General features: G+C 44.3%; 1 protein-coding gene across 1 annotated transcript; it reads left to right on the top strand.

Annotated features, from left to right (window-relative positions):
• The first annotated feature begins 38,998 nt into the window (after positions 1–38,998).
• On the top strand, positions 38,999–47,657 carry odc1 (ornithine decarboxylase 1). Its single transcript, XM_068022575.1, has 12 exons — positions 38,999–39,202; positions 39,988–40,134; positions 40,215–40,368; positions 40,621–40,794; positions 40,880–41,052; positions 42,189–42,323; positions 43,703–43,788; positions 43,932–44,011; positions 44,852–45,014; positions 46,499–46,608; positions 46,679–46,893; positions 47,249–47,657. The coding sequence occupies exons 3-12, from the start codon at positions 40,267–40,269 to the stop codon at positions 47,391–47,393; spliced, it is 1,383 nt and encodes a 460-aa protein (XP_067878676.1). The 5' UTR covers positions 38,999–39,202; positions 39,988–40,134; positions 40,215–40,266; the 3' UTR covers positions 47,394–47,657.
• Positions 47,658–72,089: the final 24,432 nt, after the last annotated feature.

Genomic DNA, 72,089 nt, shown 5'->3' with positions numbered 1-72,089 from the left:
TTGTTGCTTTGCCATCCTTAATCTCTGCCTCCTGGCTCCTCCAGGCAAAGAGGGCCCACAATACTCATGAGGTGAGTCAGCCTGGTGGAGGAGTGCCAGATATGTGGACGTTGACACAGGCTGAGGAGGAGGCCCTCGAACTGGCTGCGACACATATGACCTGTGCTGTCGGTGATATTGAGCTCAGGGTCCTGGGTGGACAAGCAGCTATTTGATATACACAATGATCAGTGTGAAAACCATACTGTTTGAGACAATGCTGTCATAATTGTTAAAAGCTCACCATTAAAACTGACAGTATTCTCTTTGCAACTTTGGAACTGTCTGCCTCAGAAGGTGGTGGAGGCGGGGTTATTGAATATATTTAAGGCGGCGGTAGATAGATTTTTGTTAGGCAAGGAAATCAAAAGTTATCGGGGGTAGATGGAAGTGTGGAATTTGAGACACAAACAGATCAGCCATGATCTTATTGAATGGCGGAGCAGGCTAGAGGGGCTGAATGGCCTACTTCTGCCCCTAATTCGTATGTTCCTGCATTCTTTAATTTTTTTGTCTTACAGCTCCCAATACTTTTTACTTTAGGGAATTTCTTTTTTAAAAAGGCTCTTTGGGTAAAATAATATTGCCGACCTCTGATCTAGGTCAAAGAGATATGTTTTAATGAGGTTTTTAAAAATGGAGAGATGTGCATTGAGAAGGAGTGGTTTAGGGAGAAAGTTCCAAAAAATAGCACACCCCAGGAATCCAGCCTTTTCCCTTAAAACACAGCAATTGCATGTACAGGGTTGGCTAAAAGCCTGATCAAAGTAGGTTTTAAGGAGGGTTGTAAAGGAGGAGAGAGCAGTGGTGAGGTTTAGGAAGGGAATTCTGGAGCTTAAGGTCGAGGTGGTTGAAGGCATATCCACTAATGGGTCAAAGGGATACACATAAGGCCAGATTTGGTGGAATGCAGAGCTCTCAGACACCTTTAGGGCTGGGGCAGGTTGTAAGAGATCGGGAATAATTAGGCCTTTAAGGGATTAAGAACACAAGGGGGTAGAAACTGATCAACGGTGTATCTATTTTCCAGACCAAGGTCACCTGAAAAACATTTAAAACCACATTGGTCTTAACCGATTTTCAGATGTCTGGGCCGGCTACCTAAAACATGCATTTGGCTCTTTGCATATGCTAGTGAGAGGCCTATCTCTTGTTTTAGAACCCCTCAGAAATCAGGAGTTAGTGGATTATTTGATGGAGATGGTGGAGTATTTGAGGGAGGTGGTGAAGGTGTAGATTAGTATCTTCTGTGTATATGTCATAGAGTCATCGAGACATTATGGCACAGAAGGAGACCATTCGGCCCATTGAGTCCATCCTGGCTCTCTGTAAAGCAATCCAGTCAGTTCCAATCCCCCGCTCTATCCCCATAGCACTGAAAATCTATTTCACTCAAGTGCCCATCCAAGTTCCTGTTGAAATCATTCATTGTCTCCACTTCCACCACCCTCATAGGCAGCGAGTTTCAGGTCATTACCACTCGCTGCATAAAAAGGTTTTTCTTCATATCCCGCCGCATCTCTTGCCCAAAACCTTAAACCTGTGTCTCCTATATTTTTGTACCATCAGCTAATGGGAACAGCTTTTCTTTGTCTACATTATCTAAACTTGTTTGCAACCTGTACCGTGTCTTCGGATGACGTTGTGGAAATTGTGTGCACTTTCAGAGACAGAGTGTCTGACCATCTGTCACAAGTTCCTTCAATCATAACTAATTGCAGAGCAACTGCTGTATCAATACATTTTTATTCTCCTTTCAGTCCAAAGCCACTTACGCATTTGAAATGCATTTTATTACATTGAAAGAATGTTTTGTTCCCAGATTCGTTTTCACATTTGTGTAATGATGTAAAAGTTCATTGGATATCCTCTGTACAGTGTAATGAAAATGGACTAGTCTCTGGTATGTATATATTTATATAAATGTGGTTATGTGAGCCTTAAGAAGATAACTTGGAAGGATTCCATCCAGACTTCACGCTGCCACATGAGCAATTTTGAAGTACTTCAGTGTGTGACCAGAAATAACCTTGGGTTGGAGCCCTTTGTCTAAGTACTATGTTAGTACAATGCTAATTATATTTTGGCAATATATAATCCTGTGTGTCAATAAGTGAAGATACGTCTTTTCAGATTTCCATTTATATCCAATTCAAAAACCCAATCACATTTTCATGATCCATTATAAATATTTAAAATGTTTTGATCAGAGTGCATATGTTAAAAATGAAATGCAATGGGGCCTTTGATGATTAGATCTTTCGCCACCTCTTTTGAAATAGTAGGCATGTGACAAAATGCCACTGGCTAATTATCGAAATGGAGAAACCGATACTCCACGCTGAGTTACAGTAAGTCACTCATCTCCAGATCACAAGTTTCTGATGAAATGCTCAACCAGTTTTAGTCTAAGCTTACTTTAACCAAAGTTAATTGGTTGTAATTGAATGTGAATGAATATAGCTTTGAAACTTGCAAAAGATGAATGCAAAATTTCACCATTGCTATTTTTGGTGCAGTTCCACTACAGCTATCCAGGCAGAAAATGGTTGCAAAAGGACCAATTTCGTGGAACGATGTTTCAAGTTCAAAATGCCTGAAATATACCCAAAGCTGTAGTTAACTGACCCGGGGTTATTTTGGGAAAAGGGTGAACACAGGTGCTCAGTGGGTGGTGTGATAAGACATGCCTGTTTAAAACTCTGGTTTTCGCCTACAATTTTGGGGCTAATTGCTGATCACCATAATTTAAGCATATCTGGAGGTGCTAAAACAGACATTTAGCGCTCAAGCACCGATTAGGAGCAATTTTCCTGCAAGGTATATGTAGTCTCCATGCGCTCACTTCCACTAGAGGTGTGGAGTGCACTGGTTAGCAGGTAACAGCAAGCATCAAGATGACTCAGGAACTGAGGATGCAGCATTAGAGATCTTGGTGGAGGAGGTACAGAGGAGGAAGGATGTCCTCTACCTGTGGGGGAGGGCGGGTGGGGGAAGGAGCCCACAGAGGCAACTAATATGGCGGATGTGAAAGGAGCTCACCTGGGAGGTGGTGGCCGGGGGCCCTGCCCACAGGACATAGCTCTAGTGCTGAAAAAAATTGAACGATTTGACACCAATGGTCAAGGTAAGATCCCATCTCAAAAACACACTTCAAAAACCAGCATCACAACCTTAACACACTTCATCTAACTATACACTGACATTCACACAACACTCACTGTTCACAGGCACTGCCCGTATCTCAAACACATTTCACAGCTCTTGAACCGTTTGAGGCATCACACAAACACAACACACCTGCCAATACACTCATCCATAATAGAGTCATTTATGGCACAGAAGAAGGCCATTCAGCCCATTGAGTCCATGCCGGCTTTCCATGGAGCAACTCTTTGGCCACTCTTTAACTGTAGAATTGGGCCCTGTCGCACCGATAGTTATGACACCACGGGAGCTGATTCAAGGAAAAAATAGATTGGCCTCGCCAATCACTAAGTTGTGAAGGGCGATAGAACGGGCGTCCCGGAAGCATGCAGAGTGAACAGATCATGATGTCAGTCAGCGCCTAACGCTGATATGTTTCACGATCTGCCATTTTCAACCTCGCTGCTCCTGTTAATGGCCTTTCTTAAACATGTGCAACTGAACATTTGTTGAGCTGCATGAAAGATCCCCCCACACCCCGCAAGTGCTATTTAAAGGCATCATCATCCATAGAAGGGAGTGGTGTGGTTTTAAAGGGCCTCTGTGCTTACCACTTGCTCCCAGTCATGGGGGCTATAGTTGCAGTTCCCCTTGGGATGCAGCACCACAAGGATATGGCGGAGAGGATGCAAAGAGAAGATGTTCACAGAGGGAGGAAGAGGAAGGCTCTCAGCAGGAGGCTTTACCACTAAAGAGTCTTCAGAGAGCACCTCATCCAGGAGCAGTGTCTGAGGTGAATGAACTCCTCGAACCAGACCTGCACCTCAGAGGTGGCACTGCCAGTGGCCATCAAGGTCACCATAGCCCTCAATATCTATGCCAGCAGATCCTTCCAGCCTGGAGCCTGGGATTGGTTCTGGGGGAGGTGGGACTCATACAGGCTGGATGGTCTGCACCTCAATAGAGCTGGAACCAATGACCTTGTGGGGCGGTTTGCTAGTGCTATAGGGGAGGGTTTAAACTAAGTTGGCAGGAGGATGAGAACCAGGATTGAACATTAGACAGGAAAAACAAGGTGCACAAAAAATTAGGAGAGACAGAGAGCACTGGAGTAAGAAATAATAAGGTATTATGTGGTAAGAGGGAATGCAATAAAGTCTAAATTAGATTTACAGTGCATGTATATGAACGCACGGTCTGTGGTAAAGGTTGGTGAGCTACAGGCACAGATAGCCATGTGGAAATATGATGTAGTGGCTATAACTGAGATCTGGCTCAAAAAAGGGCAGGACTGGGAACTAAATACAAAGAACAAAGAACAAAGAAAATTACAGCACAGGAACAGGCCCTTCGGCCCTCCAAGCCTGTGCCGATCCAGATCCTCTATCTAAACCTGTCGCCTATTTTCTAAGGGTCTGTATCTCTTTGCTTCCTGCCCATTCATGTATCTGTCTAGATACATCTTAAAAGACGCTATCATGCCCGCGTCTACCACCTCCACTGGCAATGCGTTCCAGGCACCCACCACCCTCTGCGTAAAGAACTTTCCACGCATATCCCCCTCTAAACTTTTCCCCTCTCACTTTGAACTCATGACCCCGAGTAATTGAATCCCCCACTCTGGGAAAAAGCTTCTTGCTATCCACCCTGTCTATACCTCTCATGATTTTGTACACCTCAATCAGGTCCCCCCTCAACCTCTGTCTTTCTAATGAAAATAATCCTAATCTACTCAACCTCTCTTCATAGCTAGCGCCCTCCATACCAGGCAACATCCTGGTGAACCTCCTCTGCACCCTCTCCAAAGCATCTACATCCTTTTGGTAATGTGGCGACCAGAACTGCACGCAGTATTCCAAATGTGGCCGAACCAAAGTCTTATACAACTGTAACATGACCTGCCAACTCTTGTACTCAATACCCCGTCCGATGAAGGAAAGCATGCCATGTGCCTTCTTGACCACTCTATTGACCTGCGTTGCCACCTTCAGGGAACAATGGACCTGAACACCCAAATCTCTCTGTACATCAATTTTCCCCAGGACTTTTCCATTTATTGTATAGTTCACTCTTGAATTGGATCTTCCAAATTGCATCACCTCGCATTTGCCCGGATTGAACTCCATCTGCCATTTCTCTGCCCAACTCTCCAATCTATCTATATTCTGCTGTATTCTCTGACAGTCCCCTTCACTATCTGCTACTCCACCAATCTTAGTGTTGTCTGCAAACTTGCTAATCAGACCACCTATACTTTCCTCCAAATCATTTATGTATATCACAAACAACAGTGGTCCCAGCACGGATCCCTGTGGAACACCACTGGTCACACGTCTCCATTTTGAGAAACTCCCTTCCACTGCTACTCTCTGTCTCCTGTTGCCCAGCCAGTTCTTTATCCATCTAGCTAGTACACCCTGGACCCCATGCGACTTCACTTTCTCCATCAACCTACCATGGGGAACCTTATCAAACGCCTTACTGAAGTCCATGTATATGACATCGACAGCCCTTCCCTCATCAATCAACTTTGTCACTTCCTCAAAGAATTCTATTAAGTTGGTAAGACATGACCTTCCCTGCACAAAACCATGTTGCCTATCACTGATAAGCCCATTTTCTTCCAAATGGGAATAGATCCTATCCCTCAGTATCTTCTCCAGCAGCTTCCCTACCACTGACGTCAGGCTCACCGGTCTATAATTACCTGGATTATCCCTGCTACCCTTCTTAAAGAAGGGGACAACATTAGCAATTCTCCAGTCCTCCGGGACCTCACCCGTATTTAAGGATGCTGCAAAGATATCTGTTAAGGCCCCAACTATTTCCTCTCTCGCTTCCCTCAGTAACCTGGGATAGATCCCATCCGGACCTGGGGACTTGTCCACCTTAATGCCTTCTAGAATACCCAACACTTCCTCCCTCCTTATGCTGATTTGACCTAGAGTAATCAAACATCTATCCCTAACCTCAACATCCGTCATGTCCCTCTCCTCGGTGAATACCGATGCAAAGTACTCGTTTAGAATCTCACCCATTTTCTCTGACTCCACGCATAATTTTCCTCCTTTGTCCTTGAGTGGGCCAATCCTTTCTCTAGTTACCCTCTTGCTCCTTATATATGAATAAAAGGCTTTGGGATTTTCCTTAACCCTGTTTGCTAAAGATATTTCATGACCCCTTTTAGCCCTCTTAATTCCTCGTTTCAGATTGGTCCTACATTCCCGATATTCTTCCAAAGCTTCGTCTTTCTTCAGCCGCCTAGACCTTATGTATGCTTCCTTTTTCCTCTTAGCTAGTCTCACAATTTCATCTGTCATCCATGGTTCCCTAATCTTGCCATTTCTATCCCTCATTTTCACAGGAACATGTCTCTCCTGCACGCTAATCAACCTCTCTTTAAAAGCCTCCCACATATCAAATGTGGATTTATCTTCAAACAGCTGCTCCCAATCTACATTCCCCAGCTCCTGCCGAATTTTGGTATAGTTGGCCTTCCCCCAATTTAGCACTCTTCCTTTAGGACCACTCTCGTCTTTGTCCATGAGTATTCTAAAACTTACAGAATTGTGATCACTATTCCCAAAGTAGTCCCCTACTGAAACTTCAACCACCTGGCCGGGCTCATTCCCCAACACCAGGTCCAGTATGGCCCCTTCCCGAGTTGGACTATTTACATACTGCTCTAGAAAACCCTCCTGGATGCTCCTTACAAATTCTGCTCCATCTAGACCTCTAACACTAAGTGAATCCCAGTCAATGTTGGGAAAATTAAAATCTCCTATCACCACCACCCTGTTGCTCCTACATCTTTCCATAATCTGTTTACATATTTGTACCTCTATCTCACGCTCGCTGTTGGGAGGCCTGTAGTACAGCCCCAACATTGTTACCGCACCCTTCCTATTTCTGAGTTCTGCCCATATTGCCTCACTGCTCGAGTCCTCCATAGTGCCCTCCTTCAGCACAGCTGTGATATCCTCTTTGACCAGTAATGCAACTCCTCCACCCCTTTTACCTCCCTTTCTATCCCGCCTGAAGCATTGATATCCTGGGATATTTAGTTGTCAATCGTGCCCTTCCTTCAACCAAGTCTCAGTAATAGCAATAACATCATACTCCCAGGTACTAATCCAAGCCCTAAGTTCATCTGCCTTACCTACTACACTTCTTGCATTAAAACAAATGCACCTCAGACCACCAGTCCCTTTGCGTTCATCATCTGCTCCCTGCCTACTCTTCCCCTTAGTCATGCTGACTTAATTATCTAGTTCCTTACAGGCTTTAGTTACTACCTCCTTACTGTCCACTGACCTCCTCATTTGGTTCCCATCCCCCTGCCACATTAGTTTAAACCCTCCCCAACAGCGTTAGCAAAAGCACCCCCAAGGACATTGGTTCCAGTCCGGCCCAGGTGTAGACCGTCCAATTTGTAATAGTCCCACCTCCCCCAGAAATGGTCCCAATGTCCCAAAAATCTGAACCCCTCCCTCCTGCACCATCTCTCAAGCCACGCATTCATCCTGACTATTTTTTCATTTCTACCCTGACTAGCACGTGGCACTGGTAGCAATCCTGAGATTATTACCTCTGAGGTCTTACTTTTTAACTTGGCTCCTAACTCCCTAAATTCTGCTTGTAGGACCTCATCCCGTTTTTTACCTATATCATTGGTGCCTATGTGCACAATGACAACTGGCTGTTCACCCTCCCCCTTCAGAATGTTCTGCAGCCGATCTGAGACATCCCTGACCCGTGCACCTGGGAGGCAACATACCATTCGGGAGTCTCGTTTTCGACCACAGAACCGCCTATCTACTCCCCTTACAATCGAATCCCCTATGACTATAGCCCTTCCACTCTTTTTCCCGCCCTTCTGAACAGCAGAGCCAGCCACCGTGCCATGAACCTGGCTACTGCTGCCTGCCCCTGGTGAGCCATCTCCCTCAACAGTATCCAAAACGGTATACCTGTTTTGGAGGGAGATGACCGCAGGGCACACCTGCGCTGCCTTCCTGCTCTTTCTCTGCCTTTTGGTCACCCATTTCCTTTCTCCCTCAGCAATCCTAATCTGCGGTGTGACCAATTCGCTAAACGTGCTATCCACGACCTCCTCAGCATCGCGGATGCTCCAAAGTGAGTCCATCCGCAGCTCCAGAGCCGTCATGCGGTCTAACGAGAGCTGCAGCTGGACACACTTCCAGCACGTGAAGGAGTCAGGGACATCAGCCGTGTCCCTGAGCTCCCACATTGAGCAAGAGGAGCATAACACGGGTCTGAGATCTCATGCCATTTTTAATCTTAAGCTTAACTTAGTCTTAACTTAGATAAATGAAAAAGGAATGAAAAGTTTTTACCAATCACACAGGAAAAAAAAGACATAGAAAAAGCCTTACCTTATCTACACACCACCGAGTCCTTTTTTTTTGGTTGGAGGAGGAGGGCGGGTGGGAGACACTACAGGTGTAGTGTCTCGGGTTCAGCCGCTGCCCAAATATATAGGACTTACTTACCCAGATGCCACCTCGCTCTCCCTGTCGCCGCTGCAAAAAGAAAATATTCCTGGAATCAAGATGTTCAGGAAAGAAAGCAGGAGGGGTGACAGTATTGATTCAGGAGAATATTAGAGCACGGGAGAGAGAGGATGTCCTCAAGGAGTCAAGGACAGAATCTATTTGGTTTGAGTGTTTTCTATAGGCCACCAAATAGTGGGAATAGATGGAGGTACAAATTTGCAAGGAAATTGGAGAGGTGCAAAAACTATTGAGTACTTATAATGGGTAACTTTAATTATCCTAATATAGACTAGGCTAGTAATAGTGTAAAATGGCAGAGAACAGGGATGAGTTTCTGAAGTGTGTTCAGGAGAATTTTCTAGATCAGTATATTTCCGGCCCAATAAGGAAAGAGATATTGCTGGGTCTGGTTCTGGGGAACGAGGTGGGTCAAGTGAATCAAGTGCCAGTTAGGGAATATTTAGGGGCCAGCGGTCATAGTCATAATGTTTAGGTTAGCAATGGAAAAGGACAAGGAGCAATCCAGAGTAAAAATAATTAATTGGGGGAGAGCCAATTTCAGTGGGGTGAGAATGGATCTGGCCCAGGTAAATTGGAACGAAAGATTGGGAGGCAGAACTGTAACAGATTAATGGACTCCCTTTGAAGAGGAGATGGTTTGGGTACAGCCAAGGTACATTCCCATGACGGGGAAAGGTAGGACAAATAAAACCAGAGCTCCCTGGATGATGAAAGAAATAGAGTAAGATGAAGTGAGAAAGGATGTGTATGGCAGATGTCAGGTTGATAATACAAGTGAGAATGAGGCTGAGTATAGAAAGTTCAGAGGGGAAGTGAAAAAAGAAATAAGAGAAGCAAAGGAAGAGTATGAGAAGAGACTGGCAGCTAACATAAAAGAGAATCCAAAAGTCTTCTAAGGGCATAAAAATAGTAAAAGGGTAGTAAGAGGGGGAGTGGGATTAATTAGGGCGTGGCTAAAGTACTAAATGAGTACTTTGTATCTGTCTTTACCAAGGAAGAAGATGCTGCCAAAATCATAGTGAAAGAGGAGGTAGTTGAGACACTGGATGTGCTAAAAATTGATAAAGAGCAGGAGGTTAAGTTACTAGGACAGGATCAGATGCATCCGAAAATACTGAGGGAAGTAAGGGTGGAAGTTGCAAATGCACTGGCCATAATCTCCCAATCCGTTTTAGAGTACAGGAGTAGTGCCAGAGGACTGGAAAATTGCAAATGTTACAGCCTAGTTCAAAAAAGGATGTAACAATATGGGACAAAATTAACAGTCACTTGGACGCATCTGGATTAATTAAGGAATGCCAACATTGAGTTGTTAAAGGCAAATCGTGTTTAACTAACTTGATTGAGCTTTTGATGATGTAACAGAGAGAGTTGATGAGGGTAATGTGGTTGATGGGGTGTACATGGACTTCCAAAAGGGGTTGATAGAGTGTCACATAATAGAGTTACCAGCAGTGTCAAAGCCCATGGAATAAAAGGGGCAATGGCAACTTGGATACAAAGTTGGCTGAGTGACAGGAAGCAGAAAATAGTCATGAACGGTTATTTTTCGGACTGGTGGAAGATATAGTGGGGTTCCCCAGGGGTTGGTATTAGGACCACTGGTTTTCTTGATCTATATTAATGACCTTGACTTGGGTGTGCAGGACACAATCTCAAAATTTGCAGATGACACAAAACTTGGAGGTATTGTGAACTGTGAAGAGGATTGAGATAGACAGGCTGGTGGAATGGGTGGGCATGTGGCAGATGAAATTTAGTGTAGAGCACTTTGAAGTGATACATTTTAGTAGTAAGAACGAGGAGAGGCAATACAAAATAAAGGATACAATTCCAAAGGTCATGCAGGAGCAGAGGGACCGGGGGGGTATATGTGCGCAAATTATTGAAGCTGGCAGGGCAGGTTGAGAAAGTGGTTAAAAAGTCATGCAGGATCCTGGGCTTTATAAATTGAGGCATAGAGTACAAAAGAAGGAAATTATGGTGAAGCTTTATAAAGCACTGGTTTGGTCTCAGCTCGAGTATTGTGTTCAATTCTGGGCACCACACTTTAGGAAGGATGTGAAGAGGGTACAGAAAAGATTTATGAGAATGGTTCCAGCGATGAGGGACTTCAGTTATGTGGATAGATTGGAAAAGCTGGGCTGTTCTCCTTAGAGAAGGTTGAGAGGAGATTTGATAGAGGTGTTGAAAATCATCAGGCGTCTGGACAGAGTAGATAGGGAGGAATTGGCCAGAATTTTATGCCGCCCCAGCGGGTTGGATGGTGGCGTGGGGGCAGCATAAAATTGAGCAGCAGGCTCCGGGAGGCCTACCCGCCCTGATTCTGCCTCCGAACAAGTTTATGGAGGTCCGGTGGGGGGGCTGGGGTTGGGAAACAGCCCGCCCGCCCGACGTCAATCAAGACCCTTAAGTGGCCACTTAACAGCCACTTAAGAGTCCTCGCCCGCCTCCATGGGTATTTTACCCGTGGAAAGCGGGTATGCTGGGGATGTGAAAGGCTGCCCAGCGATAGCTGCTGGCCTTTCTGCGCCCCGGGGGGGGGGGGGCATGCAGTCGGGCACAGGGTGCCTGATTGAGGGCTGCCCCCACCTCCCAACCCACCCCTGGGATCCAAGACGCCCCCTGCTCCCCCCAAACGAAACCCGAGCCTCACCAGGGCACAACCAATCCCCCTGGTGAGGCAACCCAAACTTACCCACTCTCTCGGGTCCATGGCATGGCTGGGCTGCAGTCCCAGCAGTGGCCACAGCTCCTGGTGGCGCTGCTGAGATGAAGAGCTGCCAGCCTGCTGATTGGCCGGCAGCTCACTGAGGCGGGACCACCTCCCTCAAGTGGGTGGCAGTCCCGCCTTGGGCCAATTAAAGCCTGGGGATCCGTAAAATACGGGACGGATCCCCAAGCTGGGCAGAAGCAGGTTCGTCGCCGACATTTACGTCGGAGTCCTGCTCCCGTCCACCAACTGTAAAATTCCGGCCATTGTTTTCATTGGCAGAAGGGCTGAGAACCAGAGGACACCAATTTAAGGTGATGGGCAAAAGAATCAAAGGTGACATGAGGAAAATCTTTTTTATGCAGCACTGGTTAGGAACTGGAATGCACTGTCTGAGAGTGTGGTGGAGGCCGATTCAATCGTGGCTTTCAAGAGGGAATTAGATAAATATCTGAATAGCAAAAATTTGCAGGGCTACGGGGAAAAGGCGGGGAAGTGGGACTAGCTGAGTTGCTCTTGCAGAGAGCCGACATAGGCATAATGGGCAAAATGGCATCCTTCTGTGCTGTAACCATTCTATGATTCCATATTGCAGTTCTCTGTCTATCACTGCATCCAGGAGGTCACTGAGACCCTATATGCCAGGAGAGGGGACTTCATTGTCTGCTCTCTAAGCAGAAAGAAGCAGCAGGAGCAGGTACAAGGCTTTTCCAGGATGGCGGGATTCCCCATGATGCAGGAAGCCATTGGCTGCAGGCACGTGGCTCTGTAGGTGTCACATCTCCTTGGGGAGATGTACTGCAGCCCCAAAGGGCTCCACTTCCTGAACATGCAATTGATGTGCGGCCATGTCCAGAACATCATGTTCATGAATTCCTGCTATCCTGAGAGCAGTAATGATGTTATCACTCTGCACCAGTCAACCGTTCCTGCTATCTTGGAGCCACCTCGTCAAACCAGGGGGTGGCTGCTCGGCTACAAGGACGACCTGCAGAACATATGACTGGTAACTCCCCTCCGCCACCTGACCAAACACGGCTAGTGCTCCTATAATAACAGTCATGCTGCAACAAAGAACATCATGGAGCAGACCATCAGCATCCTGAAGCAACAATTCCACTGCCTGGACCTCTCGAGTGTCTCCCGATTCCTGGTGGTCTACTGCATCCTCTACAACCTGAAAATCATGAGGGTGCAGCCTGTGCCACCAGGGTTTTGGCAACCACCTCAGGAGGAGAAGGAGGAGGAGGAGAAGGAGGAGGAAGCCAGCACATTTGTACTCTGGATGGACTGCCTTTGATTCCCCTGAAAACATCCCCCAATCACCATTTCTCCATACTTCCCCACACGATTATCCCTCTGTTATGGATCATCACAGTGTCTTCTTGACCAAAATCCTAAAATAAAAGACACCCACAAAGTTACCATTCCATACCAACTTTATACAACAACACTTCCAATAATACATACAAAACTCCACTAACTACCCAGTGCATTCCCTTAGTGCCTGATTTGCAGGTGCCTTTGCCTGGCCCAGTGCTGCTATGCAGAGCTACCAGGGACTGCAGCATGGCTGGTGGAAGGCTGCTGACCTTCACTGGGGCCGACTGCAGATGGCCTTACAGGATGGCCTCAAGCAGCTCTGGGCCTTGAGGGCCCGGCTTCAGATTGTGCTACCTCGGCAGCAGAATGCTGTCATCCTGAGAGAGGATAGCAGGTTCATGCACCCTGCAGCCACTGCCACTCCCTCGGGGCAGTGCCTCAGTAACTTGATTAATCTTTTGGAGCTCATATTGATGAACTGCTGTGAAAGCCTGCAGACCCCTTTGAGCACTGGTATCCACAGCCATGACTGCAGCAGTATGAGCCTCCCTGACTGCAATCTGAGTTTCCAGTGCAGCACTCAGATGTTGTGTGGCTTCTGCCTGTGCTACAATGAGACCTCAGACATCAGGCATTGCATCACAACTGGGTCTGCAAGTTTCCTCATAGAGTTGGCCACCACTTCCACACTGGAAAAGATGGACTCCAAACTCTGCACGAAGCCCTGCTCCTTGACAGTAACAACAATCTTTTTGGTAGGCCTGCCAATGCACCAAATATTTCTGTATGCATGCTCACCAGCCTTCCTGTAAGCTTCACCATTGAAGTCCTCATCTGAGTCCTCTGCAGTGAAATCATTTGCGACCTCACCTTCTGACAAGATGATACCCATGCTATCCTTTCCCCTGGCCTGGTTGCAGACCACTCATGCCCAGTGACTCACCACATGCAGATCCCATCTGTATACCACCCTCTAAAGTACCCTGGTATCTGAGCTGGTGAATGTGAGTGTCAGATCAGGTCTTCCTCAGCTCTACTGTTCTTCTAGGCCTTTATCCTTTGGCACCATTGGCTGCCCAGGCAGCACATCTTGGGTATCTGAAAGTGTAAATCCACAAGGGGAGGGTTGGAGTGAGGAAAGGGAGTGTGGGGCCAAAGCAAGAGGTGCATGGTTATACCATCTGCAGCTTGTACTTCATACCAGATTGCGGGATGAGGGTGAAATGGGATTTCAGAAGGTACATAAGGAAGGGACATACCGTCATTCTGGATGGTTTCAATGACACCACTTGCCTCGGCCTTTGGACAGCCATTCCAATAATTCCCAGCACTATGTCCTCCAAGGGGGTGAGGAAACTTGTCCTCATAATCCTCATAAGCCCCGTGTCATTTTGGTGAACCTGCTCTGTACTCCCTCCAAGGCAAATATATCTTTCCTGTGGTGCAGTGCCCAAGAATGAAGGCAGTATTTCATAGGGGGGCTGCATAAATGTGGCTCATATTCCCTCAAGTATAGCAGATTGAGGGTTGATCTAATCGAAGTGTGTCAAATGTTGAAAGGATTTCAGAGGGTAGATACGGAGAAACTATTTCCTCCAGTGGAGGATTCAAGAACAAGGAAACATAATCTTAAAATTAGAGCTAGGCCATTCAGGAGTGAAATGAGAAAACATTTTTCCACAGTAAAGGGTTTTTGAAATCTGGAATCTCTCCTATAAAAAGCTATGGCTGCTGAGACAATTGGAGGATATACAAAGCTCTTTACAACTGAGGCAAAACTTCCTCCTCTTCGTATTCCAGCCAATTTGAGATAAATACTTAACATTGATTATATTCTGGAAATATCTAGTCTGTTCTCACCATGACTAACATGTACAACTAGTTACATGCTCAAAACCACTTCGAGAAATTCTCTCCCACAAGTTACATTCCAGGGTAAGATGACCTGATTATTGACTCCTGACAAAATCTAATGCTTGCTTGCAAATAACGATATGTAAAGCTTATGTTCCCTTGCTATGAACTGCTGCCAGGAAGCAGCACATACAAGTCTGAACACCAGAAGTCCAGACCATGTGCAGTCTGGTAACGTTTCCAAAGATTTGCTAACATGTTCAACCTCCACCACCACCCCACCTAACACCCCAATCTATTGTTCCTCTAATTTTCTCCTCTGACTTGTCTTCTTCTTTTTTTTTCTTTTGGGCCTCCTTATCTCGAGAGACAATGGATACGCGCCTGGAGGTGGTCAGTGGTTTGTGAAGCAGCGCCTGGAGTGGCTATAAAGGCCAATTCTGGAGTGACAGGCTCTTCCACAGGTGCTGCAGAGAAATTTGTTTGTTGGGGCTGTTGCACAGTTGGCTCTCCCCTTGCGCCTCTGTCTTTTTTCCTGCCAACTACTAAGTCTCTTCGACTCGCCACAATTTAGCCCTGTCTTTATGGCTGCCCGCCAGCTCTGGCGAATGCTGGCTTGTCTTCTATAGCTCATGTATCAATGATTCCATTGGTGCCATTGGCCCTGCAGTTCTCGCCCAAGTATTCATTCATGTGCAAGCTGTGCCAATGAATGTTGGTTTGCTATTTGACTGTGAGGCTATCACAGCTGAACCACTTGCTACCACCTGATCTCTATCCAGTGGCTCCTATCAGAAGTTTCCAACAACAATGAATAGATAGAGATCAGGCACAAGAGCTTGACTAATTATTTTTCCCCTTTTCCCAAGCTCAGGAACACAGAGCAAATTGTAGTAGTTACAACTGTTATGACCGAGGTGAGAGGAGTCCACTGTCTTTTCTAGCTCCACTTCTCCACAGGTCACAACATATATTTGAATGTTTGCCCAGTTACCAATAATGGTCAATCATAGACTGTACTCTTTATCCCAGAATAAAATACACCAACCAGGTTTCTTTAATAAACAACAAAATTATCTGTTTATTATAAACCAAGACTTAACCAGTAATGAAGCAAAGCATTAACACACAGATTGAAATATGCAAGTTCCCTTTTGCCTTAGCCCCTCACACACACACACCAGCTAACTGAAAAAAAGAGATTTTCTTTTTAGAGCTCTATTACAAAAAAAAGACAAAATGAATACTTTGGCCAAATATTTGCTAATTCTCAAAGAAAACAAAGAAGATATGGAAAGATGTCAGTTGTCCCTTTTTTGGTTGCCACTGGGATCTTTCTAGAGCAGTTCTTTTCAAGCAATGTTGAAGATCAGTTTGGCAGGTCTCCCAGGAAAAATGCAGCATCAAGGTTTTCTGTCAGACCTTTCAGAAGGAATGCAGCATCACTTTCTCTATTTCTTACACTCGCTTCAAAGAGCTTTTCAAAGAGATGGAAAAGCTTTCAGGCTTTTCAAAGAGATGGTAAAAGGCTGAGCTGGAGTTTTTTTCTTTGGCAGGTTGATTCTTAAACTCCTTTCAGAACACTGTCCAAACCCCAGCTGACTGTCCAAAGCAAAACCAACAACAATCTCAAGAGTAAAGCCTCCTGACCTCTATAAATCTTGACCTGTCACTTCTCTGTAAACATCTTCTCCAAGTCAGAAAGCCCCTGCCGGGTATTTATCTGAAGGCAGGTGACTTCCACTAAGGGTTGTTTACAAACTCAGTCCTCTCAGTATCCTTTCAATGACCCCAGTGAAAAACAAATCCGTGGAATCCTTTTCAGTTTTCCCAAATAAAACAACGTCCATAGTTCTAAAATACACGAGTCCTCAAAAAAAATAACAAAAATATAGAAGCAATGTTGTAGCACCTCCATCCTTGGAGGAATGAAACACCATTTTCAAATGCATTTCATTACAAAGAGTAGGGAAAAAACAGAAGATTGAAAATATTTTAAAACACATTTTCACACTCATACTCAATCACTCGTTGCCTGTAGCTAATATAGTTCTGCTTTGTACCATCTTTGCACTCAGATAACTCAGATAACAAAGTTAAATCTTAGACAAAGCATCCGCAATCACATTATTTTTTCCTGCAGTGTGGGTAATCTTTAGGGTTGATAAGGTTGCAATAGTAAACTCCATCGGAGTAGTCTGGCATTCTGGTTTTTGAATTTTTCCACAAAGGCGAGGGGGTTATGATCAGTGTCTCTCTGTAGTCATGGTGGACATAGACCGCAAAATGTTTAAGACCTAGTAATAAGCCTAGGGTTTCTTTTTACCGTTGAATAGCTTTTTTGGTGTTGATTTAGCTTTTTGGAAAAGTATCCCACTGGCTTTTCTATGCCTGATTCATTGTCTTGTAACAAGACTGCATGACCCCCAGGTCACTGGCATCAATTATTACCTTCAAAGGCTTAGTGAAATTTGGATCAGCCAACACTGGTTCATTAATCATAATAGCTTTCAGCCTCTGAAAAGATGCTTGGCACTTCCCTGACCACATTAACTTGGTTTTCTTTCTTTGTAGCAAATCTGTCAGTGAGCAGCTATAGTACTAAATTTTGGTACAAACTTGCAGTAGAAACCACACATCCCCATGAACCTCATGATTTCTCACTTAGTCCTAGGGGTGGGGATCTCCACCAATGTTTGTACTTTCACTGTTTTTGGCAACACTTGTCCTTGCCCTACTAAATGCCTGAAGTAGGTTACTCTGACCTTTGCAAATATACCTTTGGCAAGGTTTATCACGAAATCAGCTGATTGTAATTTTCTAAATAGAGCTTCTAGTTGTTCCAAGTGGTCCTTCCAGGTGTCACTGTATACCAGCACATCCTCAAGGTAAACCACACAGTTAGGCTACCACTTGGTTCATTTGTCTCTGAAAAGTGGCTGGGGCATTTTCTAGCCTGAATGAGATCACTCGACATTGGAAAAGATGGTCTGGTGAGACAAAGGCCGATATTTCTTCAACTCGGGGTGTTAAAGGAAACTGCCAATATCCCTTCAACAAATCTATTTTGTAAGAAACATGGCACTGCCCACTCTGTCAATACAGTCTTCCAAACGAGGAATTAAGGAAAGAGTCTGTCTTTGTTAATGCATTAACCTTTCTGTAGTCTATGCAGAGTCTAGTTGAACCATCAGGTTTAGGTGATAACACCACTGGGGATCTCCAGCTGCCTCGACTGATTTCAATTAGGTGGTTTTCCAGAATGTATTGGATTTCTGCTTTTACCTGGGCCTGTTTCTTGGACTTAAGCGATAAGGATGCTGTTTTATAGGAAAGGATTCCCCTACATCCACATCATGTGGGGCTAAGGTTGTACATCCTGGTTTGTCCCTGCAGCCTCTTTTAAATGCTGTGAGTAGCCTTGTTAGGTCTTCTTGTTGTTCTGCATCTAAATATGAAAGCATAGTGTCCAATCTCCCTAACAATTCAATATTAGCTAACCGGATAGTAGGAGGTTCAAACTGAGAATTGTCTAGGCCTCCTTCTGCCTCATCCTCACTATCCCTTTCATCCTTCACTGTCGCTATTTCCTGACAGACCTGTGCTTGCTTATCCTCTGCCTAGCAATGATATTGTTTCCACATACTGATGTGACACAGCCGATTCTTTCTCCAGCGATCTGGGGTGTCAATCAAATAATTTATTTTACCAATTCTCTTGACTACTTTATGTGGACCACTGAACCGTGCTTTCAACGGTTCCCCCTGTAATGGCAGTAATACTAACACCTCATCCCCTGGTTGAAATGTTTGGGTCTTGGCATGCTTGTCTGTCCATTTCTTCATGGTTGTTTGAGAAGCTTTAAGGTGTTCCTGAGCCACTTTGCAAGTTCTTGTGAGCCGTTCTTGGAACACAGATACATAAACTAGCACAGAAGATTTGTCTCTCTGATCTAAAAACCTTTCTTTAATTAGTTTTAGAGGACCTCTTATCTCATATCCATAAGCAAATTCAAAAGGACTAAAACTGTCGACTCATTAGGTGAATCCCTAGTGGCAAACAAAAGAAATTCCAGCCCTTTATCCCAATCATGGGGATATTCATGACAGTATGCCCTGATCATCATTTTGAGGGTCTGATGCTACCTTTCTAAAGCTCTTTGTGTCTGTGGGTGGTATGCTAAGACTTTAACTATGTTATACCCAAATTACCCATAACTTGCTGAACAAGTTTAGACATAAAATTGGAACCTTAATCCGACTGAATCGCAATCAGTAATCCATATCTAGTCAAGAACTGGGTTAACTTCTCAACACTACCTTAGCGAAATTGTTATCAAGGGAATGCTCTCTGGGAACTGAGTAGCCATATGCATGATAGTGAGTATATATTGGTGTCCTGCTTTTGTTTTCAGTGAAGATCCTACACTGTCTACCAACACCTTACTGGTTCCCCAATAACAGGTATGGGAATTAGAGGTGCCGGTTTTATGGCAGGTTGCAGTTTTCCCACAATCTGGCACATGGCATGTTTTATAAAACTGCACTTTTTTATAAAACATCTTTGGAAAGACCTGGCCAGTAAAAATGTTGACTTATACATGATTGGGTCTCCTGGATCCCCACATGTCCTGCTATAGGAATTTCGTGGGCTATCCTTAATATTTTCCGGCGATACTTGGGCGGTACCACTATCTGGTGAGCAACCATCCATTCTTCATCTGCAGGTCTGTGAAGAGGTCTCGACTTCCTCATTAGAATTCTATTTTTAATATAGTAGCCTTCCGGAACTCCCTTTGCCTCAGCTTCTGTTAGAGCCAATTGTGCACTTTATTTAACACTGGATTGACTTGCTGAGCCTGGATCAGAGAAGACTTACTGAACATTTCTTTTGGATTATCCAAATCCCCAAAGAAAGTTTCAGATATTTAACTATCTGACTGTGGTGCCAATTTTACCTCTGACAATGGAACTTGTTTAGCCATTGCTTGGATCACTACAAAAGAAGGAAAGACTCGTGGATCCTTTTCTTGCATCTGTTCTGTCTCTTTGACTTCACTTGGTCTTTCTGTGACGACTGGAGAATCTACTACCTTTGCTCCGGCCAAATCATTCTCCAGGAGTAGGTCAACTCTGTCTACAGGCAAACTTTGGACAACTCCTACAGTTACTGTTCCAGAAATTAGGTCACACTCTAGGTGCATCTGAAACAAAAGCATGGGTATATACTCCCCATTGAAACCATTCACTAAAACCTTGGCATTCAGTGCGCTCTCTGGTGGAAAAGTTATGCCTTTCCCCAGTATAAGAGTTTGGGTGGCTCCTGTACCCCTAAGTATAACTATAATTTTACCTGCCTCACTTGAGGGATAAGGAAAGGGATAAGAATTCCCTATAACACTCAGGTATCTTGTTCACTTCCTCTCATACTCATAGCAGTTTTTGTGCTTGGCCTTACAGCTGCAGTCAGAGCTTTTGCCTGGGCTGTGTACTGTTGGTCAGGGCCACTTTCTCTATATTGGCTTTGTGTACCCCAATAAGTCCTATGGGTTTACCCCGCAACTTCCAGCATTCTGCATGAAGGTGTTCCACCTTGTGGCAATGGTAACACCTAGGCTTGCGGACCTCAATTCCACCCTCAGCATCTTCCTTTCTGGCCTGAGGAGGAGATCCCCGGGCATTCCTAGCTGTCCATTATTGTCCCTGGCTACTTGCCTTCCTTTCACTCTCGCACCTTCTATCCTTCTCGGGTTTGTGGGGGTGACAGACAAAGGGTTTGGGCTTATAAACAAGCTCATAATGAAGAGGAACTGGATCCAGTGCAGGAAACATCTCAATGATCTGCTTAGGTATGACAAGATGAGCCCAGAGATAAACTCTGATGGCATGCCTCCTGGTCAGCAGTCACCAGGATGCAAAGGAGAGGGGCATTCGGAGCACACATAGAGTTGCCCTGACCGTAGGAGAGTTGTGCGCTCAGCAGCCTTGATGACCCATAAGCATACTTCATAATAAAAACAAGAAATGCTGGAACCACTCAGCAGGTCTGGCAGCATCTGTGGAAAGAGAAGCAGTTTTAACATTTCGGGTCAGTGACCCTTCATCGGAACTTCATAACCCTAGTGCTATTGGACAGTGGGCTACAGTGAAGACGGCAACATCTCATGTGAATGAAAAGCTGTAAGGGGGAGGCAGAGAGACATTGTCCTAATGCATCTTTCTTCACCTCACCAAACAGGGTGGAGAGCAAAAGGCCACGTTTGGACAGTGGGGTGCCCAGCTTGTGTCACTAATGCATTTTGAGCTGCTGACCCTTGATCTGGCCAGAGTGGCAAGCCACTGGCACGTTGGAGATTGTGAAATAGAAGTCCATCATAGACAGGTTGTAAAGATCTCAACATCTCTAGATCACAGAATTGTTACAGTGCAGAAGGAGGCCATTTGGCCCATCATTTCCGCACCGGCTCTCTGAAAGAGCAATTCCCTCAGTTCCATTCCCCTGCCTTCTCCCCGTAACCCTGCACATTCTTCCTTTTCATATAACTGTCTAATTCCCTATTAAATGCTTCAATTGAACCTGCATCCACCACATTCTCAGGCAGTGCATTCCAGACCTTAACCACTCGCTGTGTGAAAAAGTTTTTCCTCATGTTGTTTTTGCTTCTCTTACCAAATACTTTTAAATCTGTGCCCTCTCATTCTCGATCCTTTCACGAGTAGGAATAGTTTCTCTCTCTGGAGAGGTTCTCCAGACCTCTCATGATTTTGAATACCTCTATCGAATCACCTCTCAGCCTTCTCTTCTCCAAGGAAAACAGTCATAACTTCTCCAAACTATCTTCATAACTGAAATTCCTCATCCCTGGAACCATTCTCGTGATTCTTTTCTTTACTCTCTCCAATGACCGCAGGTCTTTCCTCAAGTGCGGTGCCCAGAATTAGAACCAATACTTCAGCTGAGGCCAAACTAGGGTCTTATACAAGTTCGACATAACTTCCTTGCTCTTGTACTCTATGCCCCTATTAATAAAGCCCAGGATACTGTATGCTTTATTAACCGTTCTCTCAACCTGTCCTGCCACCTTCAATGATTTATGCACATATACACCCAGGTCCCTCTGCTCCTACACCCCATTTAGAATTGTACCCTTAATTCTATATTGTCTCTTCACGTTCTTCCTACCAAAATGAATCACTTGATATTTCTCTGCATTGAACTTCATCTGCCACCTGTCTGCCCATTCCACCAACTTGCCTATGTCCTTTTGAAGTTCTACACTATCCTCCTCACAGTTCACAATGCTCCCAAGTTTTGTACCATCTGCAAACTTTGAAATTGTGCCCTGTACACCAAGGTCTAGGTCATTAATTATATCAGGAAAAGGAAAGGTCCCAACACTGATCCCTGGGGAACTCCACTACAAACCTTCCTCCAGCCCAAAAAACATCCATTAACCACTACTCTTTGTTTCCTGTCACTCAGCCAATTTTGTATCCATGTTGTTACCGCCCCTTTTATTTCATGAGCTACTAGTTTGCTCACAAGTCTGTTGTGTGGCACTGTATCAAACGCCTTTTGAAAGTTCACATACACCACATCAACAACATTACCCTCATCAACCCTCTCTGCTACCTCCTCATAAAACTCAGCAAGTTAGTTAAATATGATTTTCCCTTAAGAGATCCATGCTGGCTTTCTTTAATTAACTCGCATTTGTCCATGTGACTACCGATTTTGTCCCAAATTATATTTTCCCAAATCCAAAATTAAACTGACTGGCCTGTAGTTGCTGGGTTTATCTTTACACCCTTTTTTGAACAAGGATATAACGTTTGCAAATCTCCAGTCTTCTGGCACCACTCCCGAGACTATAGAAGACTGAAAAATTATGGCCAGTGCCTCTACAATTTCCACCCTCACTTCCCTCAGTATCCTTGGATGCATCTCATCAGGCCCTGGTTCTTTATCCACTTTAAATACAGACAGCCTATCTAATACTTCCTCTTGATCAATTTTAAACCCGTCTAGTATCTGACTTACCTTCACTTTCAACATTGCCTGGGTTGCATCTTCTTCCTTGGTAAAGACAGATGCAAAGTATTCATTTAATGCCTCAGATATGCCCTCTGCTTCCATGTGTAAATCCCCTTTCTGGTCCCTAATCGGCCTCACTCCTCCTTTTACCACCCTTTTACTATTTATATGCCGATAGAAAACTTTAGGATTTCCATTAATGCTAGCTGCCAGACTCTTTTCATGCTCTCTCTTTGCTTCTCTTATTTGCTTTTTCACTTCCCCTCCAGACCTTCTATATTCAGCCTGGTTCTCAATAGTATTTTCTACCTGGTATCTGTCATAAGCACACTTTTTCTTCTTTATCTTAATCTCTAACTCTTTTGTAATCCAGGGAGGTCTCGATTTGTTTGCTCTACTTTTCCCCTTTGAGGAACAGACCTTGACTGTGCCCAAACTTGCTCTTCTGTGAAGGTAGCCCATTATTCATCTATCGGTTTTCCTACCAGCTTTTGACTCCAATTTATTCGCCCCAGTTCCATTCTTACCCCATTGAAGTTGGCCTTCCCCCAATTAATTATTCTTACCCTGGATTGCTCATTGTCCTTTTCCATAGTCAGCCTAAACCTTATGATACAATTTCACTATCCTCTGAATGCTCTCCTACTGATACTTGATCCACTTGGCCCACCTCATTCCCAAGAACCAGGTCTAGCAGTGCCTCCTTTCTTGTTGGACTAGCAACATACTGTTACAGAAAATTTTCCTGAACACACTCTAGGAACTCTTGCCCATCACTATCCTTTACGCTACTATTATCCTAGTCTATGTTTGGATAATTAAAGTCCCCTATAATTTTTGCACCTCCATAATTTCCTTGCAAATTCGTTCCTCCATGTCCTTCCCACTAGCTGGTGGCCTATAGACAACACCAAGCAATATAACCACACCTTTTTTGTTCCTTAGCTCTAGCCAAATTGATTGTGTCCTTGACCCATCTGGGACATCCTTTTTCTCCAGCACTGCAATGCTTTCCTTAAATCAATACTGCCACCCCTCCTCCTTTTTTCCCTTCCCTATCTTTCCTGAACACCTTGTATCCAGGAATATTTGACACCCAGTCCTGCCCTTCTTTGAGCCAGGTCTCTGTTATAGCCACAACATCATATTTCCACATGGCAATCTGCACCTGTACCTCACCTGTCTTATTAACCACACTCTGTGCATTCACATACAGGCACATTAATCATGATTCAGACTTTATTACTTTCTCCCTTATTCTGACCCCACCTAATAATTTACTGTTCCCTACTCTAGTGCTATCTATCTCTCCCAGTATTCTGTGCACCTTGGCCTTCATCTCTCATACTTGCTCCTGGTTCTCACACCTCTGACAAGCTACCAGTCTTGCTTCCCTCCAATCTGAGCTCCCTCTCAGGTTCCCATCCCCCTGACAAGTTAGTTTAAATCCTCCCCAACAGCACTAGCACATCTCCCTGCGAGGATATTTATCCCAGTCCTGCTAAGATGCAACCCATTGATCTTGTACAGGTCTCACATGCCCCACAATTTGTCTCAATGTCTCAGAAATCTGATGCCCTCCCTCCTCCACCAGTTCTCCAGCCACATGTTCAATCACTCAATTCTCCCATTCCTATGCTCACTTGCATGTGGGACTGAGAGTAATCCTGAGATTACTGCTTTTGAGGTCCTGCATATTAATCTCCTTCCTAGTTCCCTAAAATCTACTTTCAGGCCATCATCCCCTTCTTACCTATATCATTGGTACCAATGTGGACGACGACCTCTGGCTGTTCACCCTTCCTGTGTCCTGCAGCTTCTCTGTGAATCCTTGACCTTGCACCAGGGAGGCAACACACCATCCTGGAGTCATGTTTACTGCCGTAGAAACACCTGTCTGTTCCCTTAAATAATGAATCCCCTATCACTGCTCTTCCACTTCTCTTCCTCCCCTCCTGTGCAGCTGAGCCACCTGTGGCGCCACAAACTTGGCTCTGACTGCACTCCTCTGCGGAACCATCATCCTCACCAGTATCCAGAATGGAAAACCAGTTAGCAAGTGAGATCATATCAGGGGACTCCTGCACTACCTGCCTGGTTCTCTTAGACTGCCTGGCAATCACCCATTCCCTATCTACCTGCATGCTCCTAATCTCTGGTGTGACCACCTCCCTAAATGTGCTATTCACATGGTCCTCCACCTCGTGGATGCACAACAGTGACTCCAGCCGCCACTCAAGTTCCGAAACCTGGAGCTCAAGCTTCTGCAGACGGTGACACTTCCTGCAGATGTGTTTGCCTAGGACACATGGTGCGTCTATGACTTCCCACATGCCACAGGCTGTGCATTCCACTCGGCAGAGCTGCCCTGCCATACCTTAACTTTACAGACTATTTATTATAAGTAGAATAGCTTACCAGGTAATAACCAAACAGCTCCTTCCACTGCACTGAAGCAGGAACCAAATACTGGAGGGTTAAAAAGGTAGGAAAAAAACTAGAAAAATGTAGCACCTCCTCCCCTCTTCACTGAACTCGCCACTCACCAAACTCGAATCTCCACACTCAGCTCTGCACTCATTTGCAGGCTGCACCCAGACCGCTGTATTCATACCTTTCGAAGTTGAAACTGCAGCAACCAGATTTGACTGGTCAGCCACTTAACTAATCAGCCACTCTGCAGTAGAACCTGTTAATCCCTGCCTAAGTCTGTAAGAAACTTAGTTTACTTCCTTAACCCTACTTTATCTAGAGTGTAAATCCCAGTTAAATGCTAACTGCAGACCAGACTTTTATAAGGATAACACTTAAAATCCCCACTCACCAAACTCGAATCTCCACATTCAGATTCAGGGGATGGATGGCAATCCTCCCCGTGCAATGAGCTGTCAATGCATAAGCTGTCATCTCACTATTTTAAGGAGCAGACGCATCTTTAGATTGTATCAGTTTCTCAAACCAGGCAGCTCTACCTGGAGAACCAGCGTGAGATGTGTGCCCACATCTTGGAGCTACCTGAGGCACTGTGGAGTCATGGGATGAGAATGGAGGAGTCCATTCATCTCGTGCTCTACAATATCTCACTGCTTTGAGCGTATGAGCTCCTCCATTGAGAGAGTGGCCAACTTTGCGGACAGCCATATGTGGCTCTGAGTGGATGCAGGTGCAGTGCACATTCTGTAACATTGATCGGTCACGGCGCAAATAGGGCAAAGAAGCATGGTGTGGATTGTAGCCGGAATATGCAAGGTGGTCAGTCAACAAGCAGGATTTGAATGCTTTCAAGCTAGAATGGAGAGACAGAGTGAGAGAAAGAGGGAACCCCCACTTAGGGTCTGCTCATGTCAGAGTCCAGTTGCTTCTCCTCTACTGCAGAGAAAACACCAGCTTAAAACCACAGATGGGGAGCAGCTTGTCACATGGCAGTCACTCAGTGATTCAAACATAGCAGTTAGCAGTATTTCTCTGATTGCTGAAAAGAACAGGTAGTTCCTTTAAATTTCCTAGGTCTTTGTTCTTTCTGGGAAATGCACAGACATTTCATCTCCCTCCTCACAGTCCTTTGCAATGGACGATACAGTGTAACAAACTAAGTGCTCATCTTAAGCTGCCAGCAGTCATCCTGTTTTAAATGTTCTTTTTAAATTTCTTCAAAAATAAATAAATTCAGATCTCCAGTCAGTGGACCAAAGAAAACTATCATTCACCAAACACATTGGCGTAACAACATGCTTATGTTTAAGCCGGTATTTATCGAACTCTTTCCTGTTTTTTCCACTTAGACAGTCTCTGTATCTTATTGAGCTGTGGCTTCTTCAATGGCAGACCTATGGCACAGTCTTGCCCTATGCCCCTTGGACCACATGCCTTGTCCTATTGAGATGTCTTGGCTACCTCACCTATGGTTGTTGCTGCCACAAGTGCTTGTATGCACTGTCTGCTTGCAGCTATGGCTTCATACTTCCTACCTTCCCTATGGAGACTTTCGGTGTTGAATCCTTTTTCTTTATCCAACAGGTCTTTTTGGAACATCTCTATTAGGGTTGACACAATCACTTTATCCTTTCAGACAATTCTGCCTCTGAAAAATCACAAGACTTTTCCTCTCTCACAGTATCTGCTTACAAATGAATTGATGATTTCCTTGAGTTGTTGCCTCTATGCCATCAGTTCCAATTGATGGATCCTGAAATTAACCTTGACTTACAGTTGGTCTTCGAATGTTGTCCATAGTTTCGATGAGTCCTTCTGGTCTGCTTCAGACCGTCCAGAAGTGTTGATGCGATGGGTCCTTCATTGCCAATCACAATTTTTATCTTAAGTGCTTGTTCATCAAGCTCTGTGAGAGCAAGATCCAAAAATCACAACTCCATGCGCTGTTTGAAGAGTTGGAACTCATGGAGGAGATCTTGAATCTTCCAGTTCATCACTGGGTATTTTGTGGCCATGGTGCCAAACTTCTTGTTTCCAAGAGTTCTCTGCTTTAGCTTTCCCCTTTAATTGCTTTCTTTTTTAAAAAAGAATTTCCTTGAAGGAAACAAAAGTGCAGATCTGCTGTAGCTGCAGCATTGGACCTCTGCCACAGCCTGAGCTCTGTGGCTGCAGCACAGGCTTTCAGCCTGTGATTGAAGAGACTCTGCCCTTGAAGCACTTTTGGCAGGAAAAACGTGAGGCACAATGGACCCCTTGAAGTCTCATGGCATACCTAAAAATGAGGTGTCAGCCTGGTGAAGCTACAACACAGGACTACTTGTATGCCAAGCAGCGGAAGCAGCATGTGATAGACAGTGCTAAGCGATCCCACAACAAACAGATCAGACCTAAGCTCTGCAGTCCTGCCAGATCCAGTCATGAATGGTGGTGGACAATTAAACAACTAACAGGAGAAGGCTCCATAAATATCCCCTTCCTCAACGATGGGGGAGCCCAGCACATCAGTGCAAAAGACAAGGCCGAATCATTTGCATCCATCTTTAGCCAGAAGTGTCAAGTGGATGATCCATCTCATCCACCACCTGAAGTCCCCAGCATCACATATGCCAGTCTTCAGCCAATTTGATTCATCCTGGTGATATCAAGAAATGGCTGAGGTCACTGGATACTGCAAAGGCTATGGGCTCTGACAACATTCTGGCAATAGTACTGAAGACTTGTGCTCCAGAACTGGCTGTGCCCCTAGCCATGCTGTTCCAGTACAGCTACAACATTGGCATCTACCCGGCAATGTGGAATATTGCCCGGGCATGTCCTGTCCACAAAAAGCAGGACAAATACAACCCGGCCAATTATCGCCCCATCAGTCTACTTTCAGTCATCAGCAAAGTGCCAGAAGGGGTTGTCGACAGTGCTATCAAGTGGCACTTACTTAGCAATAACCTGCTCACTGACACTCAGTTTGGGTTCCGCCGGGGCCACAGCTCCTGACCTCATTATAGCCTTGGTTCAAACATCGACAAAAGAGCTGAACTCCAGAGGTGAGGTTAGAATGACTGCCCTTGATATCAAGGCAGTATTTGACCGAGTATGGCATCAAGGAGCCCTAGCAAAACTGGAGTCAATGGGAATCAGGGGGAAAATTCTCTGCTAGTTGGAGTCATATCTAGCATAAAGGAAGATGTGGTTGGAGGTCAAACATCTCAGTCCCAGGAAATCACTGCAGGAGTTCCTCAGGGTAGTGTCCTAGGCCCAACCATCTTCAGCTGCTTCATCAATGACCTTCCCTCTATCATAAGGTCAGAAGTGGGGATGTTCGCTGATGATTGTACAATGTTCAGCACCATTTGTAACTCCTCAGATACTGAAGCATTCCGTGTCCAGATGCTGCAAGACCTGGACAACATCCAGGTTTGGGCTGATAAGTGGCAAGTAATATTCATGCCACATAAGTGCCAGCAATGACCATCTCAAACAAGAGAGAATCTAACCATCTCCCCTTGATGTTCACTGGCATTACGATCACGGAATCCCCCATTATCAACAACCTGGGGGTTACCATTGATCAGAAACTGAACTGGAACAGCCACATGTGGCTAAAAGAGCAGGTCAGAGGCTAGGAATCCTGTAGCGAGTAACTCACCTCCTGTCTCCCCAATGCCTAGGCACAAGTCAGGAGTGTGATGGAATACTCTCCATTTGCCTGGATGTGTGCAACTCCAACAACACTCAAGAAGCTCAACACTATCCAGGACAAAGCAGCCCGCTTCATTGGCACCCCGTCCATCACCTTCAAAATTCACTCCGTTCGCCACAAACACACAGTGGCAACAGTGTGCACCATCTCTAAGATGAAACTCACTAAGGCTCCTTTGAGAGCTCCTTCCAAACCTGCGACCTCTACTACCTAGACAGACAAAGGGCAGCAGATGCATGGGAACACCACAACCTGCAAGTTCGCCGCCAAGCCACACACCATCCTGACTTGCAACTATATCGCCGTTATTTCACTGTCGCTGGGTCAAAATCCTGGAACTCCCTTCCTAACAGCACTGTGGGTGTACTTACACCCCAAGGACTACAGTGGTTCAAGAAGGCAGCTCACCACCACCATCTCAAGGGCAATTTGGGATAGGCAATAAATTGCTGACCTAGCTAGCAATGCCCACATCCCATGAATGAATAAAAAAAAGAATGGAATAAGTTTTGGCAAAGCAAAGGAGTATGTTGGGGAAGAGTGTGTCAGGTGAATACTGTGGAGCCTTGCAGAGTTTGTGTCATTGAAAGGTTGCTGACCTTTGTTGTTAATGGATGCTTGCTCTCACTCAGATGAAGGAGAGTCTCCTCTTCAAATGTCCTGCAGACTGTGTGTCGCTCAGGTGAAATGTGACTGGATCAGAGTGACCCTCGTGTCCTGCCATCCGATGAGCACTCTGCCTCCTGAGCCTACCACAGTGACATCCCTATAAAGCATGGGAACCATCCTCCAGTTCTCCTTCAGCCTCTTCCTCCTCATCTTCCTCCTCTGAGGAGCTGTACTTTTCCAGTGCTTCTTCAAGGTCCATACCTCTCTGGAGGACCATGTCATGGAGAACACAGCAGATCACCACAATGCATGGGACCTTTGAGGGATACCACTTGACTGATCAAGGCAATTGAACCTCATCTTCAGGAGGCCGATGACCTGCTTACTGATGACGCTTATGCTCAGGTGGCATCGATTGTAGCATCTCTCAGCCTCACTGGCAGGATTACGCGCCAGAGTCATCAGTCATCTCTTCAAGAGATAAGCCTTATCTGCTTCAACCATCCACAGATTTCCAAAGGCTCCACGAAGAGCTGCGACACTTGCGAATGCCAGAGGTTGAAGGCGTCGTGGCAACTTCCAGGATTGCATAAATTGCTTGCTGTAGTTGCATACTGGCTAAACTATTGAGGAATCTCCCTGGCTGGTCAGTCGATGCCTTGATGGCCACATGCGTGCAATCGATGATCCCCTGCCCCTGCATCCAGTGAAGGAGGCAAATCCCGCTGTCCTGTGAGTTTGAGTGCCGCTATCGACCCAGAATTCGATGTAAACTCCTGCCCTCTCAAACAGGGAAGCTGTTACCTCTGAGATGCAATGATGTGCTACTGCCTGCAAGATGCCACCAGCGTCTGCTGCTGTCCTTGGTAGTAATTGGTTGCAAAAAGGTGCAAGGCCACTGTGACTTTTATAGCCATGGAAGGGCCATGGTGACGATTCCTGTGAAACCTCGGATGACCCTCAATGAGGGCCCACAAGTCAGCAACCATCTGCCTGGACAAGCATAGCATCCTACAGCCCTAATGCTCTGACATGTCTAAGTAACTTCTCTTTTGGCGGTAGACCCTATGCTGAGGTTATCACCTTTGTTGCCTTCCTGCCGCTCGTTCCTCACCCCTGTGCCCTATTGCCCAGGGGTCTGCCGCTGCTCCTCATCGTTAGTTGATCCTATCTTGAAATATTTCCATTTTCTGTTATGTCCTTACATCCTTTGGATTGTAATGTGGAGTCTTCCTGAAGTCTCCCACCATGAACCCATGAGGCCTGTACACAGAAGGATCCGAATACACCCCAAACCCACCCCCTCCCCCACAAAATGCCCTTGTCCAGAGTAAAGCGATATTACAGGTAATTTTCCTGATGCAAACAACTGGTTGCCTGTGAATGAGGGCCTTGTCTGAGCCTTCCATCTTTAATGGAGCCTCTTGCTGCTGTCCCACCATTCTGATTCGCTCCCTGCTGTGTCACTGCCTTCTCATATCAGTTGTGATTAAGACCCTGTCTGGATCCTGTGCATTAATAAGAAAATGCCAGGCTGACCCTTAATGAGCTGACAACAAGCTCGTTAACTACCATAACTAGCCTTTTATACATTTCGGGCATGTTGCCTCTTCTCAGTCTCCTCGGAGCCTTTTAAACTTTCAGTGCTTTGGTTTTGCATTGGGAAACTGGCACACTAACCTGAGGGGTGGGTTTAAGCATCTGTCCACCTCCATTCCTGCCCTCACATTTAAATAAAATCCCAGCCAAGATGTGCAGAATATGTAAATAGAAGGAGGTGGAGTGAAGTGTGGTGCAGTAATTGGAGGAGTGTGAAAGGAGAAGTGATATTCTTTGATAACTCTGGTGAAGCCATTGAACTTTTACTGGCATTGCAACCACATCCTAGCATTGACTTTCTGACTGACCTTATCCCAACAGTAACGATTTGTTGTCTGGAGGGCTTTCTGTCCCCCTGGCGGGATCCAGATTTCCTTCCTCCTCCTTCCACCACCTCAACAAGGGCCCCTAACAATGCACCAGAAAACTAGGTCCCCTATCTTGTACCCATTTCTACAATTATGAAGCTTCCCTGCTATCTCCAGCCTGACTGTACCTCCCCTTTAAAGGTGCTGGTTGACATTAAGTGGTGTCAATGAAGACTGATTTCCCACCGTCTCCAACTGTATGTAGTGCTGGCTGCATGTCTCATTCACTATGAGAAGCCTACATGAATTGCACATTATCGTTACAACATGAACTGGCACATGTATCATGCGCAATATCCCCCAGGTGCCTGTTTCTGAATGCAATCAAATTTCTGGGCTTCTTCCCTTCAATCACAGTGCCATAGACAGCTATTACATTGCTAGTGGTATACCATAGATCACCAAATAGTAGGAAGGAGAGGAATGAGATAGAGGAGCAAATCTGCAGCAAATTTCAGAAAGGTACAAGAACTTTAGATTAGTGATGATGGGGAACTTCAATTATCTAATATAGACTGGGAAAATAACAGTGTAAAATGGGCAAAGAGGGGGAGGAATTCCTGAAATGTATACAAGAATTTTCTCAGCCAGTATGTTTCCAGCCCAACAAGAGAGGAAGCAGTGCAGGATTTAGTTCTGGGGAATGAAGTGGGGCAAGTGGAGCATGTTTCATGGGAAACAGTGATCGCAGTATCATTGGGCTGGATTTTATTCTCGGTGGCGAGATATAAAAATAGCGGCCTGCCTTGCAAGCCATAGAGCCGCCACAATTTTCCGTGCAGCAGCTCATTTGCATCCCTAGGGCAGGCTGCTCCCCCACCCCCACCCCCGATCATGTGGAGGGGACAGGCTGTCCGTTGCCGGCAATGGCGTCAGCTGCCTGTGCGCAGGCGCTGACGCCATTTTTAAAGGGCTATCAGCCCTACTGTGAAATTTATATATTTAAAGATAAATTGAATTAAAATAAATAAATACATCTCTTTTGCTCTTCTTCCACCCCCCATAACAATTAAATTAATTATTTGCCCTTTCCCCCCAAAACACTTACCTTTACCATCTGACCTTCCCCCACCCCCTCCCCACCAGTGTTGCATTTCATTTTCCCAGACAGGGATCGGAAGGTGCAGGAGTGCTGGCTGCTGGGCCAAAGATTGCAGCGGGACATCAGGCCGCGATGTGAGCTGAATTAAATCAATCATTTTAATTTATTTAAATATTCAAATTGGGGTCCTGGCACCGAGCTGTGGGGGGGGTGGGTGGTGGCGGTGGTGACTGGTCACCACGAGGCCTTGCCACAGCCAGTAATATCGGGCCGGGCCATCCCGGCATTGGGGTGTGTGGCAGCCCTCTCCCAGAGGCCTTTTCCGCCCCCCCCCCACCCCCACCCTGGCACGAAACCCGACGTCGGTGGGAAGAGGTTGGTAAAATCCAGCCCATTAGGTTTACAGTAATTATGGAAACTGACATTGAAAAAACAAATGTGAAAATACTCAAGTGGAGAAGGGCTAATATTAGTGAGTCAAAAGGGGATTTGGCCCAGGTGGATTGGTTATACAGTAAATGAGAAAAGAGGGGATAGTTTGGGTACAGACTACACATGTTCCCACATGGGGGAATGGAAGGACATCCAAAGCCAGAGCTCCCCAAATGACTAAAGATATAGAGACTAAAATGAAACAGAGAAAGGAGGCCTGTGATAAATGTCAGGTTCATAGGTCAGTAGAGAACCAAGCTGAACATAAAAAAGTACAAGGAGAATTGAAAAAGGAAATAAGAGGGGCAAAAAGACTGGATGAGAATAGGTTAACTGGTAACATAATATGGAACCCAAAAATATTTTATAGACATATAAATAGCAAAAGAGCAGTCAAAGGACAGGAGAGGCCAATTAGGGACCAAAATGGAGATCTCCTTGTGGAGGCAGAGGGCATGGCTGAGGTATTAAATGAGTAATTTGCATTTGTCTTTACTAAAGAAGAGGATGCTGCCAATGTCAGTGTACAGTGGAGAAACTGGATAGGATAAAAATAGATAAAAGCAGGTACTTAAAAGTTCGTAGCGCTCTAAGTAGAAAAGTCACCTGGTCCAGATGGAATGTATCCGAGGCTGCTAAGGGAAGTAAGAATGGAAATTGTGAAAGATCTGGGCATAATCTTCCAATGCTCTTTAGATATGGACTAGAGGATTGCAAATTTACTTCTATATTCAAAAAAGGGGCACGTGATAAACCCAGCAGTTACAGGCCAGTCAGCCTAATATCAATGGTGGGGAGGTTTTTAGAGACAATAATCTGTAACAAATTAAATGGCACTTGGAAAAATATGGATTAATAAATGAAAGCCAGCACAGAAATGTTAAAGACAAATCGTGTTTGACTACCTTGATTGTGTTCTTTGATGAGGTAATGAAGTGGGTTGCTGAGGGTAGTGCAGTTGATATGTATATGGACTTTTAAAAGGTATTTGATAAAGTACCACATAATAGACTTGTTAGCAAAACTGATGATTAATCCACAGGATTAAAGAGGCAATGACTGCATAGATATGAAATTGGTTAAGGAGCAGAAAGCAGACAGTAGTGGTGAATAATTGTTTTTCAGACTGAAAGGAAATGTGCAGTGGTGTCCCCCACGGGTCGGTGTTGGAACACTGCTCTTTTTGATATGTAATAATAGCCTGGACTTGGGAATAAGGGGCATAATTTCAAAGTTTGCAGATGACTCAAAATTTGGAAATACAGTAACCAGTGAGGAGGATAGTCGCAGATTTTAGGAGAACACAAACAGACAGGGAAATGGGCAGATATATGGCAGATGACATTTAATGCAGAGAAGTGTAAAATGATTAATTTTGGTGGGAAGAATGAGGACAGGCAATATAAACTAAATGATACAATTTCTGTGCTGTATCATTCTATGAATTGATGATACAGACATCAAAGGTAATTGTAATTGCAAAAAATTCTTCATATGAGTTGGTTTAAATAGAAGTTTTCAATAGAATGTGTGCCATGTGTATGTAGTTAAAAAATATTACTCTGAAATTGCCTATGGTCAGATGATGAGTAAGAGGTTCTTTTTCTATACCGGCACAGGCACGGTGAATCTAATTGACTCTTTCAATGTTGTTTCAGTCTATGATTTCATGATTTATAATGATGATTGAGCTGGAAGTGAGAAACATGCTCCACAGAGCCACCGAGTGCCCAGACTCTGCAGCTACATTGTGACTGTTGACAGATGCAAAGTTGACAGGGAAGTGTTGACACGGCAATTTATAATGATAAATGCTGACAGATCCGTAACCAAAGATCATGACAATAGGAAGTAAAATTTATGAAGAGGATGTGTTTGCTTAATGGAAGTTTTTAAAATAATATATGGATAGATTACTAGCAGATTATGTTTACTGTGCTTTAGAATTTAATATTACTATGACAGGGCAAGTGTTAATGGAAGTAGGTGTGCACCATACACAATTTACTGCTCATCAGACTCCAGTGATTTTGCACACAGGGAGTTGATGTCAAACATAATCTTCAACTGAAGCAGAATCAGAGGACAGATGATAATTGGACCATGGTACGCAGATGAAATTCAATCCCTATTTAAAAGTCATACATTTGTCCTTATTTTTATATAATAATTTGATGTTATGTTATGTTATAATTTATAGTTAAAAACAAAACTTGCAGCAATTTGGAAAGCAGAGAGGCAAAATTCAATAGTCCCTGAAAATGAGCACGGAGATCACGATGCAGGATTAACCTGCGCCCGCTGCTTCGATGCAGGCAGCACAACAGCTTTGTACTGCATGCTACTTGACATGGTTGCCACATGCAGCCAGCACTAAGCATGCTATGAATTGGCTGCACAACTCAGCAGGGGACCCAAAGACATGAAAGGCTGGCGCCAGTTAAAGCTCGCCTGCACTACTTACAGCCACCCTGCGCCCCTGAAAGTTGAGGTGCACTGTGACTGGAGCAGGTGCTGGAAGTCATTCTACAACTGATTCTGACCTGGGAAAGACAGAAGAATAGCACAACATTGGGAGGGAGTGGCCTCCCAGATTTTCTGACGCTGCACTGGAGGCCTTGATCAAGGAGGTGCAGAAAGGAGAGATGTCCTCTATCCACAGAAGGTCATCCAGATAATCTCTCAGAAGGACCAGATAGCCATTGTAGTGTTTGATTCATCAGGGTCTGATTGTATCAGTCTGTCCACTTATCTGTGTTCACTGTGTTTGATTGGTTAAGCCTATGGGTAGAGCTGAAAAGTGAAAAGTGAAACTAAAAGACACAGCTTGAATCTTGTAAATGAACACACACTGGCTGCTATGATTAGACATGCACTGAGATTGTGTAAGAACTAATATAGTTTAAACTTCCGTAAATAAATCAGTTGGTGATTTAATACAAGTGTGATGTCTGCATTGCACTGAGATCAATCAGTTATACATACTAAATCCTGCAACCCAGTGTAAACATAACAGCCATGGCGGTCAATGCCAGAAGTCAAGCCCTGAGGACCTGGATGCAGTGCTGCAAAAAGTTCAATGTGGTCAAGTGGTCAAGGTCAGTAAATACATCTTCAAATGCCATATTCCTCTAACTGCACTCAGCTACACCTCAATACACCTCATCCCTGTCATTCACCTACTAACAATCTATGTCAATCATGACTCATATGTAACATTCATAGCTTCACCTCATCCTCACACACTTAGCACTGCTGCAGGCTCCCACCCACATCTCGCAGCTTGCACACACTGTCAGCTATTCAAGCATGATTGCCACATCGCCCAAACACATTGTACTCACTGACACACTTCTCTCTCTCTTGCAGTACAAGGTGGCGCACAACTAGAGGCAGCAGATGCTAATTGGCGGGGGACAGGCGCAGTTGCGTGTCCTTATTCCGATGAGGGAGATGGTGCTTGCCATTACTGGAACGGCCGTTGCAGAAATGGTGGCCAGGTGTAGGACTGAAACAATAGAAGATGACAGTATTCTCAGACCGAATCCTCCTTCTCAAAACCCACTTCCCCCTTATCCCACAATTCGTTCTAATTTAGAAGCTGCAGATATAAACATATACTTCTTACTTCCCCCATCCCCTCACTCCCTTCATGGCAACCTTACCCTTGTGCCTTTCTCCTTTCAGATACCCAAGAACTGCAACCTGGAATATGGATACAGTGCGTAATCTAGCAGAGAGCTTACGGGCAGGATATGTACATGTTGAGCCACTGGGCACAAGTGGCCTGCAGCCAGGGCAGGGGTCAAGGGTAATGTAGGTGCCAGCTCCCTGGAGGGCAAGGTCACACACAAATTATGCTGCCACGGACTCAGATGAGGACTTCAATGGGGCAAGTTGCAGATGAGGGCTTATGGGTATGCAGAATTAAATGCTTGATGCATTGGCAGGACTTCCAGAAAGGCTGAAGTCAATGTCAAGGAGCATGGAGGAGGTTATCACCAACTTTGTACAGGGCTTTGTACAGAATGATGGCCAACTCCATTAGCACACTTATGGTCCCAGCAGAGTCTGATGGCTGATGTCTCAGCTTCCACTGCAGTACAAGCAGGTGCCACCAATGTCCGGCTGCTGCAGTGGAAGCTCAGACTGAAGATCGGCAAGGTCAGATTGCTGCCATGCAAGCTCAGACTGCTGCCATCATGACTGAGGTTACCAGTGTTCAAAGGGGCTTACAGTTTGTCACAGCAGTCCAGCAATCTGTGCTCCAACAGATTACTAGGAATGCTGAGGCAACTGCCCCAGGGGAGTGGCAGTCGCTCCTTGGAGCATGAATCTACTGTCTTCTCTCAGGATGATAAAATGTTTCCTCTCACCACTGCCATTCCACCAGTGCCCTTTGCTGTTGCCTGTCAGCCAGGCAGCCCAGATTGCTGCCACCCATGCCAAGATGGTGCAATTATGAAGCCGTCCTTCTAGGCCCAGAACTGTTCGAGTTTGGCCTCCAGGGCCATCTGCAGTCTCCACCAGTGAATGGCAGCAGGCTTCCACCAGCATTGCTGCAACCACTCAGGTAGCGCTGTGTGGGAAGACTAAGACAGGCAAAGGTATCCGCAAGATGGGCACTAAGGATATGCACAAGGGTGAATAGCTGATGTTCGTATGCAATATGGGATGCTTTGCTTTATAAATTGGTTTGGAATGCTTATTTTGTATTGGCTTTTATTTTTGCTTTATGACCAAGCAGATGCTGTGATGGTCAGTAACAGAGGGAAGGTAAGGTGTGAGACTGTTGGTGAATGGGGAATTCAGGTGTGGTTACTGGTATAGCACTCGGATGAGTTGTTCAGACAGCCTGACCTTCCACTTTCTCCTCCTCCTCCACAGCTGCTCACCATATAGTTGTGCTCTCATGATGATAAGGTTGTGCAGCATGCAACAGACCATCAGGAGTCTTGACACCCACTCTGCCAAGTACTGCAAGTCTCCTCCAGTGGAGTCCCAGCAGCAGAAACATTGTTTTTTCAATGCAAATAATCTGCACTGTCACATTTTGTGTGATAGCATGCTGCCCACGCGTGTGTGGGTTGCGCACTGGAGTCATGAGCCATGCTGTCAGCAAATAGACCTTGTCGCCCAAGGCATAGCAGACTGCCACAGAATGAAAACATCATGACTGGCGTCAGGATATCGGGCATTCGTTGCATGATTTACTGCATACGATTACACGGATGTTGAGGGATTGGAATTCCTTTCGGTTGTGGTACATCTCAGAGTTAACATGTGATTCGTGGGAATGACTCAAAAGAATCATGACTCCAAACTAAAGCCTGGCTCGGGTATAAAATTAAAACCCGACCCGGACCCGAGCCTGAGCCCTTTAATTTTTTTCGTGCCCAACCCAACACGAATCTCCTTCATCTGTTCCGGCAGCAGGTTATTTCTGCAGCTGGAGTTGTGGGGAATCCCGTGACTTCCTGGAAGCAGTGTCCAGCCCGACCCGACCCGACCCGACCCGACCCAAGCCCGAATGCTGGACTTGGATTTACAACCCGACCCGAACCCGACACATGTAGTCGGGTTTGGGTTGGGTAGCCAGGCTTTACTCCAAACTGTTAGTAACAAATCCCAACAATTTTTTCTCTCAGAGGGTTATGAGTCTTTGGAATTCTCTTCCTCAAAAGGGGGTGGAAGCAGAGTCTTTGAATATTTTTAAGGCAAAGGTAGATAGATTCTTGATAAGTGAGGCGCTGAAAGGTTATCGGGATAGGTGGAAATGTGGAGTTGAAGTTACATTCAGATCAGCCATGATCTTGTTGAATGGCGCAGCAGGCTCAAGGGGCCCAGTGGCCTGCTCCTGCTCTTAATGCACATGTTCATCAGTTCATAAATAATCTTGCTGTAAAACATAACTCCAAACAATCTTGATTTAAAAATCAAGGATGATTAGATGAGTAATTAACAACTCCCTTCCCCCCCAACCCCATGAGTCAATATATTGTACAAGATTGAATCACAAGATCCCACAACATTACAATGCTGGCCTCATTGTTGCTCTCTGCATAGGCTGGTGGTGACGTATGAGATTCGCCACTGGCCCTGTGAGCTGTCAATCAGAGTGACGTGGGGGGAAATTGCGTCCGTGCTCTCGCGCTTGCTCCATTGATCGCGGACAAGTGCAAACCGATCAGGACCGGTTTGGGCTGGACACGTTGCGTAGCAACCCGGCCTCGCTCTATAAAAACTGGCGGCGAACAGCCAACCGGCTTTATTCTGTCTGTTAGCAGCAGCCAGTTTGTGTCGTTGAGGAAGACGGTTCCTTTTTTTTTAAACGGATTTCTTCGATGGACACAGTCTTCGTAAATGTTTTTTAAGGTAATTTTTTTACTCTTCTAATGCGGGAGTCATTTGTGGTTCTTATTTTAAATGTACTGGTGTAAATTTGCCAAGTGCCACGTGTTAATTCCAGGTGGAGGGGGAAATTAATTGTTAGTATCAGAAACATTTATTTAAAAAAAAGGCTCGAGCAGAAAATTTATTTTTGGAGCCTTCATCTTAAGTGGTAAATACAATATGGAATTATTGGGAAAATGCCTCAAATCGCGACCTTTTGGCTGCCGAGCGGAAAGGTGGGGGGGGGGGGCGATTTAAGTTAATGTTCTGTATTTTTAGTAACTGACTATGTGTAAATGAATTTGTCGCTCGCCCTGGCGGCTGTAATGAAATAGCTTGGGTTTCCGTTTGGTCGCTATCCATCGGTCCTCTACCGGTGAACGGGCCTCCCGCCCCCACCTTCCCATTGGTTTATAGTGAGCGCCTTAATACACGTGCAGAACGGGACCCCGCTGTCTCATTGGTCGACGGTCATGTTAATCAATCGAGTTCCTCCTTCCTGTTGCCCCACATCACAGAGGGTGGAACTTCTGCGACGTGGGTGGGAAAGTAAAAGAGCAGGGCGAGGGGATACATTGGGCAAGACTCACTAGCGTGGAGTACTGTAGACGATGTGCAATTAGTCTGTACTCGTGTAGTGCTGAGTGGAATGCTTGTTACACTCGTGCAGTGCATGATAGTCACTGGATTGAGAAAGGAAATCGTGCCTTGATTTTAAATTTATTTGCTCATACGCTTCACCTAAATAATGTGCAACTGTGTTTCAGAACGAACAAGTCAGAAAGGTATACAACGGCTACACAGGGAGCCCAGACCTTGCGTTGTATCTTCGAGGGTTTAACTCCGTTGGAAAGCCACCTTGGCGAGACAGCTGAGTTCTGCTTTTAAATAGATTCCATCTCTTACTTGCCCATGTGAGTATAAATGCTTACCATTTAATAGAATGCAGAATTGGGTTGTAATTCTGCATCACTGAGCTTATTTTTTCCCCCAGTTTGTTGCATATTGCGAATTCCTGCTTTGTGAAACTTCCTGCGAATCTCAGAATGAATGACTTCAGCAATGGTGAATTTGACTTTGCCTTCATTGAGGAAGGATTCAGTGCCAGAGACATCTTGGAAAGCAAAATAAATGAAGTTTCTCATTCTGTAAGTATTTGTTTAATTCTCGAAGTGCATTGAGACATTTCACCATGTTAGGCCCCATCTAATTGCCAGTTTTTGTTAACTGTCCCTTTATGGCCTTACCCCAACCTGTCTCAAGATCCTCTAGCCTTGAAAACTAATTTAATTTTCCTGTCTTAACCTCTGTGCCTCCCATCAGGGCATTTTTCCACAAGTAAGGTACTATGTAACGATTTCTGGCATGGAAATTTAACCTTATACCTATTATAATTCTAGGATGACAAAGATGCTTTTTATGTGGCGGACTTGGGTGACATTGTCAAGAAACACATGCGGTGGCATAAGGTCCTTCCTCGTGTGACTCCTTTTTATGCTGTCAAATGCAATGATGATAAAGCTGTGGTGAAAACCCTTGCTACTTTGGGTGCTGGATTTGACTGTGCTAGCAAGGTATACGAACACTGACTTCTTTGTGTGCTAATTTAAGCTTGTTTCTTGTTTTTGTAATGATTTTTAATACAGTCATTCTTTACAGACTGAAATTCAGATGGTGCAAAGCCTTGATGTCCCAGTTGAGAAAATAATCTATGCTAACCCTTGCAAACAGTTGTCTCAAATCAAATATGCTGCAACACATGGGGTGCAGAAGATGACATTTGATAGTGAAGTGGAGCTGATGAAAGTAGCAAGAGGTCATCCAAGTGCAAAGTAAGTTGCTGATCAAGTACTACTGAGGAAAGCTCAAATTTGTGCACAAGATGCTAATGTTTTTTTAAAAAAAAAATCTTGCACATAGCTTTGAATATTGTAAGGAAATGCATGGGAATTAGTGGGTCTTTTGTAATACATATGTAATACATCCAAAGATACTTAAGGGAGTATGGTAGAATTGGAAGTTTATCAAGTTTAGGTCATGCGAATGAGGAGACTTAAAGGTAGAAGGAGTTTGTGTAGGATACAGATAGCTGAGAGTACTGCTAACTAGAGTGGGAGGGAAATATGCAACCAGTTTGTTATAGAATATTGACATACTCAATTATTTTGGGCATTTTAGTAAATCTACACTCCTGACAGCTGCTTTTGAAAAATCTTGGAATACAATTCCCAAGACGTTAACTGCTTCATGATTCTAATAGCAATCCAGAACTTCGGTCTGCTTATGCAGAGTTGAAAAGAGTTCTTGAAAAGTAGCATTAAAGCTTTTTGAACATGGGGGTGGATGGAGAACCCAAATGTTCAACAATCCTTTGGATCTTTCAGGAGGTACTGAGGGAGGGGAAGATCTAATTGCTGGCTGGTGACTTCAGTCCAGTGGAAATGCATAGAATGGCGGGTAATGTATGTGGTTTTTTCACAATTAGACATTCAGTTTAAGTTGTTAGCATGAGTCTACTGAATGGAGGAAAATTTGAGCTTCTGCTTGAAATGGCAGAATCGAACTTGGCTATGAAAATCCTGGCATGAAGGATGGTTGTTTTGCTTGCCCTGGCAGGTACAGATTAATTCATCGATACCAATTTACATATCTGCTTGTTCTCATCTTTAGGTTATGGTGTAATCAGCTTTGATAATGAATTTTATTAAGACTAGTTTTACATTAGATTATTCCTGAATATCTTAATGGGCAAACCATGCTATCTCATCTCTCTTCTTCTGTCAGGTGTTTTGTCTGACAGATCTTAATTCTAGGATGTTGTTTCCTGTGCAGGTTTTCCTATTTTAGGTTGCCTGTGGTGGTTCACCTACTGGATGTTGGATTCTCCTTTATACTGTTTCATTGACGCCTGTATCGAATTAACGTCAAATCCTGGCGTAAAATGCATCCACCTCTTCCTCTGTCCTAGGCTGGTTCTGCGCATTGCTACTGATGATTCCAAGGCTATCTGCCGCCTGAGTGTGAAGTTTGGAGCAACACTTAAGACTAGTAGGCTTCTCCTTGAATGTGCCAAAGAGCTGCGTATTGATATTATTGGAGTAAGGTAAGATCTGTCATTTTTATCTTGAATTATACTAATAGTTTGAGCTGTGTAAAAGGTTGTGTAGAACTAGTGCTACAAAAATCTGAATTTTACCTTATAGGAGTTAAATTTATTAATGTGGCCCACTGATTATAGTAGGACACATCTAGATTTTGATGTGATGCAGAAAATTATAATGGCTATAGCACAAAGACCATTTGGCCCATATTGGTGCTGGCTCTAAAAGCAGCTCAGCTAGTCCCATTTTCCCCTGCCTTTTCTTCATTGCCCTGCAATTCCTCCTTCAGATAATTATCCAATTCCCTTTTCAGAGCCACGATAGAATCTGTCTCCACCACACTTGCAGGCATTGCATTCCAGATTCTAACCCCACACTGCAGTTTGTTTCCTCATGCCTCCTATGGATCTTTTGGCCAATCACCTTAAATCTAGGTCCTTTGGTTTGCAACCCTTCCGCCAATGGGAACATTTTCACCGATGTACCATGTTGAGACACCTCATCATTTTGAGCACCTGTACCAAACCCCCCTCCAGAGTTTTCTTCAAGAACAGCCCCAGCTACTCCATGTAATTGAAGTTTCATCCCTGGAATCATTCTCTCAACTTTTTCTGCACCCTCTATGGCCTTTACACCTTTCCTAAAGTGTAGTGCCTAGAATTGGACACAATACTAGAATTGAGGCTGAGCTAAAGGTTCACCATAACTTGCCTTTGTAATCTATGTCCCTGTTTATAAAGCCCAAGATCCCATATGCCTTGTTAACCACTTTCTCAGTCTGCCCTGCTACCTTCAGTGATGTGTACATTTACACCTGGGTGTCTGTTCCTGCACCTGTTGTAGAATTGTATCCTGTTATTACCTTTCCTCATTCTTAAAATGAATCATTTTGCACTTCTCTGCATTGAATTTCATTTGCTGAATCTCTCATTTCACCCACCTATGTGCTCAGTTTAGCACTGTCCTCACAGTTCAAATATTTACAAACTTTGTCATCAAATAATACATTTTCATAATGCTGCATGCCAGTTGAGTGGATGAACAGTGTAGCTTCTTGCTTAACAGTGTATGTTTGGCACCTTTGTAAGACTAGTGTCTTAAGTATGCAATTAGGGTTAAAACAGCTACAATTTGCTACATTCCATTACTCTTAATCACCATTTTGCATTAATAGCATCTGAATGTAGCTGTTGCATGAATGCACCTCTTTCCTGCTACTACCCTCCCACTCAGTTGTTAAGTCTGTTTTACTTGGATCGATGGAAACGAGGTGTACTTACACTTATTGAATTTAAAACACTCTTGTTTCTCATTGGTTGAAATCTATTGGCTTTATGAGGTACTGACTTGTATGGACTAATTTTTTTCTTCCCTGTGAAAGCTTTCATGTGGGAAGTGGTTGTACAGATGCCCATACATATGCCCAGGCTATTGCAGATGCTCGTTTTGTTTTTGATATGGGGGTAGGTATCTTGATTTCACTAGTTTCTAATGTCTTCATTTTAACAATTAAATGCTTGATGCTGTTATTGCAATTTTAAGTCAACAAAAGTTAATTGTTTTGGGCTTGTTTGACTATTTTTCTTTCTTGTCCTCGTAATTTTAGGTAGAGTACGGTTTCAACATGTACCTGCTTGATATTGGTGGTGGTTTCCCTGGTTCAGAAAACACCAAGCTCAAATTTGAAGAGGTGAGAAGTGTTGCTACTTAATGTTATGACCAGCTGAGAAAGGTGTCTAGGGGTCTTTCTCAGCCTTCACCTGGTCGTCTTGTAACAGGCTTTTAATTTTAAACGCCATGTTTGAGCGCCCTCGGTGAATCCTTGTTCACTGCTTTCCAATTATAAGGCAAAGAAATGAGCACCTGCAGGTTTTCTTGCGTTTAAAGAAAAGTGAAATTTATTAACTTGAACTGAACGCTTATGGATATATGCCACGCCCCACGCTAGCATGCATACGTGAAACGTACATGCAAATAGAGACTGAAAAGAGCAGAAGAAAAATAGTGGAGAGATTTGAGGCAATCTCTGAAGAGGGGTTTTTGTTACTGTGCATTGAGCTTGCTGTAGTCCTTGCTTGTAGGTAGATCTTGCTTTTCGTTGAGGCCCAGTATTCTTAAACCTTGTTCGCTGAGACCTTTCTCTTTGGGATTCCTAAGCTGGTGAGAGCAGACAGGAGAGAGGTCTTTTCCCGTCCAGGAGCAAACCGCTTTCTGCCAGTTTAAACTCTGTGGCAAGTTCAAATTCAAAAACTCCAACCAGTTAGTCATGTGACTAAACTGGTCAGATCATATTTGTGTATTGGGGGCAGATTTGTTCCAAAACTGTCTGCTTGTATGCAAAAAATGTCTTTCCTGTCCAGGGCTTGGCAACCCCTTCTAGCAGGTGCCTTTTCTTCCCAGCAACAATTTTAAATTTGAATGTCCATGTGGCAAAATGTGCCTCATTCTTGGCAGGTGGGGCCCTGCCTGACACTTAGTCTCAAGTGAATTTATCTGAACATTAGAGGTAATTAACTCCAAATATCTTTAGATTGCAGCTGTTATCAATCCTGCATTGGACAAATACTTCCCCACAGATTCTGGAGTTAAAGTCATTGCTGAACCTGGCCGGTTCTATGTGGCATCCGCCTACACACTTTCTGTGAATATCATTGCTAAGAAGGTGGTTTTCAATGAGCAGAGTACTTCTGATGGTAGGTATGCCAATGGCAGTCTTGTCATTTATTGTATGGTTTTAAACCCAGATCATTCCTGTTTGATCTTTAAACTGTTCTGTCACTCTCTATAAAAGTACCTGAGTTTTTAAGGAAAGATGGAGACTTCAGTTATGTTAATTTGAAAATGCTTAATCTATTTATGATGTGGATGTTAGTTTTATCCTTTTTCTCGTCAACATGTTGCAATTTATGACTGTTGCTTATTTAGTATTTTACTATATTGCTGAAAACAGGCATTTTGGCGAAGCTTTTCATCTTGCACTCATCAGGACAATCTGAAAGAATACCAATGTAAGGGAAGCAACAAATTTACACTGAAGAGTGCTGATTGGTTGGCAAGTGGACTCTGGTAGAGGCATTGCCATAGAGAATGCACCAGTTTATGGTGACTGACAATTAACTGCCAAGCTTTGAAATTTAAACCAGGCAGCTTGATCCTAGCCAAGGCATTTCCCTGAGGAATGAACCAGTGAATGGCTGTCACTTTTTTGATTAGCTGAAACAGGCACAATGTATGTACAGGTTCTGTCTGCGTATTAATATACAGTGATTATTGACTACGCAGCTGCCAGCTGATGTCATCAAACTGCGCCAATCTGTGCACATGTGCAGACGGGCTCCTGCTCTCTGCGCATGCGCTACGTTCTACCCTGTCAGGATTAGTTGGCGAATGTGCAGATGTCATCGCATAACGCAAGTAGAGGATGGGGTGGGGGAAGTGGGAGAGCACAGCCGAAGACATTGGTGGTGGCGGGTGTGCCCTCCTCCCATCCCCCCGGCTCTCCTCCTCTGCCTCCGCCTCATTTTCCCCCCCCACTGCCACTATTGTGTGCTGCCATGTGCTTATGTTGCCTTTGTGATTATTTGAGCCATGCCCTCTAGTCCTGGCAGCTGCCTGAATGTGCCAGACTGTGACCTTTTTAGTGCCACCAGTTGCATTTGTGCATGTGCCATTGCAGTGCCACCTAGTGGTTGCATTGTCAGCAAACGCTGCCATCGATATATGTAGCTTCCAGTACATGCAAATGTGCCACACTGACCTGACTATCTTAAAATGGTTGCCAGAGTCATGCGGCCTGCTTTAAATTTAACAAAGCTTGGCAGTTAACTGTCAGTTGCCATAAACTGGTGCATTCTCCATGGCAATGCCTCTACCAATCAGTACTCTTTTGTATGGTATAAATTTGTTGCTTCCCTTTGGTATTCTTGTAAATTGTCCTGATGAGTGCAAGCCAAAAAGCTTTGACAAAATGTCTCTATTTTCAGCAATACTCGAGTTCTGTACTACCAAACTACTATTTTACTATAGTTTGAAACTTAGTTGGTGGCTGTTTAACTCTTGCAAATTCCTTTATGCATTGCTAATCTCAATGAGAAGCAAGCATCTGATTTAAGACTGCTTGGTGTACTACATTTTCTGCATTACATGTAGCTAATTGTAATATCTCTTCTTTTAAAAGATGAAGATGAACAGGACCGAACCCTCATGTACTATGTAAATGATGGTGTTTATGGATCATTCAACTGCATACTGTACGATCATGCTCATGTCATGCCAGTCCTGTTCAAGGTAAGACCTTTTGTTATAATCCTACTTTTTGTGTATGTATATATTAAATTGTTTTTTCTTTTTTTTTAAGAAACAAAAGTCTGATGAGCATCTATACTCTACTAGTATTTGGGGCCCAACTTGTGATGGGCTTGATCGTGTTGTAGAAAGTTGTAATATGCCAGAGATGCAGGTTGGAGACTGGATGGTGTTTGAGAACATGGGAGCTTACACTGTTGCTGCTGCTTCAACATTCAATGGATTTCAAAGGCCCCAGATCTTCTATGTTATGTCAAGACCAGCCTGGTACAGTATTTCATAAATTGAGACTTCATACTGTTTTACTTTCAAATTGACTAGCTTAATTATCATTTTTGGTTTTCTTATTTAGCAGGTAATAATGAAACAAGGAACGCTTGGCTTCTTTCTTTTCCTCCCAAGATTACAGTGGCTTACTTTGCAGTATAGTCCTGCATTTGAAAGTGACATTTAAGGGTCTTGTGATCATATTTTGCCAAGTTCAGAATTTGACTTCATGTACTTCCAAAAGTACAATGCCTCATCCTGCACAATGCAGTTTACCATCTAAATTTCAAATTACTTTTCATGTAACCTCAGTGAATGCAGTGTCTAATATTTTTATCTATTTTTTTTCTTGTAGGCAATTAATGCAACAAATCAAGGAAGGTGACTTTCCATCCCAAGTTGAGGATCGTGCTGCTAATACTGTACTAGCATCCTGTGCTTGGGAAAGTGGAATGGAGCTTCTGTGTTCATGTTCTTCTTCTGCCAGAGTTAATGTCTAAACTGTTAGAGAACTTAAACTGACCAGTTGGCAATCTTAGCTGAACAAGGAGGTTTGGGTAATATTAAATGGCTGCCTTTTGGAACCAGTAACTAATGCTGAAAGCTGTGTGCTTAAATTTTAAAATATGGGTTAGTTTATGTATGCAACAAAATGGTTGACTAGGAGATGGGATCACATTCTAAGTGTTCCTATGGAAACTTGTTTACACTTTTATAACTTTTTTGTATTTTTATTTGAGCTTAAAATAAAAGATAAAACTTTATTTGGACTTCAATCATTTAGTGATGTGTTGATAACTTGAGTTTGTAGAGAAGAGAACTGAATTACCAAGCTGCAACACATTGAGCAAGACTTGCCAGCATTATTAGCCAGGGGAGCTTTATCTAACTGCATGATGTCATCAATTTTCTTGAAAAAGCCAATTTAAATGTTTGAGAATTTGACTTAATGAATTGTTCCATATGCTAATAGTTTTGGAAATTGCTTTTTGTCCAAGGATAGTCAGCTTGGCTTTATCAGGGGGATATATGTCTAACAAACTTGCTTGAATTTTTGACGGAGGTGATTAGATGTGTAGATGAGGGTAAAGCAGTTGATGTAGTCTACATGGACTTCAGTAAGGATTTTGATGAGGTCCTGCATGGGAGATTGGTTAAGAAGGTAAGAGCCCATGGGATCCAGGGCAATTTGGCTTAGTGGCAGGAGGCAGAGGGTGATGGTCGAGGGTTGTTTTGTGATTGGAAGCCTGTGACCAGTGGTGTACGGCGGGGATCGCTGCTGGGACCCTTGTTCTTTGTAGTGTACATTAATGATTTAGACGTGAATATAGAGGTATGATCAGCAAGTTCACAGATGACATGAAAATTGGTGTTGTAAATAGTGAGGAGGAAAGCCTTATTACAGGATGATGGATAGGCTGGTAAGATGGGCAGAGCAGTGGCTAATGAAATTTAATCAAGTGAGATGTGGTGATGCATTTTGGGAGGACTAACAAGGTAAGGGAATATACAATGGGTGGTAGGACCCTAGGAAGTAGGTCAGAGGGACCTTGGTATACTTGTCCATAGATCACTGAAGACAGCAGCACCAGTAGATAAGGTGGTTAGGAGGCATATGGGTACTTGCTTTTATTAGCTGAGGCATAGAATATAGAACAAAGAACAGTACAGCACAGGAACAGGCCATTCGGCCCTCCAAGCCTGTGCCGATCTTAATGCCTGTCTAAACTAAAACCTTCTGCACTTCCAGGGACCGTATCCCTCTATACCCATCCTATTCATGTATTTGTCAAGATGCCTCTTTAAATGTCACTATCATACCTGCTTCCACCATCTCCCCTGGCAGCAAGTTCCAGGCACTCACCACCCTCTGTAAAGAACTTGCCTCGCACATCCCCTCTAAACTTTGTCCCTCGCGCTTTAATCCTATATCCCCTAGTAAGTGACTCTTCCACCCTGGGAAAAAGCTTCTGGCTATCCACTCTGTCCATGCCACTCATAACTTTGTAAACCTCTATCATGTCGTCCCTCCACCTCTCGTTCCAGTGAAAACAATCTGAGTTTATCCAACCTCTCCTCATAGCTAATGCCCTCCAGACCAGGCAACATCCTGGTAAACCTCTTCTGTACCCTCTCCAAAGCCTCCACATCCTTCTGGTAGTGTGGTGACCAGAATTGCATGCAATATTCTAAATGTGGCCTGACTAAGGTTCTGTACAGCTGCAGCATGACTTGCCAATTTTTATACTCTGTGCCCCGACAGATGAAGGCAAGCATGCCATATGCCGCCTTGACTACCTTATCCACCTGCGTTGCCACTTTGTGACCTGTGGACCTGTACACCCAGATCTCTCCGTCTGTCAATACTCCTAAGGGTTCTGCCATTTACTGTATATTTCTCTCCTGTATTAGATCTTGCAAAATACATTACCTCACATTTGTCCAGATTAAACTTCATCTGCCATTTCTCCGCCCAAGTCTCCAACCAATCTATATCCTGCTGTATCCTCTGACAATCCTCATCACTATCCGCAACTCCACCAACCTGTGTCGTCCGCAAACTTACTTATCAGACCAGCTACATTTTCCTCCAGGTCATTTATATATAATACAAACAGCAAAGGTCCCAGCACTGATCCCTGCGGAGCACCACTAGTCACAGCCCTCCATTCAGAAAAGCACCCTTCCACTGCTACCCTCTGTCTTCTATGACAGAGCCAGTTCTGTATCCATCTTGCCAGCTCACCTCTGATCGCATGTGACTTCTCCTTTTGTACCAGTCTGCCATGAGGGACCTTGTCAAAGGCTTTACTGAAGTCCATATAGATAACATCCACTGCCCTTCCTTCATCAATCATCTTCGTCACTTCCTCAAAAAACTCAATCAAATTAGTGAGACACGACCTCTCCTTCACAAAACCATGCTGCCTCTTGCTAATAAGTTCATTTGTTTCCAATTGGGAGTAAATCCTGTCCCGAAGAATCCCCTCTCATAATTTCCCTACCACTGACATAAGGCTCACCGGCCTATAATTTCCTGGATTATCCTTGCTACCCTTCTTAAACAAAGGAACAACATTGTCTATTCTCTAGTCCTCTGGGACCTCACCTGTAGCCAATGAGGATACAAAGATTTCTGTCATGGTCCCAGCGATTTCTTCCCTTGCCTCCCTTAGTATTCTGGGGTAGATCCCATCAGGCCCTGGGGACTTCTCTACCTTAATGCTTTGCAAGATGCCCAGCACCACCACCTTTTTGATAACGACATGACCCAGACTATCTACACTCCCTTCCCTAGACTCATCATCCACCAAGTCCTTCTCTTTGGTGAATACTGATGCAAAGTACTCATTTAGTACCTCACCCATTTCCTCTGGCTCCACACATAGATTCCCTCCTCTGTCCTTGAGTGGGCCAACTGTTTCTCTAGTTACCCTCTTGCTCTTTATATATGTATAAAAAGCCTTGGGATTCTCAATCCTGTTTGCCAATGACTTTTCATGATCCCTTTTAGCCCTCCTGACTCCTTGCTTAAGTTCCTTCCTACTGTCTTTATATTCCTCAAGGGCTTTGTCTGTTCCCAGCCTTCTAGCCCTTACGAATGCTTCCTTTTTCTTTTTGACTAGGCTCACAATATCCCTCGTTATCCAAGGTTCCCGAAAGTTGCCAAACTTATCCTCCTTCCTCAGAAACATGCTGGTCCTGGATTCTAATCAACTGGCATTTGAAAGACTCCCACATGTCAGGTGTTGATTTATCCTCAAACAGTCGCCCCCAATCTAAATTCTTCAGTTCCTGCCTAATATTGTTATAATTAGCCTTCCCCCAATTTAGCACCTTCACCCGAGGACTACTCTTATCCTAATCCGCAAGTACCTTAATACATACAGAATTATGGTCACTGTTCCCGAAATGCTCTCCTACTGAGACTTCGACCACTTGACCGGGCTCGTTCCCCAATACCAGGTCCAGTATGGCCCCTTCCCTAGTTGGACTATCTACATATTTCAAGAAGCTCTCCTGGATGCTCCTTACAAATTCTGCCCCATCCAAGCCCCCAGCACTAAGTGAGTCCCAGTCAATATAGGGGAAGTTAAAATCACCCACCACTACAACCCTGTTACCTTTACATCTTTCCAAAATCTGTCTACATATCTGCTCCTCTACCTCCCGCTGGCTGTTGGGATGGCTGTAGTAAACCCCCAACATCGTGACTGCACCCTTCCTATTCCTGAGCTCCACCCATATTGCCTCGCTGCATGACCCCTCCGAGGTGTCCTCCCACAGTACAGCTGTGATATTTTCCTTAACCACTTATGCAACACCCCACTCCTTTTTGCATCCCCCTCTATCCCGCCTGAAGCTTCTAATTCCCGGAACATTTAGCTGCCAATCCTGTCTTTCCCTCAACCAAGTCTCTAATAGCAACAACAACATAGTTCCAAGTACTAATCCAAGCTCTAAGTTCATCCGCCTTACCTGTTATACTTCTCGCATTGAAACAAATGCACTTCAGACCACCAGTCCCACTGTGCGCAGCAACAGCTCCCTGCCTGCTCTTCCTCTTAGTCTTACTGGCCTTATTTACTAGTTCCCCCTCAGTTATTTCACCTGCTGTCCTACTGCTCTGGTTCCCACCTGCCTGCCACACTAGTTTAAACCCTCCCGAGCGATGCTAGCAAACCTCGCAGCCAGGATATTTGTACCCCTCCAGTTTAGATGCAACCCATCCTTGTACAGGTCCCACCTGTCCCTGAAGAGATCCCAATGATCCACGAATCCCCGAGGTAAGTTTTTTTTTATACTTACCGGTCCAGAACTCTGCCCTCCGAGTCTTTTCCCTGGATATAAGAGCTGGGAGGTTATGATGGAGCTGTATAAAATGCTAGTTGGGCCACAGCTTGGAATACTGTGTACAGTTCTGGTCGCTACACTATAGGAAGGATGTGATTGCACTGGTGAAGGTGTAGAGGAGATTCACCTGGATGTTGCCTGGGCTGGAGCATTTCAGCTATGAAGAGAAACTGGATAGGCTAGGTTATTTTCCTTAGAGCAGAGAAGGCTGAGGGGAGACCTGATTGAGGTATACAAAATTCTGAGGGGCAGAGATGGGATAAGTAGGAAGAAACTTTTTCCCTTAATGGAGGTGTCAAGAACCAGGGGGCACACCTTTAAGGTAAGGGGCAGGAGGTTCAGAGGGGATTTGAGGAAAAGATTTTTCACCCAGAGGGTGGTTGGAATCTGGAACACACTGCCTGAAGGGGTGATAGAGGCAGGGACCCTCACAACATTTAAGTATCTAGATGAGCATTTGAAACACCTTAGCATACAAGGCTACAGGCCAAGTGCTGGAAAATGGGATTCGAAGAGGTGGGCTTGATGGCCGGTGTGGACACAGTGGGCTGAAGGGCCTGTTTCAGTGCTGTATAACTGACTCTATGACTCTACATTGTAAGCTCTAGAATTCCCTACCTAAACCTCACCACCCCCTTTCACTTTGCTTTCCTCCTTGAAGACACTCCTTAAAATGTACCTCAAGCTTTTGATCATCTGCCCTAATTTCCTTATGTGGCTTGGTGCCATATTTTGTTTTAAAATGCCTTTGAAACTTTTTTGATGTATATCTTGTGGTAAATGTACATTTGATGGGCCTTTTTAACACAAACTTGGCAGATGCTGCCAGTTAGATTGGATTGCTGTTTAGGTGGGTATAGCTTGGTGGTAATAGTCTTGCCTGAGTTGGAATATTGTGGGCTCATGTCTGACTTGAGGACAATCTAGGGTGACACTCTAGTGCAGCACTGAGGTGCCCTATCTGCTGCTTCAGGTGGATCTAAATAATTGCATGGAACTATTTCAAAAGAGCAAGGTAGTTTTTCCCTAGTGTCTTACCCAGTATTTATCCCTCAACCAACATCTCAAACAGATTATCTGTCCTTATCACATTGTTGGACCCTGACGTGGGCAAATTGGCTGCCATGTTTCCTGTCTTGCACTTCAAAAGTACTTGCATTAGTTGTATAGATTTTTGGGTCAGAGGTCATGACCATCACTGCAAGTTTTTGTCTTTGACAAGTTGGGTTTGCCAGTCAATCCAGAGTTTAGATCTGGAGCAAATGTTTTAATACCTATTACCGTTTGCTTTTTTTTTTTTGCTTTTTTTCCAAAATATACTTTATTCATAAATCTGTAAAAATTACATTACCAGTTTCAAACAGCACCAAGTCAAAAAAATACAACAGTGCAAATGTTTGCTTCATTACAATCATGAGTTGCCTCACAACCCTTCCATTTCACATTTGTCATGCCAATTACATTTTTACATTTTACAGCAAATTAAAATTTTCCCGATACAGTTCGAGGGGTTTCCCATGGATCCAGCCCCTCAGTCCAGCTTGGTGGGGGGACCTTACACTGTGGTCTTGCCCCATTGAGCCTTTGCTGCGGCTGCCCCAACCTTTAGTGTGTCCCTCAGCACGTAGTCCTGGACCTTGGAATGTGCCAGTCTGCAACATTCGGTGGTGGACAACTCTTTGCGCTGGAAAACCAGCAAGTTTCGGGCAGACCAAAGGGCGTCTTTCACCGAATTGATAGTCCTCCAGCAGCAGTTGATGTTTGTCTCTGTGTGCGTCCCTGGGAACAGCCCGTAGAGCACAGACTCCTGTGTTACAGAGCTGCTTGGAATGAACCTCGACAAAAACCACTGCATCTCTTTCCACACCTGCTTTGCAAAGACACATTCCAGGAGGAGGTGGGCAACCATCTCTTCCCCACCACAGCCACCGTGGGGGCATTGCGCGGAGGGGGTGAGACTTTGGGCGTGCAGGAAGGATCTGACGGGGAGGCCCCTTCTCACCACCAGCCAAGCTACATCTTGGTGCTTGTTTGAAAGTTCTGGTGATGAGGCATTCCGCCAAATGACTTTGGCGGTCTGCTCGGGGAACCATCCGACTGGATCCGCCGTCTCCTTTTCCCGTAGGGCCTTGAGGACATTCCGTGCAGACCACTGCCTGATGGATCGGTGGTCAAAGGTGTTTTCCTGCAGAAACTGCTCTATTACCTTTTGCTGACCCAAATAAGATATTTTTGATCAGATTGCATGCTTGATAAAGTCATAATCTCAAGCAGATCCAACAGGAGACAAACCACTTCAGTTATGAAGGTGCTGTTGATTCCCAAATATGAAATATACTGCAAGTCTTTGTCTACCATTTGCAGATGTGTAACTAAACTTTACGTGCCAAGTACCTAACCATTTTGCTGCCAGTATCAACTGATGTCATAAACTGGTCACTATTGCATTCTGGTAAAATCAGGTTGCCATTCCTATCTGAATTGTTTGTATGAGCTGTGCCATTTATGCTACCGAATTTTGACTTCTAGCGGTCTTTAAATGGTATTAGTGTGAATGTTGATTTTCAAACAAGTTTATGCACAGTGACTACTTGATCAAAAAATTAGCTATTCTAAATTGTACTTAAAACATGATTCTCTATTGTTTTGCATCTTTTTTCTTTGTAGTTGGACAGTTTTTTAATGTCTAGGATTGCTAGATAGAACCATAGAAAAATAATGGTGCAGAACGAGGTCATTCAGCCTATCGTGTCTGTGCCGGATGAACAAACTAGCTGCCCAATCTAATCCTGCCTTCCAGCAACTGATCTACCTTGCAGGTTATATAGCACTTAAGGGGCATGTCCAGGTACCTTTTTTAAAAGAGTTTCTGTCTCCAGCACTGTTCCTGGTAGTGAATTCCAGACACCCACCATGCTCTGGATGAAAAAGCTTTTCCTCCTGTTCCCTCTAATCTTTCTATCACTCACCTTAAATCTGTGCCCCCTGGTAATTCTACTCTGTTAGAGAAGGCAGGAAGGACCTGTTTCCCCTATCTAGGCCACTCAATTTTGTGCTCCTCAATTAAGTCACTCTGCCTCTTATGTTCTAAGGAAAACAATCCTAGCTTATCCAATCTTTCCTCCATAGCTGTAACTTTCAAACCCTGGTAACATTCCTGTAAATTTCCTCTGTACGCTCTCCAGAGCAATTATGTCCTTCCTGTAATGTGGTGACCAGAACTGTACGGAATACTCCCATTGTGGCCCAACCTGCATTTTATACAGTTCCAGCATTACATCTCTGCTTTTGTATTCTATACCTCGGCCAATAAAGAAAGCATTCCATATGCCTTCACCACTTTATCTACCTGTCCACAGGTCCCTGAAGGTGGTAGGACATGCACTCCAAGCTCTCACTTCCTCCTCTCAATATGTTTACTGTGTATTCTCTTGCTTTGTTTGTTCTCCCCAAATGCATTACCTCACACTTATCCAGATTGAATTCCATTTGCCACATTTCCACCCACTCAACCAAACCATTGATTCATTCTGGAGTCTACAGCTCTCCTTTTCACTATCAACAACTACATGACCAATTTTTGTTAACAAATTTCCCAATCATGCCTCCGCCATTTAAGTCCAAATCATTATGTACCACAAACAGCAAGGGATCCAACACACCCCTGTGGAATGTCACTGGAAGCTGTTTTCCATTCACAAAAACATCTGTCGACCATTACCGCAGTTCTGAAGAAGGGTCACTGACCTGAAACGTTAACTCTGCTTCTCTCTCCACAGTTGCTGCCAGACCTGCTGAGTATTTCCAGCATTTCTTGTTTTTATTTCAGATTTCCAGCATCCGCAGTATTTTGCTTTTATGTTGACCATTACCCTTTGTTTTGTTACTGAGCCAATTTTGGATCCAACTCGCCACATTCAAGATGTGCTGACTGGTGCTCACTTAGTACTTCCCCCAGAGGTAGGTACACAGCTAACAGTTTAATCTTTACCGCTTGCCATAGTTTGGCTCATCATGCTACCAATTAAAACTGCAACCTTTTCAGGATTCTACTCTTTCCCCATGGCATTGAAATCACTTGTTGACAAGACACCATCTTGTCCAACTGATTAAAACTATTTCCACAGAAAGTCTGTCATTCCTATTACTTTTTGTAGGACCTTGTGTGAAAATTGGCTGTTTCCTGCATAACATGACTGCACTTCAAAAGTACTTAAGTGGCTGTAAAGCTTGTCAAGGTACTGTAAGTGCTTTTGTTTAAAGCCAACATCTTTGGCTGCTGAGAAAATCCTTAGCGTTTCTTTCCTTCCCTGCTGCTGCCCTCCCCAGCTTACTTTGGCCAGAGCCTTCAATGTTAAGGTGGGCTGATCTGATCTGACCTGACACTTCATCAGCTATGTTTGATGGAGCCAAGTAATTTCACATCCCATTCTATGGATGATTAGCAGCAACATGATGGGACAAGGAAATTGTTGCATGGCAGTCAAGACGTTGTAGATTATCACCATGTAGGAAAATGGGAACAAATGTAGGCTATTTTGCCCCATGAGTCTCTTTCATTGTTCAGTTAGATCATGGCTGCTTTGTATCTCAACTTCATCTCCCTGCCTTGGTACTGTATCCCTTAATACCCTTGCTGAACAAATTTGTATTGCCCAATTTTGAAATTTTCAATTGATTAGCTTAAACTGCTTTTTGCAGGGGGATTTCCACATTTCTATTCGTGAAGCAGTGCTTTCTGGCATCACTCCCCCAATGCCCTAGCTCTGAAGTTTGATTTGACCCCTTGTTCTAGACTCACCAAAGGACATGGATCTTTAAAATCAATCGTCCTTAATCTTTTACCGTCAAGGGCAATACAAGTCTAGTCTGCATCTTGTTCTCACTTTTTTTTTTGCCCTGTATCGTTCTGGTGAATCTGCACTGCACCCCTTCTAAGGCCACTATATCCTCCTAGTGGTGCAGTGCCCAGAACTGAATGCAGTACTCCAGATGGGGTTGAACCCGATCTTGGCACAGCTATAGACATAACTTCAAGCCCTCTTGAGGTAAAGGCTTATATTTCTTTAGCACTTCAGACTTTGTTTTGTGCCTGTCCACTAGCTTTTAGAGATTTTTGTACTTGGGTCTTTAAATCACTGGTAATCCACATTTCCTTACTTTCCCCAAGTTGAGCTCCATCGGACAGTTTTGCCCACACAATTTATCAATATCACTGACTTTCTGCTCTTCTATGCATTATTTATAGTACAACCTCACCTACTGTAATCAGACTTAGATATACGACTCTATATTTGTTCCTTCATCCAAGTTATTTATCATTAAAAAGCTGTGGTATGTGGGAGATGTCATGTGTCACATCCAGCCAATTTAAGTACATGCTCATTATCCCTACTCTCCTACCTCCTAACCAAATTCCCTATGCAGGTTCCCTTGTAGATGAGATGTTAAAGGTGTATGTAAAAGAACTCATGGCACTATTTTGAAGAAGAGCAGGGGAATTATTTGTGGAGTCTGGGCCAATATTTATCCCACAACAATATCACAAAAACATTAGTCATTATCCCATTGCTGTTTGGGAGTTTGCTGTGTACAAATTGGCTGCTATGTTTCCTACACTACACCAGTGACTACACTTGAAAAGTATTTCATCGGTTTATTGTGCACTTTGTGACGTCCAGTGGTCATGAAAAGATGCCCTATAAATGCAAGTCTTTTTCTTTTTTTCCAATTCTATGCATGCTCATTTTTCTTAACATTCTCTTCTGTGGAATCTTGTTGAAAGCCTTAAAGAAATATTGTGCCATATTTTTAAAAAAAGACAAAATGTCACCAATCTAAAATGTTACCTCTGTATCTTGCTCCACAGCTGCTGCTCGACCTGATCAGTCATGATTGTATTGAATGGCAGAGCAGGCTTGAGGGGCCGAAGGGGCTGCTATTTCTTGTGTTTTTACGTTATTTCTTCTGACCTGAGTGTTTCCAGCATTTTCTGTTTATAATCCATAGATACTACATTATCTATTTCATTGCTTAGCTCCTCATAAATTTCAACTAGGGTAGATAGGCATGATTTACCCTTTACAATCCATGCTGTCTTTCTGATCATCTCATCTTTGTCCAAATATGCAGCCACTCTGTCCCTACTCGCAGATTCCAGTAACAACAGTAATGTTGGACTAATAGACCTATAATCTCCTTAATATATTCATAAATAAAACCTTCACTGTTAGCCTTGATATTTATATTTACTCGTATTCCCTTTCCATGGCTCTTACCACATTTTTTGTACTCTTGCTGTTCTTGATATCTCTCCCACTCCTCAGGACCTCTACTTCCCCTTCATGTAAGCCCTTTTAGGTTTATGCTATCTCTAGTCACTTGTTGATCCAGATTGTTTAATTACACAAGTAGAGTTCTTTCCCTTTCTATGCTTCTCTGCACCATTTGAGTGCTTTCTTCCTTGGGAATTGCCAGTGTGTGATGTGATGCAGTCTAGCATACCAACATTCTTCCACTTTTCCAGATAAGTCTTGGTGGCTCCTGAGAGATCAAGGCAGCCACCCTGGAGGTGAGATGACCAGTCACCAGAGGTTTTTTATATGTTCATGGGATGTAGGCATTGCTAGCAAAGACAGCATTTATTGCCCATCTGTAATTGCTCTTGTGAAGGTTGTGGTGAGTCACCTTTATGAACCACGGCAGTCCTTGTGTTTGTGCCCACAGTGCTGGTAGAGAGCAAGTTCCAAGATTTTGACCTCGCAACAATGAAGGAACAGCAATATATTTCTGAGTCAGGGTGATGTGTGGCTTGGAGGGGAACTTGCAGGTGGTGGTGTTCCCATGCGCCTGTTGTCCTAGATCTTCTAAGCAGTGGAGGTTGTGGGTTTTGAAGGTGCTATCACAGGAGCCTTGGTGAGTTTCTATCGTGCATCTTGTAGACTGTACACACTGCTGCCACTGTGTGCTGGTGGTGGATGGAGTAAATATTTAAGGTGATGGATAGGGTGCCGATCAAGTGAGCTGCTTTGTCTTGGATGGAGTCAAGCTAGTTCAGTGTTGTTGGAGCTGCATTCATCCAACCAAATGGAGAGTATTGACTTGTAGATGATGGCCAGGCTTTGGGAGTTACGAGATGAGTTACTCGCCACAGAATTCCAAGCCTCTGACCTGTTCTTGTAACCACTGTATTTATGTGGCTGGTCTAGTTAAGTTTCTGGTCAATGTGAACCCCAGGATGTTGATGGTGGGGGAATACAGAGATGACAATGCCATTGAATCTCAATGCGAGATGCTTAGACTTTTTTGGGGGGGATGGTCATTGCCTGACACTTGGTGCCACTTATCAGCTGAATCCTAAATGTTGTCTCGGTCTTATTGTGTGCAACCATAAACTGCTCCATAATCTGAGTCGTTGTGAGTGGGACTGAACACTGCAATCATCAACAACCATCCCCACTTCTAAAATAAAAATAGAATGATAGAAATGCTCAGGAAGTCGTGCAGCATCTGTGGAGAGAGGAACAGAGTTAAGGTTACAGGTCGAGAGCCTTTCATCAGAGCTGGGAAAAGTTAGAAAAAATGTAATCGGTTTTAAGTGAGTGAAAGTGGGGAGAGTTGGGAAAAGAAGAAAAGGGAAGGTCTGTGATAGGATGGAAGACAGGAGATATTAAATAACAAAATGGTTGGTGGTGCAAGGCCAAAAGGAGTGGTAATGGGTAAAGTAAAGAAACAAAAGATGTATCTCGAGGAGCTATGAATGGCAAAATGATGAACAGCTGCCACCCGAAAGCAGAACAGAGAAAAATAAGACAGTAATGCCAAAACCTGCAAAGGAAAAGGAAAGAAAATGCCTAATCAAAAGATGAAGTGCTATTCCTCAAGTTTCTGTTAAACTTAATTGAAACACTGCAGGAGTCCGAGGACAGTGTTGTGATATTGTGTTAACGTACATCATCACGGAGAGTGATGTAAGCCAACATGTGATATAGCAGTTGGAGTAGTGTTAGCAGTAAGCACATGCATTTCAGATTTCTGATGTAAGTCTTCTTTTGTAATAAAGAACCATTAATTCAACATGGCATTCAGCCTCAAATTCTTTGCTACATTTGCATTGAGAAATCAATAACACAATGTGGTAGCACCAGAACACAACAGAATAACAGTGATGCAGAGGTGCTCAGTGTGCTCGGAGTGGTTTTTGACACAGGACAGAGATCACCGTTGTGACATCGAGGATGACAGTTTCTCCTGCAGAAAGCCATAAAGTTGGGACAACACTATAAATCGCTTGAAGCGGCGGCAGCATAACGTGGCCAGATTCAATGATTATCCTCAAAAATTGTTACTCCAGGAAAGTGTGAAGATGAAGGGATAGTTTGTTCGAACGGCGGCCAGTAGAAAAGGCAGTGATCGGGCTTGCAAAATGGAAAGAGAATTGGTTCGGGTCAGAGCTGCAGTATGGCACCGCCATTGTGCCTCATGTTTTTTTCCCATTGAAAGTGCTTTGTGTGTGGATTCTCCCCATTTGCAGGCTGAAAGCCCACGCTGCAGCTACAGAGTTCAGGGCGTGTCAGAGGTCCAATGAACAAAGAACAGTACAGCACAGGAACAGGCCATTTGGCCCTCCAAGCCCGCGCCGATCTTGATGCCTGCCTAAACTAACATCTTCTGCACTTCCGGGGCCCATATCCCTCTATTCCCTTCCTATTCATATATTTGTCAAGATGTCTCTTAAACGTCGCTATAGTATCTGCTTCCACCACCTCCCCTGGCAGCAAGTTCCAGGCATTCACCACCCTCTGTGTAAAAAACTTGCCCCGCACATCCCCTCTAAACTTTGCCCCTCGCACCTTATACCTATGTCCCCTAGTAACTGACTCTTCCACCCTGGGAAAAAGCTTCTGACTATCCACTCTGTCCATGCCGCTCATAACTTTGTAAACCTCAATCATGTCGCCCCTCCACCTCTGTCGTTCCAGTGGAAACAATCTGAGTTTTTCCAACCTCTCCTCATAGCTAATGCCCTCCAGACCAGGCAACATCCTGGTAAACCCTTTCTGTACCCTCTCCAAAGCCTCCACGTCCTTCTGGTAGTGTGGCAAACAGAATTGCACGCAATATTCTAAGTGTGGCCTAACTAAGGTTCTGTACAGCTGCAACATGACTTGCCAATCTTTATACTCTGTGCCCCGACCGATGAAGGCAAGCATGCCGTATGCCTTCATGACTACCTTATCCACCTGCGTTGCCACTTTCAGTGACCTGTGGACCTGCACGCCAAGATCTCTCTGCCTGTCAATACTCCTAAGGGTTCTGCCATTTACTGTATACCTCCCACCTGCATTAGATCTGCCAAAATGCATTACCTCACATTTGTCCGGATTAACTTCCATCTGCCATTTCTCCGCCCAAGTCTCCAACCGATCTATATCCTGCTGTATCCTCTGCCAATCCTCATCATTATCCGCAACTCCACCAACCTTTGTGTCATCCGCAAACTTACAAATCAGACCAGCTACATTTTCCTCCAAATTATTTATATATACTACAAACAGCAAAGGTCCCAGCACTGATCCCTGCGGAACACCACTAGTCACAGCCCTCCATTCAGAAAAACACCCATCCACTGTTACCCTCTGTCTTCTATGATCGAGCCAGTTCTGTATCCACCTTGCCAGCTCACCTCTGATCCCGTGTGACTTCACCTTTTGCACCAGTCTGCCATGCGGGACCTTGTCAAAGGCTTTACTGAAGTCCATATAGACAACATCCACCGCCCTTCCCTCATCAATCATCTTCGTCACTTCCTCAAAAAACTCAATCAAATTAGTAAGACACAACCTCCCCTTCACAAAACCATGCTGTCTCTCACTAATAAGTTCGTTTTTTTCCAAATGGGAGTAAATCCTGTCACGAATAATCCTCTCTAATAGTTTCCCTACCACTGATGTAAGGCTCACCGGCCTATAATTTCCTGGATTATCCTTGCCACCCTTCTTAAACAAAGGCACAACATTGGCTATTCTCCAGTCCTCTGGGACCTCACCTGTAGCCAATGAGGATGCAAAGATTTCTGTCAAGGCCCCAGCAATTTCTTCCCTTGCTCCCTCAGTATTCTAGGGTAGATCCCATCAGGCACTGGGGATTTATCTACCTTAATGCTTTGCAAGACACCCAACACCTCCTCCTTTTTGATAATGAGATGACTGAGACTATCTGCACTCCCTTCCCTAAGCTTATCATCCACCAAGTCCTTCTCTTTGGTGAATACTGATGCAAAGTACTCATTTAGCACCTCGCCCATTTCCTCTGTCTCCACACATGGATTCCCATCTCTGTCCTTGAGTGGGCTAACCCTTTCCCTGGTTACCCTCTTGCTCTTCATATATGTATAAAAAGCCTTGGGATTTTCCTTAATCCTGTTTGCCAATGACTTTTCATGACCCTTTTTAACCCTCCTAACTCCTTGCTTTAGTTCCTTCCTACTGTCTTTATATTCCTCAAGTGCTTCATCTGTTCCTAGCCTTCCAGCCCTTCCAAATGCTTCCTTTTTCTTTTTGACTAGGCTCACAATATCCCGTGTTATCCAAGCTTCCCGAAACTTGCCAAACTTGTCTTTCTTCCTCACAGGAACATGCTGGTCCTGGATTCTAATCAGCTGACGTTTGAAAGACTCCCACATGTCAGATGTTGATTTACCCTCAAACAGCCGCCCCCAATCTAAATTCTTCAGTTCCTGCCTAATATTGCTATGATCAGCCTTCCCCCAATTTAGCACCTTCACCCGAGGACTACTCTTATCCTTATCCACAAGTACCTTAAAACTAATGGAATTATGGTCACTGCTCCCGAAATGCTCCCCCACTGAAACTTCGACCACCTGGCCGGGCTCATTCCCCAATACCAGGTCCAGAATGGCCCCATCCCTAGTTGGACTATCTACATACTGTTTCAAGAAGCCCTCCTGGATGCTCCTCACAAATTCTGCCCCATCCAAGCCCCCAGCACTAAGTGAGTCCCAGTCAATATTGGGGAAGTTAAAATCACCCACCACCACAACCCTGTTACCTTTACATCTTTCCAAAATCTGTCTACATATCTGCTCCTCTACCTCCCACTGGCTGTTGGGAATCCTGTCGTAAATCCCCAACGTCGTGACTGCACCCTTCCTATTCCTGAGCTCCACCCATATTGCCTCGCTGCATGACCCCTCTGAGGTGTCCTCCCGCAGTACAGCTGTGATATTTTCCTTAACCAGTAATGCAACTCCCCCACCCCTTTTACATCCCCCTCTCTCCCGCCTGAAGCTTCTAAAGCCTGGAACATTTAGCTGCCAATCCTGCCCTTCCCTCAACCAAGTCTCTGTAATAGCAACAACATCATATTTCCAAGTACTAATCCAAGCTCTAAGTTCATCTGCCTTACCTGTTATACTTCTCGCATTGAAACAAATGCACTTCAGATCACCAGTCCCGCTGTGCTCTGCAACATCTCCCTGCCTGCTCTTCCTCTTAGTCCTAATGGCCTTATTTACAATGTCCTCCTCATTTACTTCACTAGCTGTCCTACTGCTCTGGTTCCCACACCCCTGCCACACTAGTTTAAACCCTCCCGAGTGACGCTAGCAAACCTTGCAGCCAGGATATTAGTGCCCTTCGAGTTTAGATGCAACCCGTCCTTCTTGTACAGGTCCCATCCGTCCCTGGTACAGCAGATCTGCAGTGTTTATTTTCCTTCAAGGAAAGCTTTTGAAAAAGAAAGCAATTAAAGGGGAGAGCTCCAGCAGAGAACACTTGTAAATAAGAAGTTTGGCACCATGACCACAAAATACCCAGCGATGAACTGGAGTGACCACCGTACAGTCCTTGTGGAGGCAAAGTCCCGTTTTCACAGTGAGGACACTCTCCATCATTTTACATGGCACTACCACTGTGCTAAATGGGATAGGCTCAGATCAGTTCTAATGGTTTAAAACTGGGCATCCATGTGGCACTTCATGGCTTGCATATCCCTCACTCTACCATTACCATCAAGCCAAGGGACCAACCCTTGTTCATTAAGGAGTGTAGGAGTGCATACCAGGAGCAGCAAAAGACATACTTAAAAACTGATAATAATTGAGGTTGCTCTTTGGCATGTTGAAGTTGTGCTTCAAGTGCTTGAATCGATCTGGGGTCACCCTGCAATATATTACATCTAGAGCTGCAAGGATTTTGAAGGTGCCCTGCCTGCTGCATATAGCTGTGAAAGAGGATTCATCATTGATGCCTTAAATAGAAAAGTGCATCCAAGGACAGAAGGAGCAAGAGAACAGCAGAAGCCTGAATACAAAAGCAAAATATTGCGGATGCTGGAAATCTTAAATAAAAACAGAAAATGCTGGAAATACTCAGTAGGTCTGGCAGCATCTGTGGACAAAGAAATAGTTAATGTTTCAGGTTGATGACCTTTCATCAGAACTGGAATCGGAGTGGCACTGGGGCTTTGGAGGGTAGGGGGGAGTGAGGCTGGGGAAAATAAGAAATAGATGCTGCAGTGGGCCTTTTTCCCTTTTGAGCCTTCTCTGCCAACAAGATCATGGCTGATCTACCTCTACTCCACCTTCCTGCACTGGCCTCATATACTTTAATTCCCTTGGTACCCAAAAATCCATCAAGCTCTGTTTTGAATATACTCAAAGACTGAGCATCCACAGCTCTCGGGGAAGAGAATTCCAAAGATTCACAACCCTCTGAGTGAAGAAATTTCTCCTCATCTCAGTCCTAAATGACCAACCACTTATTCTAAGATTGTGACCCTGTGTTCTAGATTCCCCATCTAAGGGACATATTTTCTCAACAACTACAGTGTCAAGCCCCTTAAGAATTTTATATGTTTCAATTAAATCATATCTCACTCTTCTAAACTCCATGCAATATAGGCCTAGTCTACTCAATCTCTCCTCATAGGACAATCCCCTCATCCCAGGAACCAGTCTAGTGAACCTTTGTTGCACTCCTCTAGGGCAAGTATGTCCTTTCTTGGATAAGGAGAACAAACCTGCACCCAGTGCTCCAGGTGTGGCCTCACCAATGCCCTGTATAATTGCAGTAAGACTTCTTTACTCTTATGCTCAAATGCCTTTGCAACAAAAGATTACATATCTTTTGTCTTCGTAATTACTTGCTGTACCTGCATGTTTACTTTCTGTAATTCATGTACAAGGACACCCAGGCCCCTTTGAATGCAAATATTTCCCAGTCCCTCACCACACAAAAAAATTCATTTTTTTAAAATTTTTCCTTGCAAAGTGAATAACTTCACACTTCACTATATTGTATTCCATCTGCCATGTTCTTGCCCATTCACCCAACCTGTATATATCCCTTTGCAGTTTCTTTGCATCCTCCTCACTGCTTACTTTCTCACCTAACTTTGTATTGTTAGCAAACTTGGATACATTACACTCAGTCTCCTCAGAGAAGTCATAAATATAGATTGTAAATAGCTGAGGCCCTAGCACTGATCCTTGCGGTACTCCTCTATTTACAGCCCATCAACCCAAAAATATCCCATTTATTCCTACTCTCTGTTTTCTGTCCGTGAACCAATCCTCAATCCATGCTAGTCACTTACCCCAATTCCATGAGTTCTAACTTTGTGTAATTACCTCTTGTATGGCACCTTATCGATGCTTTTTGAAAATTCTAATACACTGCTGCCAGAGGATTGGAGGACTGCGAACGTTTAAAAAGGGAGTGAGGAATAGACTGAATAATTACAGGCCAGTCAGTCTAACCTCAGTAGTGGGCAAATTATTGGAATCAATTCTGAGAGACAGGATAAACTGTCACTTCGAAAGGAACAGATTAATCGGGGATAGTCGGAATGGATTTGTTAACTCTGCTTCTCTCTCCACAGTTTCTGCCAGACCTGCTGAGTATTTCCAGCATTTCTTTTTTATATTTCAGATTTCCAGCATCTGCAGTATTTTGCTTTTATCTTGTATACATTCTACACTATTACTGCAAATTTTATTTGCCCAGTCTACATGAAGGCAAAAGTTCTCCATGATTGCTGTATTACCCATATTACATGCACCTCTAATTTTCTTATTTACACTCTTCCCTACACTACAACTACCACTAGGGAGCCTACAAACAACTCCTACCAATGCTGTTTCTTAGCTGCGAATTGATTCTAATTATTGATTTTCTGAGTTAAAATCCTTTCTCTCTACAGTCTTTACCCCATTCTTCTTTATCAGGGCTGCCCCTCCACCTTTTCTAGTTTCAAGTTAAGTATCCTGGAATATTTAGTTCCCAACCTTGGTCACTTTGCAATCATGTCTCCATGATGGCTATTACAGCCAACCTATTAATTTCTATCCGTGCTATTAATTCATCTAATTTATTCCGAACGCTTCATGCATTCAGATATAGTGCCCTTAGCTTTGACTTTTTCCTGATTTTCCCTGATGTCACCTTCATCACTAATGCCCGATTACTTTTGTTACTCTCACTGACCTTTCCTGACCCACTCTGCTTGTTTTTACACAAAACGCTGCTGTGCTTGAGATTTCCCTTGCTGCTTTTGAATTTACTTTTTCCTGAATCCCCCCACCACCCTGTCCACTGCTTAGTTATTTGATTTGTCAGGATACTGGTCCCATTCCTGTTTAAATGGAGCCCATCCCAATGGAACAGCTGCCTCTTTCTTCAGTGCTGGTACCAGTGGCACATGAAGCAAAACCTCTGCCTCCCATATCACTCTTTCAGCCACGCATTTAACCTTCTAATCTGTTTATCCCTATGCCAATTGCCATGTGGCTCAGGTAATCCAGAGATTATTTCCTTTGAGGTTCTGCTTTTTAATTTGGACCTTTGCTCCTAAAACACTCCCAGCAGAAGATTTGATTTTTTTAGTTTAATTAATTAATTGGTTTATCTAGTTTAAATTACTAATTTGGTAAAGTAATAGCAAGTTACAGTTTCCTAGCTTAGAGACAAAATAAAAACACTCACCAAGCTACTGGGGAAAAAAAGAATAGAAAGAGCCACCCCACCCCTTCTGTACTGAATTCCCACTTGCACCAAATTTTTGACTTTTAGTACTCTGTTGACAAAGCACTCAGTTCTGCAATCACTCTGTGCTCCCCATTCACATGGGAATGGGATATCTGGTGGGTCCTCTGTGAAATGAAGAAAGCAGAATCTTGCTACTGGGTGGAGAGGGTCGGGGAGACATGAATGGACCAGCAGCAGGTGTAATGATTTTTATTGTGTGGCAAAGAAGAACATTAAAAAAAAAATTGTCAAATGTTGTTTTCAGAACAGACTTCAGCAGTCTCTTTCAGGACTTCTGCTTTGGACACTTTATGCTCAGTTCAGCTGGGTAGCGTGTGCACCCTGCCTGGTGCAGATCAAACTTGCTCTTAGAATCTTGATTTAAATATATTAACGAGGTTCCTGCCTGTTTCAGGTGAGAATGCTAGCCACCTAAATTGAGGTCAAAATTCACATGGTGTGGGCCTCAGGCAGTAAGTTAGCAGGAGTGTTTTTAACCTTCTTGCCGCTGCCCTGTTCACCCTGAAACACTAAGTGGAAACTCACCCCCATGAGTAAAATCACTCTCTGATAACTACAGTCACTATTCATTCTCCCATAACTTAGAACATAGAACGTAGAACATTACAGCGCAGTACAGGCCCTTCAGCCCTCGATGTTGCGCCGACCTGTGAAACCATCTGACCTACACTATTCCATTTTCATCCATATGTCTATCCAATGACCACTTAAATGCCCTTAAAGTTGGCGAGTCTACTACTGTTGCAGGCAGGGCGTTCCACGCCCCTACTACTCTCTGAGTAAAGAAACTACCTCTGACATCTGTCCTATATCTATCACCCCTCAACTTAAAGCTATGTCCCCTCATGTTTGCCATCACCATCCGAGGAAAAAGGCTCTCACTATCCACCCTGTCCAACCCTCTGATTATCTTATATGCCTCTATTAAGTCACCTCTTCTCCTCCTTCTCTCTAACGAAAACAACCTCAAGTCCCTCAGCCTTTCCTCGTAAGACCTTCCCTCCATACCAGGCAACATCCTAGTAAATCTCCTCTGCACCCTTTCCAAAGCTTCCACATCCTTCCTATAATGCGGTGACCAGAACTGCACGCAATACTCCAGGTGCGGCCGCACCAGAGTTCTGTACAGCTGCAGCATGACCTCGTGGCTCCTAAACTCGATCCCCCTACTAATAAAAGCTAACACACCATATGCCTTCTTAACAGCTCTATTAACTTGGGTGGCAACTTTCAGGGATTTATGTACCTGGACACCAAGATCTCTCTGCTCATCTACACTACCAAGAATCTTCCCATTAGCCCAGTATTCTGCAATCCTGTTACTCCTTCCGAAGTGAATCACCTCACACTTTTCCGCATTAAACTCCATTTGCCATCTCTCAGCCCAGCTCTGCAGCCTATCTATGTCCCTCTGTAACCTACAACATCCTTCGGCACTATCCACAACTCCACCGACCTTCGTGTCATCCGCAAATTTACTAACCCACCCTTCTACACCCTCATCCAGGTCATTTATAAAAATGACAAACAGCAGTGGCCCCAAAACAGATCCTTGCGGTACACCACTAGAAACTATACTCCAGGATGAACATTTACCATCAACCACCACCCTCTGTCTTCTTTCAGCTAGCCAATTTCTGATCCAAAGCACTAATTCACCTTCAATTCCATACTTCTGTATTTTCTGCAATAGCCTACCGTGGGGAACTTTATCAAACGCCTTACTGAAATCCATATAGACCACATCCACGGCTTTACCCTCATCCACCTGTTTGGTCACCTTGTCAAAAAACTCAATAAGGTTTGTGAGGCACGACCTACCCTTCACAAAACCGTGCTGACTATCTCTAATGAACTTATTCTTTTCAAGATGATTATAAATCCTATCTCTTATAACCTTTTCCAACATTTTACCCACAACCGAAGTAAGGCTCACAGGTCTATAATTACCAGGGCTGTCTCTACTCCCCTTCTTGAACAAGGGGACAACATTTGCTATCCTCCAGTCTTCCGGCACTATTCCTGTCGACAATGACGACATAAAAATCAAGGACAAAGGCTCTGCAATCTCCTCCCTGGCTTCCCAGAGAATCCTAGGATAAATCCCATCTGGCCCAGGGGACTTATCTATTTTCACACTTTCCAAAATTGCTAACACCTCCTCCTTGTGAACCTCAATCCCATCTAGCCTAGTAGTCTGTATCTCAGTATTCTCCTCGACAATATTTTCTTTCTCTACTGTAAATACTGACGAAAAATATTCATTTAACGCTTCCCCTATCTCCTCTGATTCCACACACAACTTCCCACTACTATCCTTGCTTGGCCCTAATCTAACTCTAGTCATTCTTTTATTCCTGATAAACCTATAGAAAGCCTTAGGGTTTTCCTTGATCCTATCCGCCAATGACTTCTCGTGTCCTCTCCTCGCTCTTCTTAGCTCTCCCTTTAGATCCTTCCTGGCTAGCTTGTAACTCTCAAGCGCCCTAACTGAGCCTTCACGTCTCATCCTAACATAAGCCTTCTTCTTCCTTTTGACAAGCGCTTCAACTTCTTTAGTAAACCACGGCTCCCTCGCTCGACAACTTCCTCCCTGCCTGACAGGTACATACTTATCAAGGACACGCAGTAGCTGCTCCTTGAATAAGCTCCACATTTCGATTGTGCCCATCCCCTGCAGTTTGCTTCCCCATCCTACGCATCCTAAATCTTGCCTAATCGCATCATAATTTCCTTTCCCCCAGCTATAATTCTTGCCCTGCTGTATATGCCTGTCCCTGCCCATCGCTAAGGTAAACCTAACCGAATTGTGATCACTATCACCAAAGTGCTCACCAACTTCTAAATCTAACACCTGGCCGGGTTCATTACCCAGTACCAAATCCAATGTGGCATCGCCCCTGGTTGGCCTGTCTACATACTGTGTCAGAAAACCCTCCTGCACACACTGGACAAAAACAGACCCATCTAAAGTACTCGAACTATAGTATTTCCAGTCAATATTTGGAAAGTTAAAGTCCCCCATAACCACTACCCTGTTACTCTCGCTCCTGTCAAGAATCATCTTTGCTATCCTTTCCTCTACATCTCTGGAACTATTTGGAGGTCTATAGAAAACTTCCAACAGGGTGACCTCTCCTCTCCTGATTCTAACCTCGGCCCAGACTACCTCAGTAGACGAGTCCTCAAACGTCCTTTCTGCCGCTGTAATACTTTCCTTGATTAACAATGCCACCCCCCCCCCTCTTTTACCATCTTCTCTGCTCTTAGTGAAACATCTAAATCCCGGAACCCGCAACATCCATTCCTGTCCCTGCTCTACCCATGTCTCTGAAATGGCCACAACATCGAGATCCCAGGTACCAACCCATGCTGCAAGCTCACCCACCTTATTCCGGATGCTCCTGGCGTTGAGGTAGACACATTTTAAACCAAGCTCTTGCTTGCCAGTGCCCTCTTGTGTCCTTATAACCTTATCCCTGACCTCACTACTCTCAACATCCTGCACACTGGAACTACAATTTAGGTTCCCATCCCCCTGCTGAATTAGTTTAAACCCCCCCGAAGAGCACTAGCAAATCTCCCCCCCAGGATATTGGTACCCCTCTGGTTCAGGTGAAGACCATCCTGTTTGTAGAGGTCCCACCTACCCCAGAAAGAGCCCCAATTATCCAGGAAGCCAAAACCCTCCCTCCTACACCATCCCTGCAGCTACGTGTTCAACTCCTCTCTCTCCCTATTCCTCACTTCACTAGCACGTGGCATGGGCAACAACCCAGAGATAACAACTCTGTTTGTTCTCGCTCTAAGCTTCCACCCTAGCTCCCTGAATTTCTGCCTTAAATCCCCATCTGTCTTCCTACCTATGAACTGAATACTGTTCTCAGAATGGAAGTAACACAAAACTAGGATTGCAAAATATCAGTTATATATAAATATCTAAATACATAATATACAGTAGAAACATGTTAATGGAGTAAACTGGAAATGTGGAAAGGCAGGAAGACAGCAATCAGTGTTAAGGTACTGTTAGGACATTCTATAATAATTCACAACGAAAAACATCACAAATGTATCGAGATAATATTTAGCTTGGCACTGGATTTAGAAGTGATGATCTTAAATTTTTACCACATCTAGTTGAGATTCTCACAGCACACATTTAATCTACATAAAAGTACAATTGAAATATGTATTTTAGATGAAACCTGTGAGCTCAGACAATAGGTGGTGCTGTTGAAATAGTGTCTGTACTTCATATAGCTCCACAATTGAAATAGAAATTAAGTCTCCATTTACAGTTCCTTTTCTTTGAAGGTGAATTTTCCAGTTACGTGACAAAGTTAACATACACATTAAAAGAAAAAGACATGCAGTTATATAGCACTTTTTATAACTACTGGATGTCTCAAAGCGTTTCAGAGCCATTTAAGTACTTCTGAAGTGTAGTCACTGTTGTCTTCTTCTTCTTCTTAGGCAGTCCCTTGGGAACAAGGAGGACTTTTTTCCACTTCAGGGTTATGGGTCTTTAGGTGACTGAATAGTCCAATTCTGGATCTGCACACTCTGCCACAGGTAGGGCAGGTGGTATTTGGTGAGTCAAATGAATGGGCTGCTCGAATTTCCGAATGCTCCATCTGCTGTTTGCAGTTTGTTGCTGCCTGGGCATGTCGATGTTATTCGAACTGGCTGGCACCATCGCAGATGCCTCTTCTCCATTTTGGGCGGTCTCGGGCAAGAGATTCCCACGAATCAATGGAGATGTCGCATTTTTTCAGGGAGGCTTTAAGGACATCCTTGGAGTGTTTCCTTTGCCCTTTTGGTAGCCTCCTGCCGTGACGGAGCTCAGAGTAGAAAGCTTGTTTTGGGAGTCTTGTGTCAGGCATGCAGACGATGTGGCCCGCCCAACGTAACTGACTAGCCATGACCAGTGTCTCGATACTGGGGGTGTTGGCCTGAGAGAGGACACTGATATTGGAGTGCCTGGCCTGCCACTGAATTTGCAGGATCTTACGGAGGCACCGCTGGTAATATCTCTCCAGGGCTTTGAGATGTCTGCTGTACAGTGTCCGTGTTTCCGAAAAATGCAGGTAACACTGCGGCTTCTAGACCATGAGCTTGGTGCCAGGTTTGAGGTCTTTGTCGTCAAGCACGCTTTTCCTCAGACGACCGAAGGCTGCGCTGGCATAATGGAGGCATGACTGAGTTTCATTGTCGATGTCTGTCCTTGCTGAGAGGAGGCTCCCAAAGTATGAGGAGTGATCCATATTGTCC

Source organism: Heterodontus francisci, chromosome 3 (assembly GCF_036365525.1).
Source record: "Heterodontus francisci isolate sHetFra1 chromosome 3, sHetFra1.hap1, whole genome shotgun sequence".
NCBI classification, from domain to species: Eukaryota; Metazoa; Chordata; class Chondrichthyes; order Heterodontiformes; family Heterodontidae; genus Heterodontus; species Heterodontus francisci.
Note: the sequence above shows the minus strand (reverse complement) of the source record. Positions and strands in the feature narration are given on the sequence as shown.

What these genes read in the sequence shown, in the direction of transcription:
- odc1 (XM_068022575.1), top strand. Translation starts at nt 40,267, where the DNA reads ATGAATGACTTCAGCAATGGTGAATTTGACTTTGCCTTCATTGAGGAA. An exon ending in TGTTTTTGATATGGGGGTAG is followed by an intron (nt 43,789 to 43,931) that starts GTATCTTGATTT and finishes AATTTTAGGTAG; the next exon opens with AGTACGGTTTCAACATGTAC. An exon ending in TCATGCCAGTCCTGTTCAAG is followed by an intron (nt 46,609 to 46,678) that starts GTAAGACCTTTT and finishes TTTTTTTTTAAG; the next exon opens with AAACAAAAGTCTGATGAGCA.